Source organism: Mustela erminea, chromosome 4 (assembly GCF_009829155.1).
Source record: "Mustela erminea isolate mMusErm1 chromosome 4, mMusErm1.Pri, whole genome shotgun sequence".
Classification (NCBI taxonomy): domain Eukaryota; kingdom Metazoa; phylum Chordata; class Mammalia; order Carnivora; family Mustelidae; genus Mustela; species Mustela erminea.
In genome coordinates, this window is record NC_045617.1 from 132497896 (window position 1) to 132569984 (window position 72089).

The 72089-nt window shown below is 38.1% G+C and overlaps 1 protein-coding gene and 2 pseudogenes across 4 annotated transcripts; 1 reads left to right on the forward strand and 2 right to left on the reverse strand.

The window, feature by feature from the left end:
* The first annotated feature begins 26752 nt into the window (after nt 1–26752).
* On the forward strand, nt 26753–26884 carry LOC116589643 (annotated as a pseudogene).
* Nucleotides 26885–30736: 3852 nt separating this feature from the next.
* SLC35B3 (solute carrier family 35 member B3) lies at nt 30737–59071 on the reverse strand. Of its 4 annotated transcripts, XM_032341067.1 has the most exons (12): nt 58955–59045; nt 57074–57199; nt 55208–55343; nt 53361–53654; nt 51181–51302; nt 47386–47540; nt 45998–46105; nt 41663–41760; nt 38909–39001; nt 38391–38502; nt 35714–35783; nt 30737–34693 (listed from the first exon to the last, which is right to left on the reverse strand). In XM_032341067.1, exons 4-12 carry the CDS (start codon nt 53559–53561, stop codon nt 34543–34545), a joined length of 1110 nt encoding a protein of 369 aa, XP_032196958.1. In that variant the 5' UTR covers nt 53562–53654; nt 55208–55343; nt 57074–57199; nt 58955–59045; the 3' UTR covers nt 30737–34542. The 4 variants fall into 4 exon arrangements, with proteins under 4 accessions (XP_032196958.1, XP_032196959.1, XP_032196960.1 ...); XM_032341068.1 differs by lacking the exon at nt 57074–57199 and having other exon boundaries at nt 58955–59054; XM_032341069.1 differs by lacking the exon at nt 55208–55343.
* Nucleotides 43948–45984, reverse strand: LOC116589125 (annotated as a pseudogene).
* Nucleotides 59072–72089: the final 13018 nt, after the last annotated feature.

The window sequence follows — 72089 nt, forward strand, 5'->3', positions numbered from 1 at the left end:
CTCAACCTAAGATCGTGAAGATCCATATTCTCATCTCACCAGCATTTAATTTATAATGTTTTACTTTGGTCTGGGAAGATCCAGAAGGATCCTTAATATATCAGAGTTTAGATTATTATACACAATGAGTGTACCCAAAACAAAGTATCCTCTCTCCAAGTTTGAGAGTGCCTGAAATTGCATTCTTAAAAAAATAGATAATATATTTGTCAATAGAAAAAAAAGAATGTGTCTTTAATTAACTGGAAATTACTCATCATTATAAAGTAACATTGAAAATGTTCTTCATTCTCTCTCTCTTTCAAGATTTTATTTATTTATTTGGCAGAGAAAGAGAGATCACAAGTAGGCAGAGAGGCAGGCAGAGAGAGAGGCGGGAACAGGCTCCCCGCTGAGCAGAGAGCCCAAAGCAGGTCTCCCCCCCCAGGACTCTGAGATCATGACCTGAGCTGAAGGCAGAGGCTTAACCCACTGAGCCACCCAGGTGCCCCATTCTTTTTTTAATTCATATGTAAAACGTTACATTTGCATTTTTCTTACTTGTCAAGTATGTTTAGGAAAAGGATATATGCAGACAGATTTCTGTTCATTTAAATTATGTATTTAACTGGTTCAGATACATATTTTTTTGATATTGAAAGGCACTTTATAGTTAGTCTCAATTCCTGATTCCCTTTAGGGCTATTTGTGGTTTTACTTGTCTATAGTACAGTGAGGAAGCACACAGACAAATAATTTCCAATAGAGAAGTCTGCCAGAGGAAAGATACAATTGTTCATGCAATTAGTGTATTTAAAAAATAGCCATGAGGAGTTGCAATGTAAATCCATAAATTTAACATGTCATCATTTAATATCATTCGTATGTAATAAAAATACAGTCTAGGTGGTCCACATAAGACCCCGTTTTGCCATCCAGCGATTTATAAGTGCTGATGGCTTTTATCTTTAGTGCGCCGAACTCCACGGTAAACCACTGAAGATCTGAGCAAATGCTTGGACTGAGATTTTGGCTAGATGTTAAGCTTCCTGAGGGAAGAGCCTGTGAGTTTGTCTATCTTTGTCGCTTCAGAGCACAACCTGATGCCTGTAACTTTGAGAAGAATGGACTGGTCGGCTGATTCATCCTGAAGGCTTCGTTTTGAAGAGTTTGTAAAAATCCATGAACCAGGGTCTATTGCTTCCTGCCCTTCCTCCTTCTCCTAGCGAGGAGGGCATTTCAGTTATCGATACACAAGAACTGTAGCCATGATTGAGAACCAGGCTTGCATCCAGGAATAAAGAATTTATACCGTAAGGGATCACACGGTTCCCTTTGAGCTCAGGCAGTTGGTATGCCCCACTCCCCCTTTTTTCTTTCTTCTTCTGTTTTAAAAGGTTTAATTGATTTTAGGGAGAGGGAGAGTGTGTACGAGAGAGGGGAAGAGCAGGCAGAGAGAGAGAATCCCAAGTGGACTCCACATTGAGCATGTAACCCAATATGGGGTTTGATCTCACGACCATGAGATCATGACCTGAACTGAAACCAAGAGTGGTCTGCTTTACCAGCTGAGCCACCTGGTGCCCAGGGGTCTACCCTTTCCACTCACTGGAGTTCCCATGTGCACACCGACCCTTACACTCTCTACTAGTCATCCTACCTGTCATTTCTTTGAGATTGTACCGATATCCTGAACTCCAACCCTTTCCACCTCCAGCTTCAATTACATTTCCTTTCCTTTTCTTTCTCCCTCCTGTCTCAAATCCACTTTCCAAAATCAACTGCTTCCTCTCTGGCCTGTCTACTCTCCATACATAGTCATCATGATCCTTTTAAGCTGTAAATCAGAGCACATCACTCCCTGTCAGTGACCTACTGTCACACTCAGAAGGTCACAGTAAGGATTGTTTATCTGGACATGAAAGAAGTGAAAAATTAGCCATACTGATATATAAGGAACACAAGTGCAAACACCCTGAGAAGAGCTTGTTTGGGCCTCAGGGTGTTGGCGAGGGTGGAGATTCGGGCATGCAAGATGAGGTCCAGAGGTAGCTCAGAGCCAGACCACTTACTCAATGCCCTGACCTGGTGGGACCATTCCCTCTCCTCTGCCCTCCTCAGAGATCTCTGCAAATGGAGGCTTTCACTACTGTTTTCCTCTCAAACTAGATGGATATCTTATGCCTATTTTCCTAGGGCAATTATCAATGGTATCCCGCTTTCATTTCCAAAAGCGTCTAAGTTTGGATGATGTTATGATAGTCCCCTCTTATGTAGAGCAAATACATTCCAAGCTCCCCAGAGGAGGGCTTGGAGATAAAGAGGGCTTGGAGATAAAGAGATTAGTGACAATAACTACTAATAAAATAGAACAATTATAACTACATGCTATACTAAATGCTGGGTGAATGTGGTCTCTCTCCACAAATAGCTTATTGTACAGTACTCTTCTAGTGAGATGACAAAATGCCTCCATGAGGAGAGGAGGTGAGGGGAGTGGTGTTTGCATTGTCACTTAGTTTTCACTCACTACTGACCTCGGGTCAAACTCAGAAGGAGGACCATCTGCTTCTGGACCCCAGGTGCCATGGAAAGCAAAATGCTGCAAATGAGTGGGAATCACTACATATGATTATCTGTCAAACCTTCCTATGGAAATGCCACCAGCTTACAACATCTTTTCTGGTCCTCTTGACTGGCTGTGATCTATTCTTTTCTTTCCCATTTTCCTGATTATAGTCATTTAAGATGGTCTTCACTTCTTCCTTCCCGAGTTTTTGAAACATGAACACTGTACTTCACTAGATATTATCAGAGTACCTAGGACAGAACCTTGCACAGACATGAATATTCAAACCTAGGTGCTGAATGATAAATGACTGACTGACTGACCGACTAGAAGTCCAGTAGAAGGATGCATTACCAGCTTTAGGAGTTTGAGACCAGGCGTCTGGATCTCATTTCTTCATAAAAGCTATACAAAATGGTGACTTTTTCTCCCAAATCATGAAGTAAAGGAATTATTTAAGAGTTTAGAGACTACAGGAACAAAAGTCTCCATTTAACTAGTGAATTTAGAACAGTGTTTTCTAAGATAGGTTCTTAGAACACAAGTTGGGCCTGATGTTAGCAGAGTGTTTATCATAAAAAGAATTATGGGGTCCATTAAGGGAACATTATGTTAGAGCTTAACGAGGCTTTTAGTGTGTATAAGGGATTCTCAGAATTTTTAATAAACAAACTTGCATGGCAGATCTATGAAAAGGGACCATAGTATTCACATTTTCCAAATGTAACTGATCATGAATGCTTCTTCTCAATCCTCCCACCCCCTTTTCTTATGGACCCTAAGGGAAATATTAATTTAGAAAGCAGTTTTACAATTACTGATAAGGATACATCCACTACATTCATTTCCCATGTTAACAAGTTGTTACTACACCTCAAATTCTTGAGTCAATTTTCCCTGCAATCAGTTTCTTGATTGAGATTTCTTGGTAAGAATGACCAGTTGGCACTCTATTCATGTCTTTGATGCACAAGGACTCTAATACTGTCAGACTGAGCTCAGGCCCCCAGTCTGGAAACTCAGCTTCCATCCTTTGCTTATTACCATTCTTATTCAGAGCTTCATAAATTCATGCTGAATTCTTTTGCCTTCAACTTCTCTTGTTGCTCTCTTGTTGTACCCACCCTTCACAAGCTCCTATATTCAGCCCCCCAAACCCTGTTTCATCCAACCACAACCTGGTCAGTACCCCTAAGTGGTTCTCTCTTTCCTGTGCAGTCATTTCCAACTTATTCACCTGGAAGTCTGAGTGCTGTCTGAAGAGCACCACAGAGTAATGATGTATTTAATTCCAATAAACAGATTAAGAAAAATGGTTGTAGGAGGAAAATTTTCTTTTGCACATAAAAATTATAGACACACATCTCTCTTAAAAACATGCTATCAATTTGCATTGCTCTGACATGTAGTGCTGTTGAATGTCTTTTCGTGTAGGTCTTTTCTTTTTAAAGAAAATATTATGGAGAAAAATTTAAATTGAGAAAACCCCACCTAATTCATTCATTTTTTTCCTATGAATTAGCAAATCATCACCATTCCTTGATTTTTTTCTATATGATACTTATTCTAACTCATGATCTGAGACAGCTGTTTTAATACCACAGAGTCAACTCCAAACTCATAATCTGTTCCTGTCATATTCTCTTATTTTTTTTAATTTTAAAATTAATTTTTTAAAAAGATTTTAAAATTAAAATTCTTTTATTTTTTAAAAATTTAAACTTTTTAATAAAGATTTTATTTATTTATTTGACAGAGAGATCACAAGTAGGCAGAGAGGCAGGCAGAGAGAGAGAGGGGGAAGCAGGCTCCCTGACGAGCAGAGAGCCCAAAGCAGGGCTCAATCCCAGGACCCCGCGATCATGACCTGAGCCGAAGGTAGAGGCTTAACCCACTGAGCCACCCAGCTTTTTAGTTACCCAACATACTGTGTAATATCAGTGTCAGGTGTACAATAGAGTGGTTCGACACTTCTGTACATCACCTGGTGCTCATCAGGACAAGAGCCCTCCTTCATCCCCGTCACCTATGTCACCATCCCCTTACCCACCCTCCCTCTGCTAACCATCAGTTTATTCTCTAGAGTGAAGAGTCTCTAGGTTTGCTCCTCTCTCTATTTTATTCCTTTTGCTCGTTTGTTTCATTTCTTAAATTCCACATATCAGTGAAATCATATGGTATTTGTCTTTCTCTGACTGACTTCTCTTGCTTAGCGTTATACTCTTTAGCCCCACCCATGTCATTGCAAATGGCCAGATTTCATCCTTTTTTGTGGCTGAGTAATAGTCCATGGTATATATACACCACCTCCTCTTTATCCATTCATCAGTTGATGGACACTTGCACTTATCTATAATTTGACTATTGTAGATAATGCTGTTATATACATCAGGGTGCACGTATCCCTTTGAATTAATAGTTTTGTATTCTTGGGCACCTGGGTAGCTCAGGGGGTTAAGCCTCTGCCTTTGGCTCAGGTCATGATTCGGAGTCCTGGGATCAAGTCCTAGATTGGGCTCTCTGCTCAGCAGGGAGACTGCTTCCTCCTCCCTCTGCCTGCCTCTCTGCCTACTTGTGAACTCTGTCTGGTAAATAAATAAAATCTTTAAAAAAAAGTTTTATATTCTTTAGGTAAATATCTAGTAATGCAATTGCTAGATCATAGGGTGGTTCTATTTTTAACTATTTGAGGAACCTACATGCTGTTTTTCAGATTGGCTTCACCAGTTTGCATTCCCACCAACAGTGCAAAAGAGTTCCTTTTTCTCCACATCTTAGCCAACACCTGTTGTTTCTTGTGTTATTGATTTTAGCCATTTTGACAGGTGTAAGGTAAAATCTTATCGTAGCTTTGATTTGCATTTCCCTGTTGATCAGCATCTTTTCATGTATCTGTTGGCCATGTATGTCATCTTTGGAAAAATGTTTGTTTCTTCAGCCTATTTTTTAATTGGGTTATTCACATTTTGGGTATTGACTTTTATAACTTCTTTATATATTTTGGACACTAACCCTTTATCAGATATGTCATTTGCAAATATCTTCTCCTACTCCATAGGTTGCCTTTTGTTGACTGTTTCCTTCACTTTGCAAGACCTTTTCATTTCGATGAAGCCCCAATAGTCTATTTTTGCTTTTATTTCCCTTGCCTCAGGACATGTATCTAGAGAGAAGTTGCTACAGCTGATGTCAGAAAAGTTGATGCCTGCGTTATTTTCTAGGATTTAATGGTTTCTTATCTCATACTTAGGTCTTTAATCCATTTTGAATTTATTTTTGTGTATGGTGTAGTAAAGTGGTACAGTTTCATTTTTTTGGATGTTTCTTTCCAATTTTGCCAACACAATTTGTTGAAGAGACTTTTTCCCATTGAATATTCTTTCCTGATTTGTCAAAGATTAATTGACTACATAGTTGTGGTTAATTTTGGGATTCTCCATTCTTTTTCATTGATCTATGTGTCTATTTTTGTGCAAGTACCATACTGTTTTGATTACTACAGCTTTGTAATATAACTTGAAACCTGGAATTGTGGTGCCTCCAGCTTTGCTTTCCTTTTTCAAGGTTGATTTGGCTATTTGGGGTCTTTTGTGGTTCTATATACATTTTAGGGTTGTGTTCTAGCTCAGTGAAAAATGCTGGTGGTATTGTGATAGGGACTGCATTAAATGTGAAGAACGCTTTGGGTTGTATAGACATTTTAACAATTATCCAAGCATGGAAAGTCTTTCCATTTTTTTGTGTCATTCTTAATTTCTTTTATCAGTGTTTTATAGTTTTCAGAGTATAAATCTTTTGCCTCTTTGGTTAGGTTTATTCCTAGATATCTTACTCCTTTTGGTACATAAATGAGATTGATTCCTTAATCTCTCTTTCTATTGCTTCAGTATTGATGTAGAAATCCAAGATTTCTGTATGTTTATTTTGTATCCTGCCAAGGAAGGAAGGAAATAATAAAGATTAGAGCAGAAATAAAATGATATATAAACTACAGAAAAACACAATAGAACAGATCAATGAAACCAGGAGCTGGTTCATTGAAAAAATGAATATTATTAATAAACCTCTAGCCAGACTTATCAAAAAGAAAAGAGAAAGAACCAAACAAGTAAAATCACAAATGAGATAGGAGAAATAACCACCAACACCACAGAAATACAAACAATTATAAGAGAATATTATGAAAAATCATATGCCATAAATTTGGACAGCCTATAAGAAATGGATAAACTCCTAGAAACATATAAACTACCAAAACTGAAACAGAAAGAAATAGAAAACTTGAATAGACTGATAACCAGAAAGGAAATTAAATCAGTAACCAAAAAATTCCTAACAAACAAAATCCAGGACTAGATGCCTTCACAGGTGAATTCTACCAAACATGTAAAGAAGAGTTAATACCTATTCATCTTCAGCTATTCCAAAAAATAGAAAAATGACGAAAATTTCCAACTTCATTCCATGAGGCTAGCATTACCCTGATTCCAAAACCGATTACAGACTCCACTAAAAAAGAGTATAGGGATTTATTTTTAATGAATACAGATGTAAAAATTCTCAATAAAATACTAGCAAACTGAATCCAGCAATACATCAAAGAAAGAATCATTCACAATCAAGTGGGATTTATTCTTGAGTTGCAAGGCTGGTTCAATATTGGCAAATCAATAAATGTGATACATACATTAATAAAAAAGGGGATAAGAATCATATGATCGTTTCAATAGATGCAGAAAAAGCATTTGACAAAGTACAACATCCATTCTTGATTTTTTTAAAAAAATCTCAACAGAATAGTTTTAGAGGGCACATACCTCAACATAATAAAGGCCGTCTATGAAAAACTCACAGCTAGCATCATCCTCAATGGGGAAAAACTGAGAGCTTTCCCCCAGGTCAGGAACATGACAGGAGTGTACACTCTCTCCACTGTTTTACATACTACTGGAAGTCCTATCTTCAGCAATCAGTCAATGAAAAGAAATAAAAGCATCCAAATCAGCAAAGAAGAAGTAAAACTTCCACTGTTTGTGCATGACAGGATATTGCATATAGAAAACCCAAAAAATTCTACCAAAAACCTATTAGAGCTGATGAACGAATTTCACTATATTCTTCTAAAACATAACCTTCCACAACTCTGCTTTCCCATCCCCGTACCTTCACCACTCAGAGTGCGGTAATGGACCAGCAACCCAACACCACGTAAGAACTTGTTAGGAACACTGATTCTTACTGAAGCTGAATCTGTTCTTGAGTAAGTTCCCCTCCCAAGCACACTACGTTTGAGGAGGGAGGTGAGAGGGCAGCCACTAAAAATCTGTTTTCTCATTTGTAAAGAATAATCTCTGTCTCAGGACGGCTGTGGAAATTAAATAAAGCAGTGTATTTTGGTGACTGTGAAGCATGCTGTTAATTTAAGTTGTATGATTCTGGTTAAGTTACATGATGTCTCTGCTCACCCATGCCCCTTTCTGCCTCTCACCTCTCCCTCTGCCTGGAATGCCTTCCCTCTGAGCATCTAAACTATCCCTGCCATGGCTGGATTGTGTGCCACCAAAATTCATGTGTTAAAGTCCTCACCCTCATATCTTCGGATAGGACTATTTGGAGATAGGGTCTGTAAAGAGGTGATTAGTTAAAATAAAGTAATTGGGATGGGCTGGGGCTAGAAGACAGCGGGTGTCCTTATAAAAAGAGGATGTCAGGACACAGACACAGACAGAGGGAAGACCATGTCAGGTCACAGGGAGAACGTGGCCACCTATGGGAGAGGGAGAGAGGCGTCAGAAGAAACCAGCCTCACCTGTTGACATTTTGATCTTGGACTCCCAGCCTCCAGAATAGGGAGGAATTAAATGTCTGTTATTTAAGCCTCTTAGTCTATGGTGTTTGTTAGAGCAGCCCTAGCAGACTAATACTCTGCCTTGGTTTCAAGAAGCCTCAAATGCAGTATCTTCCAGCACCCTGATTCCAACATTCCCCACGACCGCAATCTACACAATTACTTTGGGTGGGGTTTTAATTAACCTGACACACATACAACAAGTCTTACATCTTCAAGTACATATTACGGTTCTGGAGAATGGGAAAACTTTATACACTGTCCATTTTACTTGTCTGTGAATAACAGTTAATCAATATATACCTTGTTGATTGATGGGTTGAAAGAAAAATCCCAGGCCAGTGTGCTAGGTGACCCAGGGGTAATTCTTCTGTTTCTAGGTAAGCAAAGCAGGTTTTGCTTTAAGTCCTCATTAAGCATACATTAGCGCTAGCCTCATGACTTAATAGAAGTGTCTGAAAATTCAGTTTGGGAGCAACCCAAACTGTGGGAACATGTGGATCTTAACGGCTTGCCTTCAAATGAAAAATTCTAACATTTTATTTTATTATACCTCCCAGGCCTACTCAACTCTGCAACAATATGGGATAAGCAGGGATGTCACCATTTTTATTTGGAAGGTAAAAAAGCTGAGGTTCAGAAAGGTCAAGAGGCTTAGCCAAGGCCCCTAACTAGTTAGTAGCCAGAATAGCAAATGGAAGTTTTTTTGGTGATTTGACAACAAACAGGTCCTGTGATGAAATTCTTAATGAGGGGTCTTCATAGCAGAAAAAAAAAGGGCTCTCACCCCCCTCCCCATCTCATCCTTCCCCCCAAAACAAAAACAAACAAACAAAAAAATAGAGCTTGCATGCAAATAAGCCAGAATCCACATTTTTCAACTCTCTGCCACAACTTCTTAAATTTAAAACCAAAATTGAAAGCAATCTCCATAGAATTTCTCTGGAGAGAAATGACCTACTTCAGCTTAAATTCCTCTCTGTATTTGCTCTGAGCCTTGGGAATTACCTTGTCCATGTATTTCCATTCAGAATGAATGCTCTAATATATTTCTTTAATCATCTGTTGCATCAGAGAATATTGTTTCATGCATATTAAAGACTTGAGCATGTAATAGACCAGTGTTCTGACTAATAAAAACCCTCAAAGCATGTCACTACTCTTATTACTTTTTTTGGCTTCAGGATAGATGTGTTTTATTTGGCAAGTAGTAGTAGTAATAATAATAATAATAATAATAATACAAATAATACTGATGATAATAGCACTTATATTAAATAAAAAGAATTATTTTATTTTAAAAGAGTGCCATGGCATTGTACAGATCATTATTCTTTTGAAGGGGTTGGCCCTCTACCCTCCTTCCAGAGTGTTTCATTCCCCATTCAGGCAAATTAGTCAATGAATACCAGGAAACTTCTCTGTGCCTAGCATCAGGCTGTGCAGAAGTAATACAGACCCAACCGTTACTAAAAACCTCTTCTAGTCTGCTTTGGTTCTGTAAGCCTTTCACAAAACAACTACAAGCACAAAACAGACGCTCTAAGAATAAAGACAGAGGAGAAGGTCTTCATAGGGGAATACGGCTTAAGTGGGATTTGGGTAGAAGAGAAAATTGGGATGGATGGACCGAAGGAAGGAGGGGTTTCCAGGCAAAGGGAAGAATACGAGCAAAGGTATGATATTGGGTCTTCATTCAATAAACAAACACTCTTTCACTCATTTTTCTAGGTGGGAGGGCTACAAAGATAAAAGACATGGTTTGTGCTCTGGAATGAAAAGTAGAACAGATCCTGGGAGATCGTTGAGTACAGAGTGATGAGTGTCTTGCAAGAACAGAGCATGGCATGCTCCCTGACCTCAGAGGAGGGCAACATGACGTGACTGGCGGAAAAACATGAGTATAAAGAAACTTTTCCCAGAGTTGTTCATGCCTAAGAGGAATCTTAAGTCAGGAAGCAATTAGGCAGAAAAAGAAGATCCTGGGCAGAGAGAATCGGTTTGGTGAGGTCAAGTGAGAGGGAGAAGAGAGAGTTTATTGTGTTACAGTTTGGAGGGAGCGAGGTGTATGTGCGAGGCACGGTGAAGGATGAGGCTGGAGACACAGGCAGGGGCCAGGCTGAGGAGAACCTGGTAAATCACACCAACGAATTCTGACAGGACTCTGGAAGTGGTGGGGACAAATACCATATTCGTAAAAGTTAGCAAGAAGGAGGAAGGCCTGGTTGGAGCACAGGTTTCTGTGGAGATTTAAGAAAAAAATAAAAAAAGAGAGACCCCCCACCCCCACCCCACACACATACATACACAAGACAGAGTGTGAACAGGAAAGGTAATGGAGGATTTTGTTTGTCTTTCACAGAAGTCTGGATTTGAGCTGGGACATAATGGGGTCACTGGAACAATATTCTCATTCTAGCATTCCTGGAGACTCAACTTGACATGAACTTCATGCACATGATAATATGTAGTCAAAATAATCAAACCAGACTGTGTGAACAGGGGCAATCACAATCATGCTCTCTGATTTTGCTAACATTATTTAACAATGACAAGTGGAGAATTAATGTTATGTCCTTAATGAGTTCAACTAATGCTGATCTTTCTCAAGTAATATTATGTCCCAATTTCTGATGCATTTAAATTCCTTGCATAAAATAACAAACAGGTGCTAAAATGAATCTGAGCATCAAAACTGGAATCTTTTTTTTAGTATTTTAATCATAACGTATGGACTCAAATATCTTCAGAAGTCGATCTACTAGCACTGAATTAGAACTGTGAAGTCAGTGGACATCATCTTCTTTCCTTGATCTCCATCAGTCAGGAACATTTGGGATGGCTTTTAATGATACAGTAATGGAAAATGGAAATGTACAAGAGGAACTAAGAGTGGAGTATTTCAGTGTAATCCTTTAGCATGGCTCTGCAAATAAATTCACACAGTCTTGTTATTCAGTTTACCAGCTTGCAAAATGCCCTTAAAGTTTTCCCACACAAATGCCCCAGGGATGAATGATACAACTAATGGCAACTTTCTGTATGCCTTCAGGATTTATTGCTGCAAATGGAATGTACTGTCACTTAGAGATTTTTATCTTCCAGGAGTCAGTATATAAGTATTGTCTCTATGGACCCTCCTACAGCTTGGGAGTGGGGTCTGGATGGAATGAAAGATGAGACAGGTAGTATCTCTTTAATCTAACAGGCTCATACAACAGACGACAAAGCTTATTTTGGGGGAAACTTAAGGGATCGAGATAAAATGAAAATTAATCTAAACTGCCTAGAATTTTTATATGATGGAAGATTAGAATTTTTACAAAACATGTAATTCTATTTTATGAAAAGTAGATTATGGGTCATGATATTGGATGAAATCCCCAAAGAAACTATTGAAAAAATAATACAAGAAGTGATCCAATGGAAAAGTCTTAGTACAATCTAAAATAAATACAACATTTTAAAATTGCAAAACATGCTCAAATTGTTCTAGCTTATGTAAAAAAAAAATCTGGAAAAAAATTTCACAGTAGAAAGAAGCACAAACAGATAGATTACCTTCTTACAACATTTAAAAGTGCTGACATTGGAAAATGAAAATAAGCTTTTAAAAATCTACGTAATAGTAAGTTCTGGATATATGCTTATGTTATTTTTTGTTATGTTATCTTTTCTTGCATAGGAGTTCAGAAAACACTTTGCAATTCTCAACACAGCCCACCGCCTGCTCATTGCATCAGTCTCCTCAAGCTGTCATAAAAAAACACAACAGGCTGGGGGCTTAATCAATAGGCATTTATTTTCTCACAGTTCTGGAGGCTGCCATGTTTGTTTCCAGGTGAGTCCTCTCTTCTTGACTTGCAGATGACCACCTTCCTGCTTGTCCTCACATAGCCTTTTCTCTCCTCGTGTGTGGAAAGAGAGATAACTCTGAAGTTCCTAAGGGCCCCACCCTTATGACCTTATTTAACTTTAATTACTTTCTTATAGGTCCTATTTCCAAAGAGTCACCCTGGGGTTAAGCCTTCAACATAAGTGCTTGTCAGGGGCACAGTTCAGTTCATAACACTCATCAGTATGAGCTCTGAGAACTAAACCACAAATGAAATTATTAAAAACTCTGACAACATTAGTTTCTTCTATTCTCTTATGTATTTATATATAAATATTTTTGATTAAATAAGTCTTTATGTCAGGTGTCATGCGTAAGTAAACTCTAGATGCATTTATAAGAATATCAGCAACACTGGGGCACCTAGGTAGCTCAGTTGGTTAAGTGTCTGACTCTTGATTTCAGCTCAGGTCTTGATCTCAGGGTTGTGAGTTCAAGCCTCATATTGGGCTCCACTCCAGATGTAGAGCTTACTTTAAAAAAAAAAAAAAAAAACCCAAAATGAAACAAAAACAATATCAGCAACATTGACATAATTCTTTGAAGATTAAAGTAGCATTCTACTAAAAGCAGTGGATACAAAGTCTAGGCTTGGACACTCAGATGGTGGGAAGAGAGGCTTAATAAAGGAGATGGATATAGCTAGATAGATGTGGGAGTCAACAATAGGGTATGGGCATAAGGAACCTTGTTCAGGATCATTTCTTTAGGGAGAATAACAGGCTTGGTTTTTAAAAGCTTACCACTGTTATTTTTCTCTTACCCAGAACTTTTAAGTGGACAAACATGGCTGGCTTCACAGAAGGTAGCCTCTGTTCTGTAGCCTCAATTTCCTCTTCTCTAAAGCAAAGCGTATGTCGTGACAAAACTCTATTCTACTTCTAATAGTCTGGCTTGGATTCCCCCAAGACTTCCTTCTGGAGAATGTATATAATTTGGTTCTAATGTTTCCAGAATACTTGATAAGTCACATAGAGAAATCTTCCTTTCCCTTTCAGGTGTAAGCAGCTCTGAAATGCCAAGCTTTGTGGCCAATTTGATTAAATTCTAAGGTATAATCTGGAAACCACTGTAATCTGAGAATTAGGGAGGAAGAAGAAAAAAAAAAGTATAAAATCCATGTGAATGGCCTTATTTCCATGGCCCTGTTACATAGTTAGCTCATTTATGTAGATGTAATTTAGTTTTAATTACCCCAATTCTGTTTCTGTAATGCTCATGTTTAAAAGGATAGATTAAATTTAAGCTTTAAGTGTTGAGAATAGAATTTCTTCTTTTTTTTTTTTTACAAACATTAGAGTTTTATTTAGTTTTATTAAATAAAACATTAGTTTTATTTAATAAAATATTAGTTTTATTTAGCAGATGCTGTTCTTAGTTTATTAGACAATTCAAAATATCTACACTTACATGGGACATATCATGTCATCACCACAAAATGACACGGTAGAAACACTTCATATCACTATAATGTCATCATTCGTACTTTTTGTGATTCCTCAAAGACACCCATATGTGGCCAATGTTAATAAAATGACATACCTTACTTGATCTTTTTCTCAGAGGATCATTTATCATAGCCCCCATCAGTCAGTATGAAGAGGTGGTCACATAATTTAGGTCAATCCCATAACCTGGCCTGAAAGTTTTTTAATTAGTTAGATATTGATGTTACTTCTGGGTCATGTAGATATAGAAGTTAGGATCTTCTTTAGGGATATTCTTGACTAAGAGGACCTAGAGGAGCATCTGGTTAGCTCAGTCGGTTGAACAACTGACTGTTGATTTTGTCTTGGATCATGATCTCAGGGTCGTGGGATTGACTCCTCGGTCAGGCTGGGCATGGATCTTGCTTAAGATTCTCTCTCTGCCTCTCTCCCCTCCCTGTGTGTGGGGAAAAAAAAAAAAAAAAAAGCAAAGAGAGAAAGCCAACCTTCCGGAAGAAAGCAAGAGAAAAGCAAGAAATGGTCGGTGAAGAGAAGGGACAGAGGAAATGCCAGGATCCTGGTGGCTTTCTTTGTCTTTCTTCCAGTCCCTTAAGACGGAGGCCAGTTTGAAATCCTTGCTCTTAGATGGTCCAGCATCTGGACTCCCAGAGTCTGAACAAAGCTAATTAAATACAACTTTGTAGCACTTGCACTCAATAATTCTTTCATCACCATACTTGATTTCAGCAAACCACTCTAGAATTTAAAAAATTTGTATTTTTTTTCAGCCAACGTCCCCTTATTTACTTTCTCCCCCAAAGAAATCATATATAATTTGCTCAAGTAGTGAGCAATATTGTGCTAATCTGGCCAAGCATGGCTGTAGACTGGAACTTAATGAGTTGAATGAATCATTTTATGACTGAAATTTAATGTGCCAGTTAGTAATCTGGCACAATTTCCAACAAATATGTGCCCTTGGTTAAAAAGGAACAGTCAGGTTTCTGAAAGGAGTTATCACAGCAAATCCATCACCAGAAATCCAGCTAAAAATGCCCACTCAATGTAGGTTGGTACTGTCAATATGGGAAATGAACTGTTACTTGTCATATTTGCTTGTTGATTAATTTATATCCAGAAACACTTAAGGCTAACTCCCAAACCTCACCGAGATCAGAAATGCCAGGAAAACTTCAACATAAATTCCTAGGGCTCTCTCAGAACTATAGAATAACAACCTCTGAGAAGATGAGGTTCCTGGAATCTGTATTTTTATAGTTTCTTAGGTAATTTTATGTTTATCCAGCTTTGAGTCCACTGTCCTAGAATACATACAATGACCAGAGGAAATATTGTAATTAAAAATAAAATTCTAACAAATACAGAAAAATCAATGTGTTTCTATATATCAGCAAGGAGCAACTGGAAAATAAAATTTAAAAAGCACAATTTATGATAGCACTTAAAGTACAAAATATTTAGGTATAAATCTAGCAACATGTACAAGATAGACATGCTGGCGACATGCAAAATACCAATAAAAGAAATCAAAGGTGACCTAAATATATATATATATATGTAATATTCATGGATTAGAAAATTTTATACTGCTAGAATGTCATTTCTCCCAAGTTGATCTATAGTTTCAACTCAATCCCAATCAAAATCCTGGCAGCAGATTTTTAAAAAGATTTATTTACTTATTTGAGAGAGAAAGAGAGAGAGATCGCATGAGCACAAGTGGGGGAGGGGCAGAGGGAGAGACTCTGCAGGCATAGTCCCTGCTGAGTGCGGAGCTCAAGGCCAGACTCCATCTCACGACTGAGCCAAAACTGAGAGTCAATGGCTTAACTGGCTCAGCCACCCCAGCAACCCCAGCCACAATTTTAAAAGGAAATTGATAAGCTTATTCTAAAATGGAAGGACAAAGAAACAGGACAGTTTTGAAAAAGCAGAACAAAGTTGTAGGACTAGTATTGCTTGATTTTAAGACTTACATTAAAGTTACAATAATCAAGACAGTGTAATATTGGGGGGAAAACTGACATGGAAATTGATGGAACAGCATCAAGTGCAGAATTAGACTCATACAAACAGATTTTGTGCAAAAGTGCAAAGACAGGTTAGTGGAAAAGGGAATGTCTTTTCAATAAATGGTGCTGGAATAATTTAATATCCACACGCAAAACAATAAACACCATACCTCATATTTTAAGTAAGTACTAACTTAAAAAGAATAACTAGACTTACATGTAAAACCTGAAACTGTAAAACTAGAAGAAAACATTGAAGAAAATTTTTTTGATCTCAGATAAGGCAAAGATTTATTGGAAGTGGTCAAAAGCAAAATCTACAAAAAAAATGGGGAAAGAACATCATCGAACTAAAAGCTTCTGCTCTTTGAAGAATCTTGTCAAGAAAATGAAGACAAGCTGTACGCTGAGAGAAAATATTTGCAAAACATGTATCTGATTAAAAAAAATGTGTATCTAGGATATAAAAGGATATAAAAGAAGTCCTGAAACTCAGTAATAAAAAAGACAGTCAATAAAGTATAGGTAACAGATTTGAATAGACACTTTACCAAAATAGATACATAAATGACAAAGGCATGAAAGGATACTCAACATCATAATCATTAGGGAAATGCAGCTTGAAATCACAATGAGATACATTTAAGCACCTATTAGGACGGCTGAAATAGAAAACATCGTAATAGTATCGGTTAGGATGCAGAGGGGCTGTAACTGTCACACACTGTTGATAGGAACACCACTTGGAAAATAGTTTGGAAGTTTCTTAGAGTTAAAAATACACTTAGCAGATAGCATAAAGATCCTACTCTTAGGTATTTATGTACTCAAGGGAAAGGAAACTTCTGTTTATAAAGGCCCATACAATAAATGTTTGCAGTGGCTTTAGTCACATCGCCAGAGTTGGAAATAACCCAAATGACCATCAAAACTGAAATGACGAACTGCGGCAAAATCATACAATGGAGTATTACTGGAATGCAAGGGGACAGTTTACACTGGCCCCACTAGGGATGAATTTCAGATGCATTCGTGTAAGGGAAAGAAGCCAGACTCAAAAGGTTGTCCATATACTTTGTTTCTGTTTTAAATGCCATTCTGGAAATGACGAAACTATAGAGACAGAAAACATGTCATTGGCTGCCAAGAACTGGGGTGGGCAGGAGAAGAGAGGCTGGCTACAAGGGCATGGGGGAGTTCTGGGGAGTAGGAGTGTTCTTTGGCTCTTCTAGACTCCATATCACAGTACTGTGGGTATTTGCCAAAATCCACAAAACTGTGTATAAGAGAGGGCAAATTTTACTGTAAGTAAATGATGTCTCTTCAGTAAATCTGTTCAAAAAGAAAAACAAAATAAAGACAAGCAGAATTCCAGCTTAGTGTATCAAGGGATAGGCATTTTGTTTCCATCATTTTTAGGAGCCAAATTATCTTTCTTTTTCCTCAAAATGGCTGTGGTAATAAATGGGCTGCCGGTCGTATCCTGCTGTGGTAATTCAGAGAGAGGACATGGGGTTGTGTAGTAACCTATTTGTTGCTGTGAGGGGCTTTTGACTCTACCATTACTTATGGCGCAGGCTTAGAATATAATGAGGCGGTCCCCGTCTAGCTGTGGTGAGATGTGTGTTAAACACTGGGATAGAAGGGGAGATGAACACCTTAATCCACTATGTATCATGTAAGCTTCTGGATGAAAAAAAAAAATGCTGACAGACCTACAGTTGTTTTTGTACAAGTTTCATTTTAAAAAATTTCAGATTGAATTAAAATGTTAAGTTGCACCCCAATTATTGCCCTGAAAATGGAGTATGGTTCAGTAGTGCTCAGTAGTTCTCAGCCCCTGTACAGCATTTATGCCAGAATCTTTATGGGGAGAGAGGGAGCTGCTGTGATCTCAGGGACACTGACATGCCTTTAAGCAGGAATTTTGCTGAAAGAAAATATTAGCTACTCTCCAGAACTCCACCAGATTTTTTAGTATTTGAAAGTACGCAGTGAGTACTAAAGAGTGGAGGAAAATGAACTGATTGTAAGAAAATAATACTCAAAACGCTAAATTTCCAGAATTTGCTGTCTCCCTTATTGGACTTCAGATAGGTTAAAGGATTTGCCCAAGCTGACCAGTGGCAGGAATCATAGTTAAACCCTGACTCCAAGGCTAGTGCACATTGATTGTGCTTTGCTTTTTCTCTTAGGAATTCACAAATGTAGAAGCCACGATGGTGTGGCTTGGCTCATGCCAAGAGAGGCTAGCAGTACTTCTTTTCTTGGTCTCTATGGCTATTAAGTTGGATATGATTTTTTAATGAATTCATACTTGGCACTCCATTATGATTAGATTTATTTCACTGAGATGCATTTTGAACATTTTAGAGTTAGAATATGTATGGCACACAATTTTCTTTTATGACTTTTAAAAATATTCTAGGCAATGAGGGAGCATCTTGAAGGGAACTACTTGGTATCATTCTATACCAGAGAATAACATTTCTTTTCTCTTGCCTTCCATGGCACCAGCCTCCTGGTTCCTCTCTTCCCTTTCAGGTCTTTGCAAATGTCTTGGTGTAGTCATCTCCCTCTGCTTATCTATTAGATGTGGGTGTTTCTCGGAGTTCTCTCCTTGGGTCTCTTTCCTTCTCACTGTGTATGACATCTCGTAGGCAGTGTCATGTGTTCTGTTCCCAGTACCATCTGTAAACTGATGACTTCATCTTTGGCACAGACTGTTCTGACTTGCAGAGCCATAAATCCCATTTCTTTCTTGTTGGACAGTGCCACCCAGATGACCCAAGGCAAACGAAATCTCACCATGCCCCATGAGCAATTCAGTGCCTTCCCAACACTGTGCTGTGCACCTCCCCTGTTCCTGCTATGTTCTCCATGTCATAGGGAGTCATCTCAAGTGCTTTCCCCACCTTCTCCCATCCAAGCCACCTCTCAGTCTAACTGCGCTGCCTCCTTTATACCTCTCAGTCTTCCCCTCTTCCATATCCCTTTACCATAGACCTCATCAAGTCTAATCTGTGTTATTCTGGTACATCTCCTCATGACTCCTGTCCCCCTCCAATTCTGTCCCCAGTCATTCCTAAAGCACACTGTTGAATCTTGTTGCTTCCAGCTGCAAGCCACACAATGACTTCCCACTCCCAAAGGGCAAAACCCAACCCCAAACTTTCCCCATCTCCTTCTACAGTTTAACCCGAATTGAAATCAGTTTTAGCTGCAGTGAACTACCTGCAGCTCTTGGAGCTCCCTTCGCTGTTAGTGATCTTCAATTATTTGTGCACGCTGCTTCTCTGCCAAACCTCTCAGTACTGGGTTGATGAGTCTTTGCCTTTACTGTCCTTGTCATTACGGATTTGTTCCACAAATGTTGTATATACATATTTTAAGATTTAAAATTTTTTCTATTTCCACATTCTCCCCCCCTCAATTTTTCATAAGCAAGCAAATCTCTTTTAATTAGAATGTCTAATCTTTACTAAAATACCTTAATGAAAAAAAAAACCTTAATGATAGGTAATGGCTTTCTCTTTATTTTTATTTTTCTGATACAGTTCAGGTGAATATAGGCATTGTAAAACTTCAAAAAAGTGTTATTTTTTATTCCTATTCCCAAGTCTTTTAATTTTAAGAGTAACTCACACTATCTCGAAGCAAAAAATTTGAGGGCTGTGGATTTACTCCCAGATCTCCAGTAAGAGATTAGGGCAGTCATTGTCTTCAATGGTTAGCTTCTTCACTCCCTATTTTATTTTGTTCAAAAAATAATTAATAGGTTTTTTATTTTTTAGTATAGTTTTAGGTTCACAGAGTAATTGAGCAGGTAGTATTCAGTGTCCCATATATGCACCCGACTCCTCCTCCCATGCCCTCACCCTCACCCCCACTAACCTACACATGGTTTCCCTATTATTAACAAGTTTCCATAGTGTTACATTTGTTACAATTAATGTATCAGTATCTAACTGACACACCACTATTAACTATAGTTCATAGTTTACATTAAGGCTCACTCTTTGTGACACCTAGTCCTATGGGCTTTGACAAATTTGCAATGGCATGTATTCAGTGTGGAGTTTCACACCAAATAGCTTCATTTGTGCTTTATTCATCTTTCCCTTCCTTCTCCTTTTTCTCAACCAGATCTCAACCTGATCTTTTTAGTGCCACCATAATTGTCCTCCAATACCATATTTTGAGCCAAAGATTGAGTCACCTTTTTAAGCAGATCTGTGTGGGTTTTTTTTTAAAGATTTATTTATTTATTTGTTTGACAGACAGAGATCACAAGTAGGCAGAGAGGCAGGCAGAGAGAGAGAGGAAGAAGCAGGCTCCCCGCTGAGCAGAGAGCCCCATGTGGGGCTCGATCCCAGGACCCTGAGATCATGACCTGAGCCGAAGGCAGAGGCTTAACCCACTGAACCACTCAGGCACCCCAAGGAGATCTGTTTTCATAAAATGAAAAAAGAATGTCTTCATAAAATTTAAATTATTTTGTAAAAATAGTAAGTATTCACAGGTTTAATTTTTTTAGTTAGCGGTAGAGGTTTTTCAAGGACCAACCAGATTGCTTTTTTATTCCCATGAACTTTCAGTGAATACACTGTTGATCAACGAAAGCTATAGGAAAAGAAAGACCCCTGGGGAGAAATGAGGGTCCAGATAGATCCAGAAATATTCATGATGGATGCTGATTTCTCCCATCTGTTACCAAACTACAACTGGCTGTGGTACCTTCAGCTTGGTAAGAGTTTATCAATTTCTCACGTATGGCAATGATAACCTAATATACAATCTAGGGATTGCCATGGTCACTATTATTATTTTCTTTATTTTTTCATCAGAAAAATCTCAGGCGTGACAGTTCATTGCAAACGTCAGCACTGCTCCATTTCAAATAGACAAAACCTGTCTCTGAATGCTACCACTCCCATTTCAACTTGGTAGCACTGATACCAAAGAATGGAGTGCCTACTTACCACTCTTTGTTTTGGAGTAAATGATCTCAAAACCAGTTTAATAGGACACCTGAAAGTTTGGTGCATGAATATGAGGTTACCACAAGCAATTCATAGTCTAGAAGCCATGCTTGACCACATTTGCTTGACCACTTTTTTTTTTTTTTTTTTTTTTTTAGAGAGAGTGTGTGTGTGTGTCCGGGGGAGAGAGAGAGTTTCAAGCAGAATCCTCACTGATCATGGGGCCTGATGCTGGGACTTGATCCCAGTAGGACCCTGAGATCATGACCTGAGCTGAAAGCAAGAGTCAGATACTTAAACAGTGGAGTCAGCTAGGTGATCCTGCTTGATCAAATTTTCTTTTAAAGATTTTATTTTATTTGACAGAGAGAGTGCACAAAAGCAGGGGGAGCAGCAGGCAGAAGGAGACTGAGAAGCAGAGCAGGGAGCCCGATGTGGGGTTTAGTTCCAAGACTCTGGGATCATGACCTGAGCAGAAGGCAGATGCTTAACCGACTGAGCCACCCAGGCAGCCCTACCACATTTTAATCATTTGATGGAAAATAACTCTAAGGGGACATAGAATGATCTGAAGTCTGCATGGAATACCATCAAAGTTGAAAGAAAAATTCTTTTTTAACTGTGAGAGCAAGATATTTTGGGGAAGCCTCACTTTTAAGGAAAGCAAAAAGGGGAAACTGTGTTAGAAGCAGAGGGATGGCATGATCAATAGTAGAGGACGTGCTCAGACTAACAGCTTAACAGAAATTAACCCTTTTATAGTGCTTTATAGTTTTCTAAGTGCCTTTTCTCACATCTATTTTGATACGTTATCCTTGCCAGATGTGTTATTAACCTGGCAGTGTTTTAAGATATTGAAAATCTGCTTCTGAGAGCAACAGATTAGAGTGATCAGAAATGATCTCGTAGTGAAAATATAATGGCTTTCTCCTTCCTCTTTGCTTTAGTGAAATGCTTGAAAGCCTACTCTCGGAGCTGCAAGTATGATTTGCTATTCCAAAAACGATTTTAGTCTCAGCGGAGATGGGAGTTTGCACGTGAATTTTCTATAAGTGGGGTTGACTCACATTAGGGGAGAAATAAAGTATATGATTCATAAGAAGAAATTGCTGCCTTTGAAATCACTTCCTACCATAATACTGGCCACTTCATTACAGGGGTAATTAGAAAGAAAAAAACCCAGAAATGGCCATTTGAGGGGGAAATTAGTGCTTAATTTCCAAGACTGTTTTATTCTAATGAATGCAACACTGGCAGGATTTTATACTTAATTTGCAAACTGAAGAATGATAAGACTGGTGTTTTAGATCTGTCTTCTAAATGGAAAACACTTAATGCAGTATGTGATGAAAAAGTATCTTAATGACTGACTACTTCCCTTCAAGTCAAATATACTGTCTTTGAAGGAGGGTTTAAAAAATAAATACGTATTTAAAGGTAGGTGTGTGTGTGTAAGTTACACCCATTTCATCAGCTGCTGTCATTAAGCAAGAAACAACTTTTCATGTGCACCTTGAGCCTGCTAAAGATACTCTGATAAAGAGAAGGCACCACTAAAAGAAAATCTTATGTTTTATTAAAAATGTCTGATTTAGTCTAAAATTAAGGAATGAATTTTTCACTGAAAGAGGAGTATGAGACTTAAGGCAAAGGAATAAGCATGGGTTGGTCTAAGATGCCCCACTTTTTAGTGAGCTGTTGAGTCATCTTCTAAAGAGTATATTTTCTGCTTTCCCCCCATTTCCTCTTTTAGAAAACGGTTTCATTGTGGAATGTTAAGACTCACATACAGAAAACAACATCGAATAAAACTATACAGCTCAGTGCTTTAGGGCACACCATGAAAACATCACATAGGGCAACAGAACATTGCAAACACCATACCCACCCCCTCCTGCCACCCTCCTCCCTTCCTTATCCCCCCAATACAAGTTTTTTAATCACTTCTTGACTTTCCTAGATAATTTTACCACCAAAACATTTAAACATTATAGTTTTGTTTTGCCTTTTTGGGGGACATCTGTATAAATGGAATCATATATTTTATGTTCTTTCATACTAAGTTTTTTCATGAAACATTATTCGTTTGAAATTTATTTTCATACCATTTATATGTATATACTATTCCCCCCCCCCAACCCTTTCCATTCTATTGTAGGAGGCTGCTGTATCTGGGTGGCTTTCAGTTTCTGCTTTTAGGAATGATGTTTCTCTGAATATTCTGTCTTTTGATAGACAGGTGCACACGTTTCTGTTATGTGTGCATATGAGTGGAATTTCTGGGTCACGGATATCTGTATATTCAAATTTGGTAGATAATGCCTAGTAGCTTTCTGACCTGGCTCTATTAATTTACATTTCTACCAACAGTATATGACAATTTCTCTTCCGCCACATGCTTGTCAATATGTAGTTGTTATGACTTCTTTCATTTGTAGATTTTCACTTAAGGTGAAATTTGTATTTCCCTGCTGACTACTGAGGTTGAGCACCTTTTCCTATATTGAACGGCCATTAGGCTATCCTCTTTAGTAAAATGCCTCAAGTCTCTTCCTAACTTTTGTGTTGGGCTATCCTTTTTTTTTTTTTTTTCCCCTCCAAGTTTTAATTTAAATTCCAGTTAGCTTAACAGGGCTGTCCTTTTTCTTTGTGATTATAGAAACTCTATTCAGGAACGCCTGGGTGGCTCAATTGGTTAAGCATCTGACTCCTGAATTTGGCTCACGTCATGATCTCAGGGTTATGAGATAGAGCTCCACATGGGGATCCCTGCTCAGTAGAGAGTCTGCTTCTCCATCTCTCCTTCTGCCTCTTCCCTCCCCACCACCCCATGCTCTCTCACAAATAAATACATCTTTTAAAAAAGGAAACTATTCATATTCTAGATACAAGTTATTTTTGATTATTTATATGTGTGGCAAATTCATTCTCCCACTCCAAGGATTGTACCTTTCCTCTCTTGGTGGTATCTTTGATAGGAACTTTCTATTTTTATTCTTTTATTTTGAATTAATTTCAGATTTACTAGAAGAGTTAGAGTAGAGTACAGGCAAATCCCACATGTGCTTCTTCGAGTATTAACATATTTGTCAAACAAAACACTTAGCAAACTCACTATTTGGGACTGGTTTGACATTATTGACTAAACTACAAAGTTCACTCAGATTTCATGAGCTTTTTCACTATTGTCCTTTTTCTGTTCAGGTATCCAAGGCAGCATACCATGATACCTGTCCTGTCTCCTTGCCTTTCCCCCGTCTGTGGCAATTCCTTTCTTTCATTGCTCCTCGTGAAGTTTGCACTTCTAAAGAGGACTGGTCAGTTATTTTGTAAACTCCAAAAATTATCCTAGAATTCTTCCTCTGTTTTCCAATCGCATATTAATCACCTCCTAAATACCTCTGATATTGGTTCCATTCTCTCCAACACCAATTTCTGAGTGCTTATTTAGTCCTCATAATTTTCTACTTGCACTTGCTTAAATACCACTTCTTAGAAAGTATTTCTGAACATTTCATATGTATTTAAATCACAGAAATTATTGTCACATTATAGAAATTTTTATACCATAACTTTAGGCCTGCGTCTCTCTTGTGGGATAACTGAGTGAAGGAGCTATGCCATTTATATATATCCTATAAATATTCTAGGAGTCTTTCAAATTGCCCAATATACATTTGTTGAATGGATGAAGCAATGTGACATTTGGGTCAACAGATTTCATTAAAAAATTTATGATTTTCTCATTGCTTATTATAATTGCAATTGTAATAATTGTAGTAAATATGAATATCTTCTCATACTTTTCAGTGGAAGGGACTGAATACTTCTCATACTTTTCAGTGGAAGGGACATGTGGGTTCATGGATTGTTATTTATTAACCTTTCTGAAAAGTCATTAGTCCAGATGGCACTATTAATATGAGTCAATGTCACTTTAAAATAGAACATGAACCATTTATGACCATCTCTGCTCTCCAGGAAAAGTCTATGTTCATGTGGTTCTCTCTCTCTCTCTTTTTTTTCTTTTTAAGATTTTATTTATTTATTTGGCAGAGACACACACAGGGAGAGAGGGAGAGAGGGAACACAATACGGGGAGTGGCGGAGGGAGAAGCCGGCTTCCTGCCCAGCAGGGAACCCAAAGCAGGGCTCAATCCCAGGACCCTGGGACCATGACCTGAGCCAAAGGCAGGCACTTAACAACTGAGACACACAGGCGCCCCTGTTCATATGGTTCTAATGAAGCCTTCTGAGATTATAGTCACCTCATTTGAATATTCATGTCTATTTGGAAGATAAGTTAAATCATACTACTATTGAAGTTGTATGCTTAGAAAAGCTTAATGTTATTTGACTTTTTAATATCATAATTTCAAATTATATACTATTTATTAACAAAACTGTCATAAGAAAGAAATTTCAATTCTGTGGTGAATGGGCTTTGAATTATCTATTTTTCAATGTGGCAGGTGAAATACAGTAAAATCAAGCAACTGATGTTAAATCCCATCACATTCCTGAAAATAATTCAGAAATATTGATTGCAAATTCTAGATTCTTGATTCTTCTCTTTCTTATGGTGGTGACATTGTTTTAACATAGAGGAGTCACATAAAATCATCAAAGCACAACTTCTGATCTGGCTTTTGTGTGTCATATTTTTGAAATTCTCGTTGTAGATGACCTTTAATCCCTACCCCAGCTTTAGACTTAGTCCCTTCGGGATCTCCTGCTCGCGGAGACAAATAGACCTTGGAGTTCACAGCTTAGCAATTCATATTCCACTTCGTTTTCCTCTGATCCTGGCACCTACATTCTCTATTTTTTTTTTCCCTTGTGATTCAGCTTCTGCCATGTGTTCTACCCCAGTGATGTCTTCTCAACCTTGACCATACTTTCTTTGGCTCCATGCTCAATATTTCTACTAAGATTCACATTCTGACTAGTCCTTTGAGTCCACTTGTCTGTAAAACTTCTCCCTGTGTTTGAGTCCCATTACCTGCTGGTAGTCTACTCAACGTGCCTATTGTAACGTTAGGCATCTCACTGATGAGGAGGATTTACTTAAGCAGGGGCAACAGGAAGAAAATCCCCTTTTTCACCACTGTCCAGGAATCCCTCTAAAGCCTAGTTGAGCTGACCAGTCTCCTGAGATGGGTTAATAGGTAAACCAGCAGAATTGTCCATAGAGTCCCTTCCTTGGAAAAAAGTCTTGCTCAGTGTTACATGGGCCAGAGAAAGAAGGCAGCATTAAGCCCTTTGGAGGAGGACAAAGAAACAATGGAGAGGATACCAAGCTTCATCTGGTGGTGCGGTGGCTAGAAAGAGTAGAGTTTCAGGAATGGGTTATCAGACAGGCATCAGGATCCAGAGTAACACACACTTGGATTTGGGTCTATTCTGTCTCTTATTACATGTGAACTTTAGGTACATTTATCTTGAGGAGGCCTATTTCCAAGTCTGTACAATGGAAATGATCTCTGCCTTTCCCGTCTCCCAGGATTTTGTACAAGTGATGATTTCTTCACTGTGCATAAGACAGCAGCACAACTGGAGAATCTTATTAGGTATATGAATCAGTATCATCTCAAATAATCAAGGCTTTAGGTGTAGGAACGTTTTCCAATTTCAAACAATTATGCATATGGATTAAAACAATCTTATCTAATATAAAATTTAAGATTATTATTGACTGATTTCTATATTTCCATTACTTAGTTTTCTTTCCAAAATATTTGAGATCTTTAAATTGTTAAGCATTACAAATCTTACTGCTCAAATTTAAATTTTTCTCAATTTAAATTGGTAAATGAGCTAGTATTTCTAAAATAAATTGAATCAAAATAGCAGCCAACCACCTATTATTTATATGAGTTGCAATGGCAAATTAGAGAACCACTGCAATGGCAAATCAGTGAATCAGTAAGACAAGTAAGAACTTTTTAAATTAGTTTTGGCTCCTATCAAGATGGTGAACTAGCATAGACTGCTGGCTTCTTCTAAAACAACCCTGGGGATCGCTTCTCGCCCTTTTGGCTAAGATCAAGTGTAGTATCTGTTCTTATCAGTTTAAAACAACCCTGGGAAAATCACAGGAGAGAGAGATAGGCAGATAGATAAACATATGGATTCTAGGAAAAAAACAAAAACAAAAGCAAAAAATGAGGTAGCCTGGGGTGACTAAGATTGTTGTAAGCCTTTCAGTATGAAGGAGAAGTGTGTGTGTGTGTGTGTGTGTGTGTGTGTGTGTAAGTGCAGCATGGTGTGGGAAGGAGGGGGGTGCATTGTGTGTGGGGGCACAGTGTGCAGGGGAGAGCTGTATGTTGGGGACTGGGGTGTAGTAGATAATGAGAAGGCTTGGCAGGGGGCAGCGGGGAGAACAGGACACTGCTCTTGCCTATACAAAGGTGTGTAATCACTGTAAAACAAACATCAGAAACAGAATGATTCAAACAGAGAACTCAGGAATTTAAAATATCCAGGATAAATGTAATAAGGGAAAATACTGCTAAATCAAGCAAAACCAAGAAATCATTAGAAAAATCCAAGTGGAAGTATTAGGTATGAAAATGTAATAGTTGGAATATAGAAAAACAACAACACTACACTGCAAAGGATAAATTGTAGGTTGGGTAGATGAAGAACAGGTAGAAAGATCAGACTGAGAGTGTCTCTGAGCCAAGCAAGAAAGAATACAGTAAAGAGAAGGAACCCGCGAAAGAACAGCTCAGGGATATGTGAGACAAAAGCAGAACCGACATCACTTATAAAAGCCCTAGAGGGAAGGAAAAAATAAACTATTAGATCTTAGAAACTTTGTAAATAGACAAGCCCTCAGAATTAAGGGGAAACAAACAACAGCCTCCCCCCCCCAAAAGAACTGCTCATGCCTGTGTTTTATGAGAATGGCAAACTGCTAAGAATGGAGTGAATAATTAAATATATGCCAGTGAGAGTAACTTTGAGGATTTATGAGATAGCAGGGACACTGAAAAATGAGTTTCTTTATTCAGCGTATGACTGTCAGCTGGTGTACAGCACCATTTGAACTAGTCCGACAAGCACGCACTAGCTCCGCGAACCAGCCCCTCGGCAGCGGCACCACACTCCCCCGGTGCAAGCCTCTTCTGAATCCCACAATTCTTAGTGGTTTAAAGATAGGCTTGAGGGACACCTGGATGGCTCAGTCACTTAAGTGCCTAACTCAGGTCATGGTCCCAGGGTCCTGGGATGGAGCCCCGCGTCAGGCTTCCTGTTCAGAAAGGAGTCTGCTTCTCCCTCTGCCTCTGCTCCTGCCCCCTCTCACGCTCTCTCTCTCTCAAATAAGTAAAATAAAAAAAAAAAAATGATAGGCTTGATTGGCTATGGATGTGTTTGTGGGCGGTTTACAGTAAACTACCCCCATCCCCACCCCATCCTATTAGAGCAAACCTTAAGAGCAGATATTGCTATCAACTTCTTTGATTTCATGAGTTGTTCAGATATGAAAACAGTCCTGATAATGTGGGAAACAAAGGCAAAAGAAACTTTAAATTTCATTATTACTTACAGCCCATTTACAAATCCTTGAAACAGGCAGAGTGACATTCCTCTAGGAACTCAGCTGCCTTGTTAATATTTTGCTAAGGGCAAAAGGCAGTCTTAGCCCAACACCCATGACCCTCTAAGTCTATTTTTTTTTTTTTAATTTTAAAGATTTTTATTTATTTATTTGACAGAGAGAGATCACAAGTAGGCAGAGAGGCAGGCAGAGAGAGAGAGGGGAGGAAGCAGGCTCCCTGCTGAGCAGAGAGCCCGACGCGGGACTCGATCCCAGGACCCTGAGATCATGACCTGAGCCGAAGGCAGAGGTCCTATTTTAATATATAAAAATTCCTTTGGAAACTTCCTTTATCTCTGTCCCCCAAGAAAATATGACAAAACAAGAGAGGAAGACAAACCATAAGAGACTCTTAATCTCAGGAAACAAACTGAGGGTTGCTGGAGGGGAGAGTGGGTGGGAGGTTTGGGGGGCAATGGGTGATGGACATTGGGGAGGGTGTGTGCTATGGCGAGTGCTGTGAATTGTGTAAGACTGAATCACAGACCCGTACCCCTGAAGCAAATAATACTAACATTATATGTTACCGAAAAAAAAAAAAAAACTTCCATAGTTTCAGTCAAATTACAAAAAGTGAATTTCTTTTTGTAAGAAAAGAAATTTTCTTACAGAAATTTCTTACAGAAATTCACTGTTCCTGTCTATTCATTTATCTCCCTCCACCTGTTGGTGGTCATTTTTATTCCTTTTGGTTTATCCTTTCATTTTGAGGAAATAAAAGCAGGTACATATCTCTATTCTCATGCCCCCTTTGCTTAAATAAAAAGGTAGCTTTGTGTACACAGTATTCAATACCTGGCCATCATCCCCAAGCATAGGACTCACCATTATACATCTGAAGGGTCTCATGACTAAGGTTTTATTGGACAGTAATAAATGATAGCTAGCCACCTCAAGGTCCTGGAGACCTTGCTTCCAAAATTCCTTAGAGACTTACACTATTCTTAACCCCCTCCCAACTTGAATGTAAATAATCAGCTACGCCTCATGACCCCAGTGCAGCAATTTCTACCCTCGGGTCCCGTCCCTGTGTTTTAATAAAACCACCTTTTTGCACCAAAGAAGTCTCAAGAATTCTTTCTTGGCCATTGGCTTCGACCCTAACATCTTTCCTACATCACTAAGATTGGCATATACTGCATACTAACATTATATCAATTAAAATGTGGTTAGAAACTAGAGAAAAGATTACCTGAATTTCTGAGTCATCCCTGAGTGTGGGTGTGTGTGGGTGTATGTATGTATGTATGTTATACATACACCCACACATACAAAAAAAAATCCTATGCAATTAAGATATATGCTTTTTTTCCAGAACATATAAAAAAATCAATCCCCAAATGTTCCTATTTTGTTGAGTCAGAAATAAAGCACAATATACACTTGAACTCATCTGCTTTTTATTATTCCTTTCATTGTGACTGGCATTAGGAGAAAAAAAAAAAAAGGGAGATGAGTCCTGCAAGGAAATCTATAATAATGACTCCAAGGTCTCATTTCTATCATTATCTATTGTGAATAATTATCCACATTTTACTTATTTCATCTATTTAAATCTTATCAATTGTGTTAAACTGATTAAAATGGACTAATTAATTATGTTTTAGAAATTTGGGGGTATCATAGGATTAAGATATTTAATAAAACACATTTTTGTGATTAAAGTCTCAGAAGAATCCCTTAAGTGTTAAGTCCTACTTCCCAAACCCCTTGTAATACACAGTTCATTCTGAAGCAGGAGTAAATCACTGAAGTGAACATTTTCTTCATAATGTCACTACAAAATAGCATAAAAAGTATTCTAACTACATGCCATGAAATTAAAACAACAGACCATGACTGGTAGGAAATTATGGGTTTATCTTAGTTTTGTGAAGATTTAAAAAAAAGTAACATTTATGGAGAAACTAATGAATATTAAATCTTTCATACACCTACAATGATTAAAGAACTCTTTTCACTTATGCTAGCAACTCTGCAACATGGTGAGATCTTTGGTCGGTTTGAACAAAGGGACTGAGAGATGTTAATTAGTGTCAGATCACACAGAATGGAAATTTGGAAAGCAAATGGAAGGGAATCAGGTAGAAGTGGTCCAGGGAGTTTAAGATGTCCCGACACCAAACAGGAAATTGATCTGGCACTCCCAAGACTCTGATACTCAAGTGTGGTCCACAGACCAGCAGCAGGAGCATACACAATCCTATCAAATTAAAATCTTTTTAAAGAAGATCCTTGGGTGACTCACATGCACATTTAAGTTTTGGAAACACTACCACTATGGGGAATTATTTTGCAACAACTTAAGGCTAGTAAGGTATCTATGACTGAAGAAAACAACATAGTTTCATGTATTTTTATGTAGCAATCACAGTAAATCTTCTTTAGAATGGGTGTTCCTTAAGAGTGTTTTTTTTTTTTTTTTTTTTTTTTTTGGCAACCTCAGCATCTAGTATAATGCGTGGCTCGTATGTGCCCAGTGAGAATGGGTGAGTAAATTATGTTAAAGCAAAAATAGAGCAGTCAAGTCAGTGACGCTACACTCTTTGTTAAAAACATTAAGACGGTTGGCTCAATGGGCAAGTATAAGAACTTTTAATAGGGACCCATGGAAAGCAGAGTTAATGAAAATAGGAAAAAAATTTTTTGCTCAAACACATAATGGGAAAAAAAAAACCTGTCATCTGCTTATTTAGGAAGTAAGCACACAAAGGTTTTGGGCATCATATGCATAACGTTATAATTTGATCATTTTAAAGGGCAAATGTGATACTGGAATGCAAAAATATTTTCATTATGCGAAGCCCTCTTATTGGCCTATTATCCTCGTCAAATTTTTCTAGAATTCCATGCTCTTTGATCAGGATGAATCGAGAATGTGAAGTGGATTTATGATAAAAATCACTTGAGAAAACTGAGAGACTGAGAGGATTGCCCAGAGGATGCTCACAGGATTTTAAAACATCTGTTCATCATAAAGCCAGCAGTGCAGTTCTGAAAACCCAGATTCGGTCTAGTTTTGTAGGCAGTTTCCGGGAGACTGCCTTCAATTCCAAAACCAGCTGCAAGCTCGGAGGATCCCAAGCCACTTTGTTACCAACAGGGTACAAATTGGGCAGTCCCTACTACGCCGTCAGGGTCAGGTTCTAGGGTGCCAGAATAATTTACAGAACTCAGGGAAGTGCTATACTTTGTTATGAAGTTTCTGAATCAGGACAAGACATAAGAAGAACCCCCGAGGGTGGGGTCTGGGCAGGTTACAAACATTAAGCTCCCAGGTCCTCAGGACACATCACCCTCCAGGCACATCAATGTAGATCTCCAACCTGAGAAGCTCTCCTGAGCTTTCCTATGTCATTTTTATAAAGCCTCACTACAGACCCTTGATGGCTGAATCACTGATGACACAAACCCTGTTCTTCTCTGGAGGTTGGACTGACATCACGAGGCTCAAAGCCCCAATTCCACAGATGGTCATTCCAGCATGGCCAGCCCTTACTTTGAAGCTATCTAGGTAGGGCCCCACCATGAATATCAAAGACATGCCTGTTACTTGGGAAACCCCCAAGATGAGAAGGTCCTTCCCAAGAACCAAGGAAAAAGGCCAGCTAAACTCTTTATTATACAAGTTGGCCTTACTGAGGATTCTGGCTAGGCCGGCTTACATCCATCCAGGTAAAATCTAATACGGTAATCCACGAGAGACCACCAGATTCTTCTGCTGTTACTTTGTTGCACTGGTTATACGAAAAAAGGGGACAGAAGATGGCAGAATTCAGAAGATATTGTCCAGTGTAGTTTTTGGCCTAATAATATTCTTTGATCACTAGTCGTGTATAACACAGATATTTACTGGGTGCCTACTCTGTGATAGACACCTAATATGAACACCGCTGAAGAAACAATTTATATGTACATATTGATTAAACAAAGACAAGTATCTGCATTTAACTAATGTTCCAATCAAATGATCCTTGTTTATTCATTAATGTCTCACAAACTCTTTACTAAAAATATTTCATCTTCTATTATGTTACTCTGGGCTACTTCTGTGCTCATAGTGGGGTATGGTAGACAGAAAATGCACTCTGGGGTGTGACGAACTGGGTTTGAAATCCAGTTAATCGTGAGCTAAGTACTTACTCTGGTCCTCAATCTCTGTATCTGCAAAACCGTGAACATAATCACATCATCTTAGAGAGGCTACAAAGTTGATTAAGAGCCTGACTCTCGGAGTAGGCTGCTTGACAGACAGCTCTGGTTCTTTCTAGCCATGTAAGGTTAGCAACTGTCACTTAATCCCACCGGCCACAGCTTCCTCATCTGTAAAATGAGGGCAATACCTGCCCTCATAGAGATGTTATGAGAATTAAATAATTTATTGAATATTTCACTTATAACAGTGCCTGGCACCTAATAAGCACTTAAATTTTAGTGATTATAGTGATTACTATTTTTAATTCCCTTATTAATTAATTATATTTATTATATTTCTGTTGTGATCACATAAAACTTATGAATGCTATTATAAAACGTGACACAAAGTATATATTCAAATGTTGATTTCCTTTACTATAGCAATTATTGGGTTTCACACTATTCATTAAGAAGAGTACTCCATGGACACAAATAAGTGAGATGAGGTTCACCTTCATTTGATGGGAGGTTAAAAAAAAAAAAAAGCAAATGGGAGTTTAAACGGTTAGGCTGGCAAACCAATTTTTGAGCAGTGTTAAACTGCTTGAAAGTGGGGGCTGGGAGGAAGAACTCTTAACAAAGGTGAAAAAAAAAGTGGGCATAAAAGGATGCTTTGAAAAGTTAACATCATATCAAGAGCCTGGAAAATCATTTTTAAAGCACAAATCCTTACCATTTTAAGAGTTTAAGAAGGCATAGTAAAATACCAACTAAGATTCCTTTCATTTCAAAATACGGAAACATAAATATAATCACCACTTGGGGAAAAATACCCTCACAGTACTTTAATATATGACAAATGAAAATCAGTCAGAATTCCTTATGCTAAATCCTTAAATTATTAGAGCCTCTGTTGTACCCATGTATGCACCTACTAGTAAAGTCACCATCGGAATACAATGGAATTTTAAGAATGAGATTAAATATTCCAAGAATATCATACTCACAAAATGTAAGTGATATCACTAAGAAGGCAGAAACTAAGCTGTTTTAAAACTAGAATCACTTATACTGAAAATGAAGATTGAGATGATTTTTTTAATACACTGGAAGCAATTCCAAACCTCACTGCTAAAACATTAAAGGCCAAAAGCTTTATGAGTTTTGACTCAAAACTGCAAACTACCTAGTACACAAATTTGCTAAAATCTACTTGTTTCTTACATTTACCCTATTTAATCTTCAAGCTGTCAAATTAAATTTCAGTTTTATGAGAAAAACTATGATAGTTTTATTATTTAATTATAATTTAAGACATGAATTATTTTTTTTAATTATAAAATCCAAATCATTAAATCTTTTAGCACTTCTTTGATGGATAGTAACAAGTTTTTCTTGTGATACATACTTACAGGATGCAGGGTGATGATTCCTTTTGTTAGATGGTCTATATTCCACAGAAAACTTACATCATGTTTTCTCTAAAGAATACTTTTAAATGATCAGAGAAAAGCCTAAGGTTTGAAGTTTACATAAAGCCTTACTACCAAAAAGCCTTTACTTCCCTCTTCATAACAAACTTCTAACAACATATTTATTTAAAAAAATCACAGAATAATTTTTATTTATAATGAAGTTATTCTTTCTAGACTTTAAATCATCTGTTCACTCTTATAACAGAGAATCATTTAAATAATACCACCAAAATGAACAAAGACCAAACAATCTAAATTGATATTACTATATCAATTTCTTTGAAATGTCATAATGATATCCAATTAGTTTTGCAACATGGTCCATTTCCAGTGACATTCTCAACAGAATGCTAAGAATTAGTCCTTCACACTGACATTTTATTCTCAGGTGTGGCAGATGCGGCTCTCTTGACTGCTTCAGAAGTCAAACAGTTAAACAAGTGCTCTGGGAAAGAGGCTGACTTCATAGCTGACCCATCCACAAACGGAGAGCATGCCTTCAGATCCTTTGGTTTTTATAACAATCCCTTTGGAAAATTAATTATTTGATGATTGTTCCCTTAGAACTCTATTTTAAGTAGGATGAATTCCTGCCTATACAGTTTGTGCCAACGTCCTTGACTTCCTCATTTCCACTGTTTTGTTTATCAGATCATATAGTGATGGCAGTCTTATTTTATCCATATTTTTGCTGTAAACATTGAGAAATATACCAAGGACAACTAACAAACCAGACCACACGTACCTAAGAAGAGAAAGAAGGAAAAAATATTAGTATCGAGGTAACAATTTATTGTTAACTACAGAACTGGTGATAAGTTCACAATAATTCTGCAATAAAATAAAATTTTGCTATCGGAGGCCTACAATGGCATTAAAATAAAAAATGGTATTTTTAGATCAGATTAGATAGAATTCCATCTCATTTATGTTAAGTATCTACAGAGAGACTTTACAAAATCCTAAATGTAGGTCATCTGAACTTTGAAGATAACAGCAAATTCAATTCCACGTCCTAATCAATAGTCTAAGAGTACACTTAAAGCACCGAGTACGTCCATCTGCGATGGCAGTCCAGAGGTTTATCCCAGTTGGGTAGCACATAGGAGATAAAAAGTTGCACATGCTGAGAAAGTAGGGGAACTGACATAGATTGCTGTAATGTATACTTAGCATATAGGGAAAGAGAAACTAATTTATAGAAAACAATAAAGACTGAAATTTATCTTGTGGTTATTTTTAAGCTTACACAATGATAATGTCTAGGTTTGACTCTTCTCTATTATTAAGCAGCATAAATTTAAATGATACGATTTCAAACACATACTAGACAATTGAGAAAATAGTCAATGTTTTATAGGAAGCCATAAACTAAATAAACTTACAGCATAATTCTCTACCTCAAATCCTTTGCGGGAGGGGATGACAAATAACAACTTTAAAAACTATGTGTATATATAAATGGTTTCAAATGTATGTGTGTATGTATCAGGGCAAGGTGGAATCCTTTAATCTCAAGACATCACTCACATTCATTTATATTGGAAATGGGGTCACAATCGCATTGGGACTCTGGTTAGGCAATTTAAATGTACAATATGATTTCTTCAAAATAATTAAATTTCTGAAATAGCAGAAGACACATCAATAAACTAGGGCTCTAGATGAAACACATTTTTTTTTTAAGAAATTAAGGCTGCCTAGGAGGAAATATGAAACCAGGTATCTACAAGTAGAGAAACTTGTTGAATTAAAAAGTACTTACTGAAATGTGAATGGTTTAGCAAAAAACATAAATGAAAGTACAATGGTCATGGCTTTTCTTCCTGTTGTCACTGTGGGAAGAAAAAAAGGCTGGTTTAGAATGTGCCTACCATCTTGGTAATATTTTGGAAATTACTTTCAACAAATATTTACAGACCCTACTTTGTACCAGATCTATGCGACATGCCAAGAAAACGATGGAAAGCAAAAACCAAACAGAAAGTCACTGTTGCTGTTGCTATGGTGTTAACAGTCTAAGAAGGGTATAGACATTAAATCATATGGTTAAATGTTAAGAACTGTAGTAAGTACTTGATAAAGGCCATGACACTAGGGAGGCAGGTCATCCCTTAAAAACACTCAGTCTGTTAGGAAAGATAGGCTTTCCCAAGGAATGTATGATTAGGTAGAGCAGGGGCTAATCTTTAAAAGTAGTAAGCTGAAGCACACACTAATATCTTAATCACGGTCATTTCTGGGTAACACCATGAATAATCTTTATGGTCCTCTTTACACATCTGTATTGACTTTTACCTTTTAAGTCTGACCTTGAAGTCTGCCGTCAGGTTTGAAACCCTCCTCCCGGTCCCACCCATGTAGGGATAGGACCTTGGCAGTATGTCTCCATCATGCCTTCTGCCCCACTCTGCATTATGAGTTGCTCTCCTCCTCTAGATGCTGAGCTTTACTTAGTTTCTCATCTTAGTCATCCTCTATCTCTGGATTCTACAGCTCCTGGCACTTACTATCCAAAGCATAAAGAAATGAACTCCAAATGAAGAATCGGTTTCGGAAATGTGTCAGAGCCTGATTCCCCAAATCTGTTTTTCCTTCTGTGTTAGTAAAATGGACTCCCTATTACAGGCATACCTTCCTCCTTCTCTGCAGTTAGGTGTTGACATGTGACAACATCTGGGCCAAAGAAAGAGCAAAAGTGCTATTTCTAGGAAGTGTGCTTTCTAGGAAAATTCCATAAAGAGAAAGGTGTGTCCATCTTCTCCCATCCTGATGCGTGCAAAGATGATGAAGATGGCAGAGAAGACAGAAGAAGCCTGGTTTCCTAATGAGTGTCATGCCACCACACCAGGCCAGGAGGAAGGATAACATGTGGGTTAAGAGCACAGGATGGAGCCAGACTGCCTCGCTTGGAATCCTGATTCTGCAACCTACTAGGTGGCTGACCACTGGGCAAGTCACTTCACCTCCCTGTGCCTCAGTCGATCCTTCGTAAAATGGAACAATAACATATGGGATTATTGCAAGATCAAAATGAAAATGTACATGTACAATGGCTCCTGGTACATAATAACAGATATGCATGTGGCCACTATTACTGCAGCTGAATTTCTTCTACATGAGACAGAAATAAACCTGCCTGCACCTTCAAGATAAGGGCGGCATCTCACATTTTTTATACCAATCACAGGGTTTAATCAATACATATCAACTGACATCAAACCCTTTCTGAACAGTTATCTTATGAGCAAAACTGGAACCCAAGCTAAGTATATGAATTCGCAACCTTTCTTGGTAGCATGAGATGACTTGACAGATTGTGGATACAGCCTGATCTACAATGACATGTCCTGTTTACCGTTAGCAATGTAAACTTTAAAAAGGGGAGTCATAAAATAAGTAAAAAGGGGAATCCTATGTGAGTAAGTAAAGACAAACGTTATGAAGCAAATAAACTTTTATAGAGAGAGAGGTATTTATTCCTTTGCTTAACTGACGCTGTAGTATTAGAAGAAGTATTCCCCTAAAACAATGAAATATTAAAATCAGGTAAATGACTAATGCATGTATGCATTATAATATAAGTCCTATGTATCTCTGATAGAAATGGTCAAGTCCAACCCAGTCTCTTCATAAGAGAGAAATGAAGCCCAGAGAAGAGGAGAGAGTTATTCTCCAAGTGACGTGTCATTAAACATCACTGACATCTCAATCCAGCGCCCTTCAGGACAATGCCACACTGTTCCCAATCCTGGGCTTCACTCAGGGCTCTCTCCATATGGAAGAGGCCGACAGCATTTGTTATCTGGACCATTCACTGGGCAAATGCTATAAGGTTAGCACACAGAGTCATCTGTCCTCCTCATGGGGCTTCATCTGTAGCCCCTCATCTGTTTTCCTGACTCCTCCAAAGCAAAACCAGTTCAACCCCCATTCCTCTAAAGTGCCAAAGTTCCTGCATAAAGCAGGTGTGCATGATAACTATTAGGGACTAGAAAGGATAATCTGATTAATTCCCTAGAAAGTGTACAAATGAAAGGTCCATCCAAAAAACTTTGTTTAAAATATACCTGCCGTACTTTAAGTGCATCAAAATGGGAGTTTTCAGTTGTAAATTAAAAGTGCATACAAAAGCAGGCTTTTTCTCTGAGGATATTCAGCCCATCATACTTTTTAATAAAACGTCCTTCTAATGTATTTAAAAGTTACTATTTAGATAAATGTATATATTTGATTTTAAAATTAACCCTTCAAATAAAAAATTATGAGGAAACATCATTGTCTTTAGAATTTTAAAACACCATAAGCCAAAAAATAAATTGATGAAAATATAACAATTTTCTTTTTAATGCAGAGCAGATGCTGCCCGTATCTTTTGAAAAGCAGTATCAGAGAAAATTTAAATGATTATTTCATAATCTCAGCAGGTGTATCATTCCTACCTGTTACAGCAAGAAGTGCACCGAAAATTTTAATCAGAGCCAGAACAAAGGAGATTCCAAAATACCCAGTGAGGGAAAAAAGAAAAGCATAACCATAAGTCTGAATTGGGTTCTGCAACATATAAAAAAGCCTGTTAGGAAAATGCAAAACAAACCCTGAGGTATTACAAATGAAATAAAACTACAGATTTTAATCAACTTCCTGAGCAATAATAAGCCATTCAACAATTCAGTCAAGCAAAGATTCTTATTTAGTTCTGATTTAATGGAAAACAATGATGAAATTAAAAATCCCCAACTTTTACATTATGAATCGCTTAAAAATTAACTTACAGGGTAAAGAAAGGATACAGTAAGTTTAAATACAAATCATTTCATTTCTGAAATAATTTCTGATCTGCATATATTATATTAAAGGAGTTATCAAATTACATAAAAAATAATCTTTTTGAACAAGAAATACAGAGGGAACTATTTAATGGAAGATGTTTATTTTTAAAAATGTTATTAGTGTTTACCTTTGAACAAAATGTTACTGCAGGGCTTAATCCACTAGTGCATATCAATCCCAATAAAATGTACACAAAACCGATTGAATATGAATACAAAACCTATGGTAGATAAAAAAATAAAGTGGATAAGAAAATGCTATCAAACCAAAGGCAGAAAATGAAGGAGTCACAATATATGGCTCAATTAATCTACTCAATTAAATCTGAAGAACAAACCATTTTTAAATGACATCATTGTTTCGATATGGCTTAGCTTTCTGGAGATAATGACTGAGCCTGTTTATGAAAGTTTACGGTTTATTTTACGTACATTGTAACATAGCAGTACTGATCCTTCCATGAATACAGTTATATAATATTCATTTATTTGCCTGGCTTGCTTACGGAATTTAAACCACATCTGAATTTTGGGGTTCCAAAAACACACGTAAAACAAAAAAACCTCCCAAGCTACTTATTAAACATCAGAAAACCCAAACATTAAGTTTCTAAAGATATTAACAGATAATGAAACTAAGCAGGGGCATACCTATTGCTGGATGTCTCAGTTTTCCTACAATCTCTCTAGCCCAGCTCCTTAAACTCCTCTTATGCACAATCAGCAGGGCATTGTTGTCATACTTGCGCACCTGTGACGAGTCAGGTACTAATAATGCTAATAATAATGTGCTAATCACGCTCTACATGAATTAGTTCACCTACTTCTCACAGCCAGCCTATGAGTTAGACACTCTTAAATGATCAATCCTCAGTCTGCAGATAAAAGAAACTAAAACTTAGAGATAATAAGCCATTTTCCCCCGATAAGAGAACTGTAAAGCTAGGATATAGATGAAGCAATCCTAGTCCAGACTCTAAGCACTTAACCATTGTATTATAGCAACTTTCTAGCTACTTATACTTCCTTGATTCTCTGATCTTTACCTTATCTAGGAAGAGTGGTGATGAATTTCAAGAAAACTTCTGACCGAGATTAAAGACTCCTTAAAGATGCCCATTCTGCTGACAAAACAAAGTAACAGGAAACACCATTCCTATATACCCTTCATGTGGTATGCTGTCTAGCAAGGGGTTGGCTGTCAAATTAATGTACACATACACATGATAACTTTCCTAAATCCAAATACCAACCAGGTAGAAGATGTAAGGAAAGAAAGGGCATTAGTTGCAGTAACAACAGCAAAAAGATGAACCCCCTAACAATAACTTCAATAAGAAATATGTTGGATTTATATGAAAAAAATTTAGTAAGAATCTAAGGGACATTTAAAAAAAGCCACTTGAATAAAAGCAAAGTCATACCTTATTTTTTTTAAAGATTTTATTATTTATTTGACAGAGATCACAAGTAGGCAGAGAGGCAGGCAGAGAGAGAGAGGAGGAGGGTGATGTGGGGTTCAATCCCAGGACCCTGAGATCATTACCTGAGCCAAAGGCAGATGCTTAACCCAATGAGCCACCCAGGTGCCCCAATCATACCTTATTCTTGAACTGAAAAAGACTCAAGTGTATAGATACCATTCTCCCTAACTTAACTTATAGTTCAATGCCATACTAATCACAATTAACAATGGTGTTTTCTAGTTTATTTGGGGGATCTGAACACCCCAGAATAACTAATGGTAGTAATATTCTAAAAAGCAAAAGGAATATTCCTGGCTAGTCCTAGCAGATGGTAAATGTATGATAAAGCTGCTGTCATCATATGGTTTTGCTGCAGAAGTGAATTCAAAAGAATACTACTCTGAATCCTCCATTAGAATATTATATGATGGGGCGCCTGGGTGGCTCAGAGGGTTAAGCCTCTGCCTTCGGCTCAGATCATGATCTCAGGGTCTTGGGATCGAGCCCCGCATCAGGCTCTCTGCTCAGCAGGGAGCCTGCTTCTTCCTCCCTCTCTGCCTGCCTCTCTGCCTATTTGTGATCTCTATCAAATAAATAAATAAAATCTTAAAAAAAAAAGAATATTATATGATAAAGAAGGCACTTCTGCTGGAAAAGTGGATTTTTCAATAAATGATACTGGGGCAAGTAGATAGATAAAGAAGAAAGTTTTTTAAAGTTCTGGTTGGATCAAAGATTTACTTAGGGAAGCCTGGGTGGCTCAGTTGGTTAAACGTCCGATTCTTGATTTTGGTTAGGTCAGTCTCAGGTTACAACACTGAGTCCCATGTCAGGTGCTGAGCTGGGAGTGGAGCCTGCTTAAAATTCTCTCTCCCTTTCTCCATATGCCACCCCCTCATCTCTCTCTCTCTCTCTCTCTCTTTAAAACAAAAAAATAAAAACACAAAAACAAGCAAACAAACAAAAATTAATTAAAAAGGCAATCATAACATGAGTAGACAACATGGGTAAAATTCTTAAATCTTCAAAGTTGGGAAAGCCCTTTTTAATCATAATAGGTAGTCAGAACCCATGAAGAAAAAGGGAAATCATCAAAATGACAAACTTCTAAATGGAAAACAATACCAAATACAAAGAGAGAAAAGTGATGAAGAAAGCAAATTTTTAATATGTAAAAAATATCCTACAAATGAAAAAATTTATCAAATATTATACAATAAGCTCTTGGCAGGGGTAGTGGTGCCTTTACTTTTTAGTTCTCATGATGTTTGAATGTATTACTTTTACGAAAACGATGACGACAAACTAGTTTAAAAATGCCATACAAGTCCTTAATACCATAACTATTTCATCAGGTTAAACACATCACCACTTCTGCGTCTATTTGCTGTGAAGAAAAAGCGCTGGGGTACTTACCATTTCTGAATTAGAAGCATTATGCAGTTTCATAGCTTTCTCTTGAACATTTCCGATGACAGCATCTGCGCACAGTGCCAGGGAAATAAGGATCACACCTTTAAGAAAGCATAAGAGAAACACAACCTCTTTATTTAAATAGGCGAACAACAATCAAGATTTATCAGAGATTTAATTGGGTTAAAAAAAACAAAAGCAGATCTTAAATCAACCTGTTTCAGTAAAAGTTGATTTTTATCCACAACAGCTGTAATGGCCACAACAGATCTGTTAAAAACACAAGTAACCGACACTAATAAATTATATTCAGGCTTATTTTGTTTCCCTATTAGATCAAATAATAGTTCTGCTTTTAAGTAGGATGGAATGTTTGAAAGGAATACTGTATTAAACAACTATAGAAGAAATTCTTGGGAGCACTACCGGAACTAGCAGTTAGTCGGTTAATTGAAAAAATCAGACGAGGAGGGAAATTATAAAAAGTGTTACCTACATTATTAAAATCATTTCATTTAGAACTCAAGAACATGCACACAGTTGCCAAGGTCTTTTCTCTCAGTACGGGTCCTAACTTAAATTCTGTACGTTCTCCTCTGTATAAACCACACTTGCAACACACATTGTTAATGCTTTCCTAGTTGTTTCTGTTAAAAAGCACATGGAAAATGCAGGAACTTCTCAAACAGTTGGGTGAAAGTGAAAGAATTCTTTCACACTTGTATGATATTTTTTTTACAGTTGTTTCCTAGTGATTTTATTGACAAGTCAACCAAACTGTTTCAATTAACTTAACAGAAACTATTCTGTCTTTCTTCAAATTGTTTTTGAACAATTTAAGTAATATTATTACATGGTTATTGGAATAGGTACAACTGGCATACACAAAGCTGGAAATCAACACTCATGCAAATGAGCATGTCTACCTGAGAAGCAGGCTGTTAACAGCAAGTGTGTGGGACCCTGGTCACCAGCCATGGTGCTTTACAGAAAGAACAAAAGGCAGCGTTGGTTACCTCCGGGAGTCTGATGGGATTTAAGGAAGTTTCCCTTTTGCATTATTTTTTAACAATGTATAAGCAATTACAGGGAGCAGAAAAATATATGTGTATGCATTTAATAGAGAACTTTCAAGTCTTCAGACTTAATCTTCAATTTGCCTTTTGATCATCTCACTTTGTGGCATTTATTATCAAATCATACATTTTTATCCACCAAACTTGATTCTGAATGCTCTTTTCCTTATTTCAAATATCAAATTTGTCAAAACAAAAAGACAAGCTTCTGTTGAAGACCCTGAATACAATATCCTCGCTCCTAACAGGCTATTCGAAGACATTCCAAAAATGCTCTGAGCAATGACAATGGTGTGAAAATACCTGAATTGCACCCTGAAGAGAATATTTAAAGGCAGACATTTATCTGAATAAGTAAATTCTGATATATTCACTTTATACATTCAAAGTTTTATTTAAGTCTACCTTAAGTAACCATCTTAATAATAGTTAATCCAATCTCTTTTAGATAATATATTGTCAGACTAGGGGCTGTGATAAGTGCTCATCAGTTATTCCTAATGATGAAATACTATTAAGTTCCAATTCTCTTTCCTGGGGAGTCAGAATGGGTTGGCACTACATCACCGTGAGAAGTTGCAGGACTACTGTCACTATCTCATTCCATCATTGTCCCCCATGTGCAGCAAGTGTACACACTTTCTTATCTATTATTTCATCACTTCAGTCAACCCTCCCACTGGCCTTGTGTAAGGCAAGCTATCATCATTTAGCTCTGTTTTAAAAGGAAGCATAAAGGGGTCTGACAATCTACCCATGATTATAATTTTAAGTGACCTGAACAGAACTGGAAGCCAAATTCTGTGCCTTCTCTAAAACTGCTTTTTCATAAAAAAAGAGTCAATTACCTCGGTTTTCATATACAGTCTTCCTCTTCGTGTTGCTGACATGAAGTGTTCCTGAAAAATCTAAGCCATGTCAGACACATCTATCACTATAAGCTTTCCAGAGTAAAACTCATCAAAGTAGTGATCACTTATACTCTGAACAATCAAAATTGAAAGAGATGTAATAGGTTCCACCAGAATCTTCTGGTTGTCAAAAGGGTTGCTCCAAGAGCCTATACTGGTTACATTTAAATCCACTAACTTAGCCTGGTTAAGAAAGTTAATAAAGAAGGTTGACTCATAGCCAGTAAGAAAAGTTTTGATTCTTGGAAAGAACAACAAAGCTGATGTAAATGATTTTCTTCTTTATGTAATACTTCTCATGAATAATTAGAATTTTTTCCCATTTTTCAGAGTTTCTCTGAACACCTTTTTATTTTTTTCCCCCTGCTGAGGATCTACTGGTATAAATGCAACCATATAAAAGCATAAATTATGAAAAACAGTCACGGTGTGACCTTCCCAGCCCAGACCCCTAAAACTCCCTGAGATGGAAGGGAGGAAGGGAAAGCCCAAAACTGCCTTAGAAGGCTGTAGCCCCAGGCCCATGCAGGCCTGGCCTGGTTGGGATGGGAGAAACCGGGTGCCACCAACAGTTAGGGGAAAGTCCACAGAGCTTGCCCATGAAGTCCATGTCAATCGTGAAGTCCAGGTCATGATTATTCTTGGCACTGGGCCGCATGCCAGGGGTGCCACAGCTCTCACCAGTCTTCACTGTCAGGTAGTCTTTCATGTAGAATACTGCTCCACCATACGTACAGGGACTTGGGACTGGTGAAGCCTGTCCTCTTGCAGCAGCAAGGGACTTGATATTGAGGTAAGCCACAGGTCATTCCACTTCACTTGCAGGCAGAAGCTCTGGAGACGTGAAAGTCAGGTCTTCTATCTTGATAGTGTAGATGCCCGCTCCTTTACGAGGCAGGCCTTGGTAACCAGCTGCATGGGGTGCACCACATCTACCAAGGGCTCCTTGAAGGACACATCTTTAATGTAAGACATGTCATAGCCATATACATTCTCCCACCAGTAGCTCTTGTCATCTTTGTACTGCCTGTCTTCAATGGCTGTTATATATAGAGTGGCTTGGTATGGGAATATTAGGCCACCAGGTGCCTGCCACTTATCTGGAGCACAGAGCACCACACTGAGCACTGATCCATAGAAGAGGCAATAGCTCATCCATTCACTAATGATGTCCACCTTCTCCACCAAAGTGCTTCCTCCGCCTTCCTCTTGATGGCAGTCATCATGTGGTCCAACTTGGCTTTGACAATCTTCACCGCATAATCAGAGATACTGGAACCCTTGTTCCCAATGACCTCATGGGCTCTAGCCTTGGGAGCAAACATAGAGGATCCCTGTGCCTGAGCCCACATCCAACACCACCTTGTCCTTAAAGAGCTGCCAGTTCTGAAATGGAGTTTTGGTATGTGAGGCTGTGCACCTCATCTTTCAACATCTCTTCCTGAAGGCCGAAGTGAGCACAGGAATCAAAGTAATAACCTCTGGATGTCATCATCATGTCTTCAGCCATGGGTTTCTAGCTGCTTTCTGCCTGGTTACAGGAGACCTCCATGATGTAGTTTGTTGCCTTGGGTGCCGCCATCTTCATCCATACCTACTCCTTCTCTTGCCCAAAGAGGCCCCTTCCAACACCTAAGTATTTTAAATACTGTTTCTGTCAGGCTAGTAGACGGGATGATAATAAGCTTATGAATAAAACTCAATAATGTAAGTATGATAATATTGTACACATAATAATTTCTCTTCAAGGTCTTTAGAATAAAAACAATTATTGTAACACATTTATACTTATTTAGTTCTAAATATACTATAATACCTATTCTGTCTGTGAAGAATCTAAATTTTATTTACAAAGGTCTATCTGGCACACTGTAAGGTAACTTCATGGTGGAAAGTTCAGGCACTTTAGATTCTAACCACACTTAGAGCACAGAGTTCAGTATTAACATATAACATAACTTTCCCTCTTCAGCTAAAACAATGACAAATAAATGTACAATTTCAATTTTAAAAAAAGAGATTAAAAAGTTACTGATGTGATTTGTCTATAACTCATGTGTAAACTTCCAGCTCCGACCATGAGAAATTTCTCTACGATGCACCTAATCGCAGATTTTGACTGGCCAAACAGCCTCCTGTCAGGTCAAAATACAAGAGCACTAAAAATAACTCTTACATTTCCAGGACCATAATATTTTTACTATATCTTATATGGAAAGTCTGAAAGCTTTATGTTAGATATGAAAATCACAGATGTCACACCATCATTTGAAATTCTTACGAAATTGCAAAAGTTCTTACTCTTAAACCAAAATACCTGCAAAATCCAGGAGCCCAAATATTTTCCTTACCTGTCAGGTTGAAATTAGGTGCAATCGTGCTGTCAGCGAGGGTGAACCATATCAGGCCAAGACTCATACATACTGCAGCAGACACATCTGCAATGTTATAGCGCTTCCCTGTGTCAAATAAATGAAAGCCAAGCTCATTACGCAAATGCCCACTTGGCACAGTTTTAGACTATGTGTCTAACCAAGTTGAGCAGGATCTGCTCTTTATACCCAAAGTCAAAAGTGTATGAAGAACACTTAGATCAACGCCTGAGACAGTCACAGAAGAAGGGCTTCTGAGAATTAATGACCAGTGAGCACCAACATGTCCTTGTAAGTCAGACAGAAGATCCTACTTTACATGTTATGAGAGTGAGTAAATAGACTAGAGTTTGTGGACACAAGTGCCTCCTTTACTTCATATATAATAGAAGGTATTAATTTTCTTATAGTTTATACATTTGCAAAGTAACCAGAGCAATTATTCAGGTTATAGAACTGTTCAAGTTTACAACTACCATAATCAGATAACTTCTAGGTTGGTGAGAATTAACCTGTTACAGTATATCCACATTTCAATAAAATAATGTACTGTAACTTTTTCACAAGGATCGCTAAGGAAATATTATACATGCATGTGATTTTTAATGGGAATTTGTGTCAATACTTTTTCCTGCATGAACATTTACCTTAAAATTATATGTGAAGTAGCCAGCAGACATACTTTCATTAGAGGGCCTCTGTGGGAAGGCATCAAATGTAAAAAATGAAGTTGGGCTGTATAAGAACTTCAGTGATACAAAGGCCCTTGATTATCAATGTAAGTATTTCTCATGAATAACAAAATGACATGAATAACAAAAACTTGTTCCACTTGCTATTACAATTTCTTCTTTACTCCTTTTTCCACATAGCTTGTAACTTAGTTGGGGATCTAGGAAGCCAATAAGCCAGTAGACTTGGTAAAAAAGCAGTTCTGCTCAGGTTACGCTTACTTCATAGTGAGAATTGCCCATTTGTATAATGAAGGGAGAAGGAGGAGCCCTGAGGAGCAGAAGAATGAAAGAGCTGGAAAAGGGGGTTTTCCAGGTATTTCTGAGCTATGCCTTTAATACATGAACACAGTATTTCTGGAAATGTGGTAGATTCCAGATTAAAAGAAAAAAAATAATAAAATACTATTTTTATCTTTCTTAAATCCGAATTACTGATTTCTAATACTAGGAGATATCACAGAAGTATCAGTGTTTTTATAATACCTTATTTTTATAAGATGTCACTCAGAACTGTTCTAGTATTGAGAATGTTTATTGAAAATATTTAACTAGAGTTTAATGTTTTTCCTAATGCTAGATGCCATAACATATCCTATTAGTTTCAAACAGTATGAAAATATATCATTACTATACCTTGAATAAAAACTCCTCCTAGCATAACAGGAATCAATTTGCAGCACTTGAAGATGACTTGGGTAGGATAATTCAGGTAGCCCAAGGAAGTATTTGATAACCCCATAGTACCCACAGTTAGAAAAGCTATTATCATGTAGGTTTTTCCTGGTATTCTGTAAAAGACAATTTTTAAAATCTTCATTTTGGGACCGAATTCATACTACTGTAAGATAATGTGTTTACAATGTGTAACTGCCTAATTTCTGTTGAATATTTCTAGCAATATTGGTGAAATAGCACTATTTTAAAAGTTATCACACTTATATGAAAGAATGTTGGTAAAAAACAACAATTTACCCTTATTTATTAATCAATCGCAAGTGAGAACTTTCAATTGTGTGAAAAAATCGTGTCAGAGTTACATAGATTCTTCCAGATGGTATAAAAATAAAATGCTGGTAAGAAGTTTTTTTTTAACAGCCGTTCTACCATATATATAAAAACTATCTTGACTAAATTTAGGAAAAAAGAGTTGAGTTTTAAACAATATTGACCCCCATAACAGTAAAAGGCACCTTAACTAATTTTCAACTTCTAAATTGTTGTTCTGTTTCCTAATGTTCCCATCTAGCATTAGGAAAAATACATTCAGCCCTTCTGCTAAAATAACCTGAGCAGAATATCTGCAGATATTCTGGAGTGGCAGCTTAAAACTCTAAACATGGTTTTTATTACCACGATGTCAACTTTAACTCTGTATTCCACAAGATGTTACAATAATCAACTCTTCAAGATGGAGATTCTGATTCTCTCCTCACGATCCCAAATCACTACTTTGGGTTCTATCTGAATTTCCTAAAGGGGTTTTTAATTTGGCATCTTCCGAATTTTGCAATATTACTGCAAGCATATGCTCACTTTGACAAGATATTTAATGGTCTAAAATAATCTTGTACACTGGTGTGACTAATACATGAAGTACTATTCACATAATCAGATTATGCTGCATACTTGGAAGTAGCTTCCACTTTGGGATTTGTGTTCACATTTAAATCAAGACAGCAAAATTCCTCCTTATTTTTTTATTTGGCTAGATATAAGGCAAAATAATTTGCTGGAAAATTCAATTAAAATATATCTTTTCCACTTATATTTCAATTTGAGGCCTTTCCTACTTTACTACTAATACACTAGTCAACATTTAAAGTCCATGCAGAAATAACCTGGCATGCACATATGTATCGGTGTTACCCAAACAAGGATTTCTACGCCATCTGTGGCCTTAATCCTCAGTGAGGTATCATCAGGAAGGACAGCACTGCTCCTCCAATAATGATAGAAGTCACAGTGGTCCAATTTCCTCAGACATAAATTGCACACAGTGGCCAGAAAATAAAATTTTTTTTTTGCCTCAAGTCAGAAAAAATCACAAGGAATGGTGATTACAGAAGTAACAACCACAGGTAGAAAGAAAAGGAACCTAAAATTCAGGAGGCCTATATTCAGAGGGTCAAAACTCTGACAGCAACCTGCTGTATAGATGCATGAAAACCCCAGTCCTCCTCGCGGTGTGTTCAGCCACTGGTGAGACAAGGACATTAGATTCATCATTTTCCTCTTGAGTGCCGCGTGGCTGTTTTATTTAATATCCCAATTTCTCACTTCTTTAGGCAGGGGGGTGGGCTGTGACTTTCAACAGCCCCTTCGCAACCAATGTGACAGATCTCCTTTATTAAAACCTCATGCAAAGTAATAATAAAGTTACAAGGTAACTTTGGTGAAAAATAACAAGTCGTGTATTTAGGGTGTTAAGGCTTACAATGCACTCCCCGCACATTACACATTTGATCCTCAAATGTCAGCGAATTTAAGCAACTCCCTCGAGGTCTAAAGAGAGTTAATTAGAGGCCATGCCAAAATTCAAATACATGTTTTCTGACTTCAAATCCTTTACTCTTTCAAGTATATAGTATTCATATAAACATAGGAAAAAAGAAAGAAAAAAAGAGAAAACTAAGCAAAGAGTTTGGCTACTTAAAGGTCTAAAGAGCAGGGCCACTTCAATTCAGAAATATGTCATTTAGCATATTTTCACTGTAACATACCTTTAAAGGCTTTTTCTAAAAATATTTTTTAATGTGCCTTGGAAATGAAAAAGTTTCAATTAATAATTATATTTATTATATGTCTGTAAATTCTTCTCCTTCATTTATGTTTAAATCAACATGAATTATTTTATCTTTAAAAATATGGTTATGGTAAAAAAAAATGTTATGGTTATCTGGTTTAAGGCTTGGGATAAACATGGCTGGAGACTCACTCCCTATTTCATTTGGGTAGATGCGAGCAAGGTGTGTTTTTTTTTTTTTTTTTAAAGTAGGCTCCAAGCCCAGTGTGGAACCCAGTGTGGGGTTTGAACTCAGGACCCTGAGATCAAGACCTGAGCTGAGATTAAGAGTAGGATGCTTAACTGACTTAGCCACCAAGGCACCCCAGAGGTGTATCTTTTTTAAAGGAGATAGATCTTTGTGTTGCTTTCCATTTTATAAAGATAGCATTAGATTATTTTACTTTGGAAACAGATGTCCAGCAGTTTGCAATTGGTAATGAATCATCATGCTTTCTTATACATTAGTCTTGACAGATATATTTAATTATTCTATCACCTATATGGCCGAGTACCGCAGCTTCAGAGCATGAAAATAATATAGACGCTAACCTCAGATTCAAACATTTTTTTTACTATCACTGCTAGAATAATTTATTGGCAATAAAGAGAGATTGAGAGGCAAAATTAGAACTATGAAGGAATACTGTTATGACAGACTTAAATATTTAAAATTTTACAGTTACCTTCAGACAAATACCAAAAACATTTTTTTTTTTTTTTTAGTGTTTTTTTTTTTTCTTTTATTTTTTTTTTTTTAATTTCCAGCATAACAGTATTCATTATTTCCAAAAACATTTTTGTAAGAAAAATAGTAGCTGTGAGTATTTTTTTTATTTTTACTGAAAGACTAAACATTTCTATCATTGAAGACAGGCTGTCAGTATTATAGTTCCTTGCTACATTTAAACTGTTCAGTGTCTACATGAAATATTCACATCTTAGAGCCTAGTATGACAGGATAACCACACTGACATTTACTAAGAAGGTACATTCAACTTCCTAACCTCCTCCTGTTCATAATCAGGTTTTTATTGCATATTGTTCTGTGTACCATTAAAAGTATTTCAAGATATTTCTCAAATCTAGATGGTTAATGCAAAATGTTGTCAACACACTCCTTTGGCTCTGATGAAAAGGCATGCTTCTCTGATGTCTAAACATGCAGTCTCAGTGACTGCACTCTATAAAGAACACAATGTTAAACAGGATATATCCCACAAAATATTAATCGTGCATTTTAAAAACCACTATAAAAGTGACACTGATCATTCATTTCACCACTTTGATCTTTCTTAGCACTGTAAACCTTTCAGTAATTACACCCATTTCAGTTAAATTTATAAAAACACGTATGTACATCTGAATACTTTGTTTCAAGATATATTTATCATAATTTGATCCTAAACCACATTTTTCTGATAACATTACACTAAAAGAGAGACCACTTTCTTCAGTGTACAACTGAACTATATTTAATATTTTTTGTAAGTTGATTATACTGATAAAAATTATTGGGTATTAGATATCTCTTAACTGCCAATGCATATATTTAATGTATAAGATACTCCATATTCCCAAAGAACAAAACAAAGAATTTAACTACTATTAATGATCTGTCAAAAAAATAAAAACAAAACACATACCTTCTCCTTTTGTCCTGAATAAGCTGAAGTTCTATTAGGCCAAATATGGAGTAAAATGCAAACTGTACTAAAGTAAGGTACCAGCCATAGGACTTAAAACCCTCCATTGAAAATATTAATTCCTGTCAAAAGATGTATTAATACTGTTAAATTCTGGGACAGATCAATTTCCTCACAATAAATTCCTATAAACACAACATTTTAAAAAGAACCCAAGGCTCACCCCCAACAACAAAATATAAAAAGCAAAAAAACACCCAAATCTCAAGGCTTCTCGTAAAATCAGAGAAGTTCAGGAGGCCATTCTGAAGAACTGATGTTAGATATTCAGATGAGAAAAGCAAAGGGAAGGAGGGATAACTATGAAGAAATGTTATCCCAGGCTTTTCTTTAAGAACAACAACAACAATAACAACAATAACAAAAGAAAAAAAAAAAAAGAAAGATTGCCAAAATTAAGAATTGCCCCAACAATGAGAAAGATAGTTGGTTCAAAGACTCATTTACTGTATAACAAATATATTTCATTAGAAGTCTATTATCTCAGACTTGTTTTTCTATAGGAATTTAATCAGTTCAAACTAATAATGTGATTTTTTGGAATATTTGTGCCACAGATTATATAAAATTTTCTACATGTAAAGGAAATGGCTACTTTGTCAAACATAATGTTATATTATGAAGTAACATTTACATTAATTATTAATAACCCATTAACAAGTCAGTAAGAGGTATTCCAATACTTGGCTTAACCAACATTTTCTTTAAACTATTTTAATATGCTATTATATGTAAGAGTTATTAGCAGTGTTAGTTTTCACAAAGTAAAAGCAATGTTTATTTAACTTTAAAAGCTTTGCATTGTTATAAATTAAAATCCGACAATTTATCAAACAGAAAAAGATAATTAAAATTTGTAAATTTCTAATTCATATTCCTTTTGGCAATGGCTAACTCTGCCCCCAATTTTTTAACAATGGCATTAAAAAAAAAAAAGTTTCTCAACAAGAAATTAAAACCTGTGTTTGATAAAATTTACTATTTTTCATTGTTCTTCATTGTGATATCTGAATTTTTGTATCATCCGCCAGTGGGGTAATTAGTTTTTATAAATATTAAGATTTTTAAATCAAGTTTTTGTTTTACACTAATACTCCTTATAGAATTTTTACAATCTAAGGAACAGTCAATTCTACCGTTTTCTTTATTTATACCTCCTTTTATATTACATCTCTATAGGACAATGGAAAAGAGTACAATAATTTTTAAGATCACTTTAACTGATTAATACTAAACAATACCAGAAATATTAACTGGCTCAACAAAACACATCTATTTCCATTTCTTGAATTATAAAAAGTTTTCTTACATTAGAAAGCTGTCTAAAAAAGCAAAGTTGTTAATGGCTGAAAGTACTAATGAACTGACCATTAAGAAGTAGTCCCCAAACATTCTGTTTACACTAGCCTGGCTCTTCACCCATCCAGCCCATGTTACTAAAGGTCAGGAATCTGCTGCTAGTCAAAGGTATACAACTATCCCGTAACATAATACAAACAGAAGACAATTTGTAGCAACGTCAGAATTGTTTTGCACCAGTAAAAATCACAGAAAAATAAGGTTCTGACAAAATTAGATTTGAAGAGGAAGGCAAAAAGAATGAGAACACAACAGGTGCTTCATTAAAAAAAGCAATTCAGATGGTACAGGATTAAAAAGAAACTCCTGGAAAAAGTATATAGCATCCTCATATACTTTTGCAAAAATTATCTTTTATTATTGAGCTCCAAGAATCAACAACCGACTAAATTATGGCTTTTGCACTATCATTCAATTTTTTTGGAGAATTACGTTCCAAAATACCACTGAATACTTGAATCACTCTCTTTAAGAAACACATGGGTACAATCATCACCTACATTTTGTTAACGTATTTCAAATTTTTTCATAATTTTAGTTTTTTAAGTTTGTCTCTGCTCCCTTCTCCCCATCTGAAATATTTAACTGTGAAATTCTGATCCCTGCTAAAAGTAGCAGACTAACTTTTTCTATACTAAAAAACTCAAAAATGTGAATAAAGTTGTACCCTATAAAGAAAACTATCTTGGCCAAAACTATTAGTAATGACCATATTGACCTCAACTGTTACAAATAGCATCTTGTAAATAAGTATTTTTTACCTGTAAATATCCATAGATTAGGTAAAATACAAAAACTCCAGCAACACATATGAAAAACTGAGTAAGTTTGTTAAATCTGCTGAGATTTATGCCAAGTACTACAATGTCATCTATTGACTTGATGTGTGGTGACATTGTCTGTGTTTTGGAAGGGACAGTGATAGAAATATATTTCCTGGAGTTGTTGAACTTGAGATCCATTGTTCTTGTTTTGCTGCATTCAGTGCTTCTAAAATTATCTTTATTGGCTTCCTCTCCTTTGTTCAGTGTTTCTTTTGCTTGCTGAGGTAAGTCCTAAAGAAGGAAATAAGCAATTAAAGCAAAAACATTTGGATCATAAGATATTATGCTCCAAATATTTCACATCACCCTTTAAGAATTATATAGGTAAATCTCATTCTTTCTGGATATTAATATATTAATTCCTCCATACAAGCTTCCAAGCAACCAAAAACAATGTCTACTCTCCAATTTATCTTCTCTGATAAAGACCAATACACCACTAAATATATGCCATTCTCATTTCCTCAGCAAAAATCAAAAGCTAACTTGGAGTTTACTTCATCAAAGAAGTAAACATGCTTTTATCATGGTTTTTGTATGTATTAAAGATATCATTTGTAATTATCTATCTATGATAGTTCATGAGTGACATCTTCAACATTAATGTCAGTCTTTGCAGAAATGAGCTGATGCTCCTTTAAATACTAAGTCAACTGTAAAATGTATTTGTTAATGATGTTTTAGAATAAACTCGAAGAACTTAAGTTATTTAGAAAAGCTAGATTTATCAGAGACAACAGAAAAAAAAATGCTTTATCAACAGCCTTTCTTAGGTTAAAAGTAAAAGTTTTCTTCCTTTGGAGACAATCATTTTAACTTAAAAAGTCTTTGGGGAGTTGTTGTTCAATGAATATCAAATTGTAGTTCTGTAAGATGAGTAAGTTCTAGAGACCTACTAATATGACATAGTGTCTACAGTTAAAAACCCAGTGGTGTGCACTTAAAAATCTGTTAAGAGGACAGATACCATGGTAAACATTCCTAACCACACATACACACAAAGGGGAAAACATGGAAGCTTAGGGAGGTGACAAATGTGTATTACCTTGATCGTTATGGTGATGGTACCACAGGTATACCTGCATGTGTCCAAACTCATTAAATTGTGTATGTTAAACATGCAATTTTTGTGTGTGTGTAACAATTATACATCAATACAGCTGTTTTATAAATATGAGAAAGAAATACATAAAATAATATTTTATAAATATAAGAAAGAAGCCTCTGAAATTATAAAAGGCTGGAAAACATTTTTTGTTAGTCTGTGAAAAACAAAAACAAAAACAAAAAACAACAACATGAGGGTCCCACAGATGACTGTCCATTTCACTTTGGATTTATATACACGAAAGAATGAGTTCCATGTGGAGGTTGAAGACAGAGTGAAGAATTATGACAAAGAACCACCTGAGGATGAAAAAATTATCTTCCTAGAAAAGACCTACTATCTGTTACAATCCCAATGGGAACTAAAATTTAGAATAGCTGAGGAAAGAGGATAGAGAAGGCTAATTCTGACAGATCTGGAAATCTTTTTAAAAGAAACTGTCATGATGGTTTAAAAATGGCAAGAATTAGAATCACTTCTTCATGATCACTTCTCCTTTGCTGTTTATAGAGATTAAGCAAGCTATCTTCAGTAATTTAAATTGGGATCAAGGTTCTGAATACAACTTGTAACTAACTCAGGCATCAAAGAACACTTATTTTACAGGGCACCTGCCAAATTTCTAAACAGAAAAAGCATAATTTTAACAAGTTTTACTCTATTGCTTTTCTTTTACCTTTTTCTTCTTCTTTATATATTGTTCTTCCTTCCCACACTGTTTCAATCAGACATCTCTGAGTTAAGACTTTTTAAGTCATCTTGCAGGATACCCTTCAGATTTGACTTTCCTTATAAACCATGCTTTACATGATCTTGAATGGAGAAGAAACAAAAACCTGGAGTAACTACTTTCCATGTGCATAGGCATGGATACAGAGTACAATTCAAATAAATCTCCTCCCTCCACCCCTTCCAGTCAAGCCTTAAACTGCCCACAATGAACTACTAGTACATTCCTGAAAATACATTCCTAAAAAAGACCATGAACTTTCAAATACCCTTGCCTTGCGTTCATGATGTTCTTTCTGCCCAATGTCTTCTTTCAGGATTTGAAATAAGCTTATTGCTTCTTCCTTTGTGATACCCTCCCTAAATTCCCTGAGCTGGGAGGGAAGAGCACTGGAAAGGCAAGACTCAAATCTTACTTGTCTCGGCATCCTTGGTATCTGGCATACTCTGCGCATATGCACACATACTCCGCACAAATACTCTGATGAACCAAATAAACTGTCCCTTCCCCTGGATGTCCTCAAAACTCCACCCTGCAATCACGTGCTGTCTATCCAAACTGATTTTTCAAATGTACTCTGGTGCTGGCAAACTTTGTGAGCAAAACTAAAAATCGTATAGAAAACAGAGAGGTTGGGGGAAATGTGCAAATGTGTATCTATTTACACAGAGAGATAAATAAAACTTCTAGAAGACCTCTTTCTTACTTTTGTTAGTATCAAAAACTTATCCCCTCCCCCCAACTTCTGCTGGAGGTGTTTGTAACTTAGCAAAATGGCTGGCACACTGTAATGATCCAATAAAATTACAGCTACCATAATGAGAAGCCTTTCCCCAGGGTTGGATTTTGACAGATCTGAGTTCAGTACCAGTTTTGATACTGATAGCTGAAAAGCCTTGCAGACGTTACTTAACCCTCCTAAGCTTAAAAAAAAATGTGCCTATGGTAGAATTTTTGTCAGGATTAAATGAAATGAATGTAAAAGTGCCTAGAATATAGTAAGACAGACCACTAATGTTGGATGCCATTCAATTTTTTGAACTATTGCTAGTGTGATATGGTCTGCTGACACAGATTCTCACCCTTTTGATGTGCAGTTGGAAATATGAATCCGGATTTCCAACCCAGACTTCTCTTCTGGGATCCAGATTTCCATTTCCAAATGCTTCTTTGAAAGCATTTCTACTCATGAGTTCCACTGGCAACTTATTTTAAAAGTGTCCAGGGCTGAACTCACTAAGTTCCTCCAAACAAACCTGCTCTTCCTATAGTCCCAATGTCACTTACTGGTATGATGCAAAAAATCTGGAACTTATTAGACTCTTTTCTTTTCCTCACATTCTATATTTTGCCAACATTCCTGTTGACTCTACATCCATAAATGTACCAAGAATCTGTTTCTGACCCTACCATTAGCAGCTGTTTTCTCTTGCCTAGATTACTAGATTAGCCTGTTTATAATCTCTTCTTCCCTTTCCAATCCCTCTTTCACACTTAACATGAATGCTCATTATGCCTCACTTCTGATTAAAGTCCTACAAATTATAAGCTGGTTGATTTCTGGACTCTCATAGCACTTTATAAAGATTTTTACAAATACTTAGATCAGAATGGCCTAACTTTTTCTTTTGGGGTCTGCTTCTCTCACAAATTTACGACATCTTTAAGGGAAGAGACAAGACTATCTTCATAATATTTTCGCACATAGCAGAAGTGTAAGATATGAAATGGAGGGCTCTATTGCACTTTAGTAAGCACCATTCAGTCAGTAGCATCCTGCCCCTTTCCAACAATTTGCTGCTTTTAACACACCTATTGGCAATCTTAGGAGTCGCAGATCTGTGCCAGACATGTAGAGTTAAATCCCTTCAGCACTGTCACTTCTTGGATATCTGTGCCAAAATATTGACATCTCCACTGAAATTTCTCACAAAGCATCTGAAATGAACATGGAAATAAATTCACTTCCTTTGCTTACTTGAGGTACCAGCACCAGAAAATCTGCCCTACAAGGCCTTGCATTCAGAATGCACTTTTATTAATCAGAACATCACTGGTCAGTTCATGTGACAGATGATGCTGTGAACTCCGATACCTGGTAACCGTGATCCTTAATGCTTGCCACATGCCTTCCATTTCACTAACGATGGATATTAATCAACAACTAAAGAAACTAGGCCAATGCCCTTTTGGTGCAGGAAAACTAAAATCAAGCATAAAAACTATTTTCAAATGAAACGAGCAACATTTTGCTTTGCTTTAGGTATTCACAATAACCCCTTGAACTAAGAACAAAAAACCCACAGGTGTGAATCACTGGATGAGGCCTCTTCCTAAAGTCAACACAGATATTTAATGTTACTTGGGGGTACAAAATAACTGCTAAACTGGAATAAAAAGGCAACAATTTCTAGAGCATATTGATATTTAAAAATTATAAATAACTGGTGGTAACACTGACTTACAATGACCTACTTAAGTCAAAATTATTTCAATTAATGTCTTAATCTAGTTTTTTCCAATCTTCAGAAGAAAAGTCTCCCACTACAAAAGGGAAGAATATAAGGAAATCATGTCATTACAGCGTAAATAACCAGAACAAACTTGATTCTGTATTTTGTCACACTCAATGTTACAAATAAAATAACTTTGCCACTATATATAAATTAAGTGAACTCTAAATATTGTGACCTATGGGTCGTGATTATAAAACAGTGAAAAACAAGAGTCGGTCTCATGTCTTTGTACACACTTCATTACACGAAGTTCAAGAAACAGTGCGTTCCTTCTTGATGGTTACTCTATTTTTTTCAAGGGATAAAATCTAAATTTAGGAGTTGATATATATTAAGAAATTAAGTACAAATTAAGTACAAACACTGATGTAAATTATTTTCAAAATGCTGCTGTAGCTCTCTCTTCCAAGCTCCAAACTATCCCAATTCACTTAGGAAAGCATTACTCCAAAAACCAATTCTCAACATGTGAGGTCCTACCACGGAAGAAGCGCATATACCCAACACTAAAAAACCCTCCGCGAGCACACCAAACCACTCCACCTTCTTTCAGTATTTCTTGGGGGCGGGGGGAAAGTGGGGGAGAAAATTAAGCTGCACAGACTGGAGAATTTGCATACTTCCAGTGGAAATTTATCACCTAAGCTTAATAACCTGGCAAGAACAATCACCTTGCACTACAAATTAAATGTTCAGCAGAGTAACCTGAACCCTAACTAACAGAGAACCCGGAAGTAGCTCTCAACTAAGATGCAGCCCTGGGAACCCAGGCGACAGACAGTCCTCCGGAGGCCCCTTATTATGAGCCTAAAAGGCCCTCCTGGAAGTGACCTCAGAGTCCACAGACGGGGACCTCAGGGAGTTCTAGCCAGCCACAGGGCGGAAAGGGGGCGAGCAGGAGGACATACTCCTCCCCAGAAACCCAGCCAGTAGGTTTCCGTTCTTTAAAAAAGGAAGTCACCGGTGCCTTCCACCCCGATCCCTCACGCCCGTTATTGATGAAGATAAACTACGTCCAGATTCTCTGGGGAGAGGGGCCGTCTGGGTCCCAAACAAGGTGAAGGGCCGGGGGGCACACATCTACTCCAGAGTCGGTATGTCACCTGAAAGGGTGACCCCAGCCCGAGTGGCGCCAGCCAGACGGAGCGCTCCCCCTCCCCAAGTCCGTCGCCATCACCTCCTGCTTCTCCTCTCCGCCTACTCCCGCACTTTCCACAGCGGTCGCCGCCTCCTCGCAAGGTGCTCGCATCCCCGGCGCCGCGCGCGCCACTTCCGCCTACGTGTCTCCTTGCGCGAGCGCACTTGCGCGGCCCCGCCCCCTCGCCGGTCGGGGGCCGTTCGGCGGCGGGGGCGCGGTTACCTCTTGCGCATGCTCTCTCCTCTCCCGAACGCGGGAAGAGCGCAAAGTGAGCTTGAGGGTGCGAGGGATGCGCTTCTGCAGCCTCTGAAAATGGCGTAGGAGCCGTGAACGTCGATCGGGTGGGGGAATTGTCCACCTCCAGTCAGTGTTCGCTCGTTGCTGGTCTCTGAGCCTCTGCAGCTTTCCGGGTTGCTGAGGCCTGGTCCTCCCTGGGCCCTGGCACCCGGTGGGCCACCACGCGGGAGACCATGCAATGGCCCTGTGCTGACTTGGAGAAGGAAGTCTAGTGGAGAATGTTGAATCTGGATTTAGAAACCCTTGGCTCCCCTCTTCCCTTTTCTCGATCCAGATGAGTCGGTATGGTCCCTCTACCTGTCTCTGGTTTCACGTTCTTGCCTGACTTGCGCCTGCTTTCTGGTGAAGGTGGACTGAAGGTGCACTTGGTTGCTTCTGACGTTATAATTCACCTCGTAGCTAGAGCAACCCCAGGCCTTGCAATGAGACACGAATGTTGCCAGCATTGTTTCGACAATGCCACTTACTGCTCCGAATGTAAAGCCCATGGCTTTACCAGCTATCAAAACTATAAACATTTATCCTGCATTGAGGGCTGCATCTACAATCACTGGGATTTATTGAGATAAACACCACGGTGGGATAGCTGTGATATTTTAAGGTAACAATAAAATGACATGGAAGGCAAAGATTACTGCAAGGAAGCCGGGACATTTTTGAGTGCATGATTTAGATAGCCAGAAAGCGATAGACTGGATTAATATATATATGTTAGAATCCATTCACTTTTGTGTAGCTTTTAAAATGTCACAGGACTTATACAGGAAGGGCAGCACTTGTATTTTGTATTGGATGTGAGGGTTTATATAAGAGTAGCAGATAATGTTTGCTATAAGTGGTGAGTCTGGCTTGGCTTTTTTATTTAATCCTTACTAATTATTTAACACCAGTGTTACCAGCATTTTATAAGTGGTGAAATTAAGACTTAGAGACTTTGAATTTCCTAAAGAAACAGTAAATGACAAAGCCTTTAATGATGCCATGCTGTTACCTAAATAATGTAGATTTAAAAGCATTTAGGCAACATTTATTGAGCTCCTATTAAATGGGCATATGCATGGGTCATATACATAATCCATAAATTACAAGTATGGGCTCCATGCCCTTAAGGAGTTATGGATATACAAGAAAAGGTAAACGTCGGTATAAAACAACTTAGGGTACCAGAGGTGTCATAAGGAACCATCTGCTCTTGCCTAGACGGTTCTGGTAGCCTTTTGACAGGTCTTTCTATCTTCCCTTTATTTCTCTGCCCCAATTTCTAATCAGCAGCCAGAATGATTCTTTTAGAACCTGTGGCAGAATATATCCTTCCCCTGCCCGGAATGCTTTAATGGCTTACTGTTTTACTCTGATTAAAGTTCAAAACCCTTACCATGGCTTCTAAATAAGAACTTGATCTGAAAGGCTCCAGCTTAATACAGCTACGCTTCAGAGCCCATCTACCCCTCTCCAAAAACTCCAAGCGTCTGTGCTCTGGACTTACCGTTCCATCTGCCGAAACACTACCCTCTCAGATAGCCACAGGATGTGCTGCTTCACTTTCTGCAGGTCACTGCTCAAATGTAACCTGATCAGGCATTTTTTCTGACTACCCAAGTAGGAGGTCTAACCCTTCTACACCCAGATACCGTCCTCCCTGTGCATTTCTTGTCTTCATAACAATTATGATAGATTCCCATATATTTGATATTTGTGCCTCCCCCACATATTTTTTTCCACTACTCAAACGTATGTTTTATAAAGCCAGAGATTTTTGTCTCATTTGCATCTGTGGTACCATCATCTAGAGCAGAGTGCTTGGTACACACTCTGCACTTGGTAAATATTTGGTAAATGAATGACTAAGATGAAATGCCAAATGAGTGTTAGGACAGTAGTATGGGAATCCAGAAAAAGTAAAATATTGGCTGTCAATATTTTGACAGCTTCAATATTTTGACAGCTGTCAATATTTTTAAGCTTCCTCTAAGAGGCAAAACCTAAATGATGAGGATTCCATTGGGTTTGGAATGAGAGAAAGCGGGGAGGAAAGGCAGTCCAAGGAGAGTCAACCAATATAAACAGAGACATTAGACAAGGCAGTAATCAGAGCTACAGTAATGCTAATATGCTGATCTCCAAAAACAAAACTAAAACAGGAAAACTGCTAATAGCTGATCTGTGAAAATTCAACTTTGCCTCACTGAAGGCTAATTTACACTTTCCCCCTTTAGTAGCAAATCCCATTCTTCCTAGATTTTTTTTAATTTTATTTTTATTTTTTAAAGATTTTATTTATTTATTTGACAGACAGAGATCACAAGTTCTTCCTAGATTTGATCTTTCAACTAGTGTCAAGTCCAAACTCACTGGAAATATATTTAGAGAATAGATGGAATTTGTTTTAAGCCATGAAAAATAAAATAATGAAAATAACATAGAATGTAATGTTTAAATTAAGCATGAAGTTACACATATGAAGATTTCTCATGTGCCTGAAAGACAAATAAAATAATAAAACAGTAAAAAATCAGCTGTAAAAGGGAAAGGAACTTTATGAATTCAGAGTAATTTTTTTAAAAGACTTTATTTACTTACTTGACGAGAGAGAGAGTACAAGCAGGGGAAGCAGCAGGGAGTTGGAGAAGCAAGCTCCGCTGAGCAAAGAGCCCGATATTGGGCTTGATCCCAGAATCTTGGGGATCATGACCTGAGCCTAAGGCAGATGCTTAACCCACTGAGCCACTCAGGTGCCCACAGAGTAATTTTTGTATTAATTCAAATAAGCTAGGGCACCTGGGTGGCTCAGTGGGTTAAGCTGCTGCCTTCGGCTCAGGTCATGATCTCAGGGTCCTGGGATCGAGTCCCGCATCGGGCTCTCTGCTCAGCGGGGAGCTTCCCTCTCTCTCTCTGCCTGCCTCTCTGTCTACTTGTGATTTCTCTCTGTCAAATAAATAAATAAAATCTTTTAAAAAATAATTCAATAAGCTGTACTTTAACCTAGTATAAGTATATATTTTTATTGTAAAGGTCAATATTAAAGGCTGAATTGTGTTTTCGCCCCCAAATTCATATGTGGACATCTTAGCCCTTATTACCTCAGGGTGCAAATATATTTGAAGACAGGATCTTTCAAGGGGTAACTAAAGGAGAATGAGGTGGTGAGGGTGGGCCATAATTCAATCTGACAGGCATCATTAAAAAAAATAATAAATTTTTTTTTTTTTTTGGGAACTGGGAATTCGGAAATATCTGCATCCAAAGATCTGACTGGAAGTCTCAGAGCTTTTTTCTTAGAGCAAACTGGGGTTTGGACATCATCTACCTGGATGTCTCTTTAGGAGACACTCCAAGAAAGAACAATAATCATTTAGCAGAAAGGAGAAAAGAGGAGAAAATGGTGAGGTGTAGCAGTTGTCAAAAAAAAAAAAAAAAGAAAGAAAAGAGAATTTGGAAACAGACATGTACAGAAGGAAGGCCATGTGGAGACAGCCACGGAGAGGGATCTCAGAAGACACCAACCCTACCATCACCTTGATCTCAGACTTCTAGCTCCAGAACTGTGAGGAAATAAATTTCTGTGGCTTCAGCCACCAGTCTGTGGAATTTTGTTATGGTAACCCTAGCAAAGTAATATAGTCAGTGCCATAGTTTTACGTGTCCAATGTGAGGTGTATGTAACAGACTACCTTAGTAGAACTTACTACAGAGTAGGTGTTTATAGTTACTGACTCCATTACATCACTATGAGACCCCAGGGGGAAACTAAAGTTTATGTAGCTATGAACTGATTATCAACCCCTAAGAAATTCATAATCCTCTTGCATCAAAAGCCCTGACTCATATTCGGACTTGGTTGTGGGGACAGTTTCATGCAAACTTGTCGCTTTTCTCTGAGGGTTTCCTTTCTCTACAATTCTCTGCTTTCTAACCTGAAGCTCCTCTGACTTTGCTGACTCCGATGGCAACAGTAGCCCTCTCAACTCACACCTTGCACACCTTTGAAGTGTTGGTGAGTTAACACTCCAGGGCCAGCTTTCAAACAATGGGTGACAGTATCCAATGGACAAAGGCTCCTGCCTCTTACCTTTTAACAAGGCAGTTCTGTGAGGCCATTCCTTGTGCTTCTCAAGAGGTCCTGGGGGAATTGTGTTGCTCACAGCAGCAATTTCAATACCCATTCTTGTATTATCTTGTCTACAATTCTCTTTATCCCCTCATGGCTTCTCAGTAGGATGACTTTCCAAATGACCTGGCCACACACAAGCACCTGTCTTAGATTATGCTTTTGAGGGAAATCAGCCTAAGAAAGTTGACATAGGAAGAAAGTGTGAAATGTAGCCCCTCAGGTGTCCAGGTCACTCACTAGTCAGATGGCAACAGGAATATTCCTGGTGTGCTGGGGTATCACAATTACTCAGGCTCATAGAAGATGAACAAGAAACACTGTCCTGCATGGTAGCTCTAGCCCTTGAATGGGAGTAGACAATGACACTTTAGAAGGATAGCAGAATTTGCTGGTTTTTTGTTGTTGTTGTTGTTTGTTTGTTTTTAACTTTCATGATCAGCCAACTATCAACTTAGGGCTCTCATGAGAGGTAGGAAATCTTCCTATCAGCATCTAAAGAGATCTTCAACTCTTGCAGCCACAGGGCAGAATGCCAAAACCCCTGTTCAAGATTTAATTATAAGGGTGGCAGAGCTGATTGGTAATTGAATGTGTATCCTTGGCAGATCTCTGATTTTAGAGTCAGGGCCCTGAATAGGGGAGGAGAAGGATCTAGGAAGGGGGAAATCGTGTGTGTGATCTTAGGAAACTTACACTTCGAAATTCCCTTGAGCCCTTTGGGCTGGTAAAAATACCCCTTTCCCCTTGTGCAGAGAGACACACTGCCACTCTCACCTGAAGGCAATGAAAAGACCTCATCAGAGACAGTTGCTTGACAAGGTCATGCTTATCCTCAAGATCTCCTCCAACATCCCTGTATTGTCTCCAGACTAAAAATTAAGATGAGTTCTTGGTATAGCCTGAGTGGGGAAGTGCACTCCCTTCTCTTGGAGGAAATAGTTGTGTCATCCAAAGAATCACTAGATCTAGCTGAAAGGAACTGGCAGCTACTGGAAGGACATATGCCAGGATCCTGGAGTGTATATTGCTGGTTTTGAACTGGGGGGCTGGAGACAAAATATCAGGTTGGATAATGGAAGATTTGATAGGAGCTACATCCATGACTCAATTTAGTAGCTAAGCAAGGTCACCTAGAGGCAGTCCCAATGCCCTTCCAAGATGGTTCACTGAAACTTAAATGCAGTGAAAGTTCACAGTAAATGATGTAGGTAAAATGGCCTTGGCAGAATATCGAGGAAGACATCAGGAGATGAGTATTTTTGGAATGAACTTATTATGTGAGAACAAAGAACCCAACACCTGACCATTTTTCCTGGGAAGGCTGGGTGGGCACTGCAATAAGGAATACACTGATGAAAAGAGCATTGGTATCTTTGAGAAGCTTGGTTTCCTCTGTAAGCCAAGGCTGAAGTAGGAAAGGCTTCCATGGAACTAGAACCCCTAGTAAACAATGAGGACGACAGAGATTATAGGGTTCTAGAAGAGCAGAACCCTGTGGCACCATTTAGTTAAGGTGGTTGTGATTACTAAACTAGTAGCAAAGCCAGAGATGCAACCAGGTTGCCTTAGCCTGAAAGCTCACAATCAAAGTGTTCCCAACAATGAGGCAGATGTGTATCCAAACATACTGTTTGCCTTGAATAGCCATAAAAACAAACAGTAGTGAGCAAAAGGCTGACATTAACTGCCTTGATACAAGTAACCTCACACCCAGACCCATCAGCTGAGGTTGAAGCCAGGTCCCTTGAGGAAGAACCCTGCAATGCCACTACAAATTGCTACAATAAATGTTCCCAATACATTCCCCAAGGGACTGAAAGCCATTTGCCCAAGGAGGAGCATGCTGTGGAAAGTGAATTACATGGGGACGAAATTGACACCAAAGTCTGTGTTATCGTGTGGCCAATGTGTCTCTGGACTCCCCCAGGTGTAATTGGTACTGACGTGCTTAGCAACTGATAGATCCCTCTCTGACCTGTCGTTAAGAATTCTTGTGCTAGGAAGGGCCAGGTGAAAGCTCCTAAAATCATATGACCTCCCTGGGCCAGAATGAAAAATCAGAAGCTTATTGTGCCCAAGAGGGATTGCAGAGATTGTACCAGGAAACACTTAAAAAATGTACAGATGATGACCTCCATCATAACCCATTTAATTCATCTTTCTGGTCTTTGAAAAAAAAAAACAGGAGTGTCATGGTGTTATTTTGGTAGATTCTGTAAACTTAACGAAGTGGCAGCTCCAATTTTTGTTAAAATAGATAAAACAGCCTCTCATATTTGTCTTATGGTTATTGAGCTGGCAAATGTCCCATCTATAAAAGCAGAAAAAAAGCTCTTCGCTCCCTTGTGAAAATGACTTCAGTACACATTACATTCACTGCCTTTTTCTAGGGCTAGGTTAACCTTCTCATTCTCATTCTCAACATTCTCAACATCTCAATCTCAACATTGAATCCTGCAGGAACCTTGATTGTCATGAAGTTCTCCATATCATTGATGTCATTCTCATTGGATCAAGAGAACAGGAGGCAAGTGCTCGATATTCCAGGAAGATATTCTAGAAAAAGTGTCACAGCGTGGGAGATAAAACCTATAAGGGCTCAGAATCTGCCCAATTTAGGGACATCTAATGGTTTATGAGTCGGCAGCATCGTCTCTTAATTTGGTTTCACCGGACATTAGACCTTGAGACAAGAACTTGTGTGCAAGTAGTTTGTTTGGAAAGCCATCTCAGGAAACAGAAGGTAAACAAGAAGGAGAAGAGGTGGGAGAATGAGCAAAGGCAATACTCTGGAAAGCCTGCAGGACTGGAGTTGGACCATTTATCTACAGCTCCTATCCCTTCAACTTTCAAAACATACATGAGCATCGTCTAAAAAACACATGTGGTATCGAGGAGACCCTGGAGCAGGAATCAGAGAGACTCATAGGGTCTGCTGGAGCTGAAACATTGCAAGTACCAAGTGGATCTGAGCTCTCATCAGAGCTGTGGCTTAAATCAGAGATTGGCTGAAGGAAAGTCATGTGAGACACAGAAGATTTGGCTACATCTTTTCAAGTGAAAGAAAATCTGTTGCACTTTGCAGTCCTTACTGAAGAGAGAGAGAGGGAGAAAGAGAGAGAGAGCCAGCACCTGATGGCCCCTCAATTTTGGAGGTCACATACACCACATTTAGGAATAGTGTCAATCCATTCATGAGGTGACTCAAAAGACTTTCAGCTCTAATTGTGTCCTGGATCTGCTCTGTAACAGATTCAGGCTGTACTGGAGTATCAGCAGCTCTGACACTTGACATGTGTGACCCAGTAGATTCATTGGGGGCTGGAGGTATCAACTATAGAGGATAAGGTTAGGTGAACCTCTGGAAAACACCAAGACAAGAATCACAGCTCAGACAGGCAGATCAGAAGGGCAGTGCATGCCTTCTGTAGGAGAGTTGCTTGATTTCGACAAGCTCCTGTGGTGCTCCCAGGACCTAGCAGAGGCTGGGTTGTAACCTTGAGACATGAAGTGGCTATGAAAGGGGTGAATGCCCATCATGACCTAGCTCTTGTCAAATTCAGACCCACTGAATCATAAGGTTGGACAGGTACAGCAGCAATATGCTGTAATAGGAAAATGGTACCTTAAGGTTCAGGCCTGAGCAGGTCCCAAGTGCAAAGTAGGTTAGATATCACCTACCTCTGTTCACCCATACCATTCCCTCAACTCACACCTATGGCCCCAGGGCAAGCTCAGCAGCAACACAGACCTTTTTTACTTGGTGTGATCTGAAAATGCAATACTGCTCTACTGCAGCCCTCCTCATGGATGGCCCTAAGAAGGCATTTGGGTGTCTGGGCACCTGGGTGGCTCAGTCAGTTAAGCATCTGCCTTTGGTTCAGGTCATGGTCCAGGGGTCCTGGGATCGAGCCCCACACTGGGCTCCATGTTCAGTGGGGGGTCTGCTTTTCCTTTCCATCTTTCCATCTGCCCCTCTCCCCACTTGTTCTCTCTCTCTCTCTCTCTCTGAAATAAATAAAGTCCTAAAAAAAAAAAAAGAGACATTTGGGTGAAATGTCCCCATGAGACAGAGCTGTGAGCACTTGATTGTCCACCTTGCATGGAGGGAGAAATGGCCTCTTCTGTCTTAATTAATATCTACTCTGGTCAGGGGTCTAGAAGGTACAAAACTGACAGATTGAAGACAGGGAACTCTGGAAGAGGCATGTGGATAGATAGAGGGTGTGTACACAAAATTCATGAATCATGACTTAAATTTATGCTTCCTATAGAATCTTTATCACAGAGGAGGCACACAGTGAACAAGTGGGCAGGATGACTTGTCCAATGTATGTTAGTTAACGTCTGTTCTCAGCTGCTTCAGTGTCTGCCCGATCTGCTCATAGAATAGTCATGATGTTAAGAAGGGGTAAATGCCTGTCCCGGGGAGCTAAAGCTCCCGTTTACTAAAGCTGGTAGAAGTCTTGGAATGTCTAGCCTGTCAGCAGCAAAGACTGATGGTAAATCCTGAAAGGAGAGGAGTCAGGTGCTTGATTGATTACAGAACAGCCTGTCTTTTCTGGAGAGAGCAGTGATTTGTCCTTATGGAACTGGTATCTCCTTTGTTATGAATTTTCCCTGTTCACATGGCTTTTGCCAGCCCTACAATCTGATGAACTTATAAAATACCTGATTTTCTGACTGCTTCTGACTACGGGACCCACTTTATGGTAAAGGAGGTGTCACAAAATGATACATGATCATGGGTTCTACTGGTCTTAGTGGGTGTTGCATCTCCTGGAAGCAGCTGGCTTGGTAAGACATTGCTATGCTCTAATGAACATCAAATCTCCTTCTCAGGAACCATGCCCTGATAGAGTTGGAAGACTATCATCCAGGATCCTTATATGCCTAAAACCCACAACTGATAGATATGATCTTGTGCCCACAGAGCTAGAATATCAATCTGGGAACCAAGAACTGGAAACAATATTGGCCTTTCTCCGAATGCCTCCCAGTGACTCCGCGGGAGAATCTGTGTTTCACATTCCTCTACTAATTAGAGATTCTGATCTCCATGGAAGAACCAGGGACCATAATAGGAGCCGCTGAAACTAGAGTTATGACTACACTTTGATTATTTGGGTACCTCATAGTAGTGGGCAAGCAGGTGGTGGAAAGACCTGGATTCTTATCAGGACCTGTTCATTATGAATACTACTCTATTTAGTGGGGTCAAGGACGATCTATGTTGACAAAGCTAGGGATTCAGTAGGGTGTCTCCTGGCGTTTCCAAGGTGAGCAAAACTGCAGAAAGCAATGGCAGCAACATGACCTGATAAGGGCAAAGCAACTAAGGGCTCAAGTGTCTCAGTTACCCCACTAGGCAAGCAATCAGCTATGGTGCAGGCTAAGGGTAAAATAAATCTAAGATGGATGTTGGACGAGGAAGAAGATGGCCATCAACTATAGCCTCAGCTCGTGTTGTAACAGCAGGCTCTCTGGTTGATTCTGTTAACCCTTGAGAATGAAATCTTCTGTATACGCATGCATGCATCTGTGCACACACATGTGCACACACACGCACACACACACACACACACTGTCCCTTAAAAGGTTTGGGGAAGTTAGTATTCCCAGGCAAAGTTCCTGGGGAAGGAGGGGCACCTGTAAGTACTTCTGCATTCTATCCCTCAGGACAATTCTTTATGGGAGGGCTCTTTATGCTTCTCAGGTTCTCAAACATCCTGACAAATCATCTTGGCATAGTGTTAAGACTTAGATTCTAGGGTCAGACTAAATTTATATCCTGGCACAGGGACTTGCTTATTGGGTGTCTTTGAGTAAATTACCTAAATCTTCTAAGTTCCAGTGTTCCAAGGTATAAAATGGAGATGATAACAGTACTTAATCTGGTTAGTTGCATTACCAAGTGAAAAAGGGTTAAATGTGGTTAAATGGTTAGCACAATGGGTATTATCTGTTAAGCCCTCAATAAATGTTAGCTATTATTACTATTACTATTTTTATTTTTGGGAGGGAGGCACAGAGGGAGAGGGAGAAAGAAAGAGTCTTAAGCAGGCTCCATGCCTAGGGCCAAGCCATATCTCACCACTCCGAGATCATGACTTGAGTCAAAACCAATAGTCACTCTGGCTTAACTGACTGGGCCACATAGGCACCCTATTAATTTTTTTTAGTATCATTATATATATTTTTTATATCACCTACTATTGTTATATATCATTGTTAACAAGGAGTCCTGTTCCCCCACCTCCATTCTTGAAAGAATTCAGAGCAGGCAAGCTTTTAATAGTGGTCAGAGAGAAAGTACCCTTTTAAGCTGGGGGGTGGGGGATGGGCAGACCCAGAGATGGCAATTGCTCAGAGGTTATGGGTCCAAGCCAGGACAACCACTGACTGAGGTTGCCTCCAATCATCTAAAGGATTCATTGTACAGATGGGGAGGGGTTGATTTTGGACCTATGTGGTCCTTGCGGGAATGATCATGGCAGCCATCCCCTGAAAGAGAGCAGGGGTCAAAACCTCATTGTAAATGTATTATAAGGAAACTATGGGTTGTTTTAGGACCATTATATGGACAAGCGCTTACAAGTTCCTTAGGGCTTCTTGGCTGTGATCAGAGGTCAGTGGTGGTTTCTTTCTCAGGTCACAGAGTCCTATTCCCTGTATCTAGCTGATCGTGTACTCTATATCATCATTTACATAGTATTATTATCAGTCATCTCTTTTCTATCTACTTCAATAGCATTGCCAAGCTAGACAGTTCATTGGTAGATGTGTGGTTCCAGGTGCACCGAACAGAAAAAGGACCACTTACAAATTATATATGCAGCTGGCACTTGGACATGGCCCTGAGTAAGACAGACACTGATTCTTGCCCTCACAAAGCTCACAGTCGTGGGGTGGAGAAACTTACACAAGTAATTACAACGCGATTAGTGTTAACGATAAGAGGATTAGTTCTAGGGTGGGATGGAAACTATGGATTATGCCAAGGAGACTATGGCTATAGATTCAATTCCCCAGGAGGATGATTGACTCCCAAGGCTACAGAGTTTGTTCTGCTCTCTCTCAAATGCACAGAGGTTCACCCAGTCTGGGCCACCGGGGACCTGAGTCCCCTCTCCCCTTCTTTCTTTGCATGAATAATTTGTGTAGTACAAAATTCTGCCAGAAGAATTCAAACATATAATGAGAAAGATGGGCTATTTTACTTGTTTAGCAACTAGTTTGAGAATCCCTTTTGTGACAAGTTTTATTTTATTTTTATTTTTAAAAAGCAATTTGTTAAGCCTCTTACAAGGTTATTCCTAAACTGCTTTCTGTGGAGGGTTAATCTTTTTACTGTTTGGTTCCTTTTACTTCTTAGAGCAGTACTAATAGAAATATGATATACACTACATATGCAATTTTAAATTTCCTGCTAGTTACATTAAAAAGTTAAAATGGAAAAAGTGAAGTTAATTTTAATAATGTTTCATTTAACCCAATATAGATGAAAGATAATCATTTCAACATGTAATCAATATATTTTTAAAATTATTTTATTTATTTATTTGACAGAGAGAGAGAGGGAACATAAGTAGGAGGAGTGGGAGAAGCAATCTTCCCGCTGAGCGAGGAGTCAGATGTAGGACTCAATCCCAGGACCCTGGGATCATGACTAGAGCCGAAGACAGATGCTTAACAACTGAGGCACACAGAAATCCCTATAATCAGTATTGTTAAAGAACTAAAATTCAGCTTAGTAAATTTGAAGATCTAATTGGCTTTGTTAAGACATTGAGGAATCAGGCAGCATCCCGTCTAGAAACTAGAAGGGAGTTAAAAAATGAAAGGTTTTTGTAAGAAGCAGGGTGGGGCAAGGAAATTATTAGCAAAAGAAAGGATCTGTTTGACAAGATCACCTTCCCTGGGAGTCTTATTAGGTGGACTACTTCATTTTCCTTTGAGGGATAGAGAGGACCTATTGGACAGATTCATTCATTGGTGCTGACCAGAAAATTCCTGACTGACAAGTTAATACTGTTTCTTGGGGAGGTTGAAACTCCAAAACCTCTTGGTTTGGAAGAAGGTTTCCCCAAGAGGGAAACCTCTTGGGGAGGTTGAAGCCCCAGTTTGCTGACTTGGCCTAGCATAAGTGACTCCATCTTGAGCCTGTGCTTGCTTTGCTTTGCTTCCGCTTTTTTTTTTTTTTTTGCTTTTTAAAAAATAAAATAAAAATTATTAATGAGATATTTTGTTATCATTTTTACCTAAAGTCTTAAAAACCCAGTTTGAATTTTCACACTTCCAGTGTGTCTCAGTTCTGATCAGCCACAATTCAGCTAGCACATGGCTATTGTGTTACAGAAATTGTAGCGCGTTTTAATCCATTCTGGTAGTACCTTCGGAAGGAGACAGAGTTGACAGTGCTAGAGAAAATCCATGAGCACAGACCAAAGCTGCATGGAGGAAGGAGAGAGAAAACAGGATCCTCAGGGTGGTCTGGCTGAGAAGGGACTGTGGAAACAACATAGATATCTTACTGGAATGAATTGGTTATGAATGAAGTATCTAATCTGGAACTCCACACACCAAAGGTAAACATTACTCTTGTGAAATTCTGCTCTTATTGCCTCTGTGTTCTCTAGGCACAGATTTTGACCATCTAACAAAGGAAAGTTAAACTTGCATTCCTGTCTAAAAGTGATTGCTTTCTATTTTCAAATAAATTCAGTAGAAGAGGTTTTCATAGATACAAAGAAGTTTGAATTTTGC

Bases quoted from the DNA above. Each gene is read 5' to 3' on its own strand.
- SLC35B3 (XM_032341066.1), bottom strand. From the start codon at position 59,026: ATGCGAGCACCTTGCGAGGAGGCGGCGACCGCTGTGGAAAGTGCGGGA. The intron at 41,761-45,997 runs GTAAGGAAAATA...GCTTTCTTAAAG, and splicing joins ACCTAATTTCAACCTGACAG to GTGTGATCCTTATTTCCCTG. The intron at 34,694-35,713 runs GTAAGTACTTTT...TTCTCTTCTTAG, and splicing joins GCTAAACCATTCACATTTCA to GTACGTGTGGTCTGGTTTGT.